The 59,721-nt window shown below is 51.3% G+C and overlaps 4 protein-coding genes across 6 annotated transcripts; 3 read left to right on the top strand and 1 right to left on the bottom strand.

The window, feature by feature from the left end:
• The first annotated feature begins 8,033 nt into the window (after positions 1-8,033).
• On the top strand, positions 8,034-17,607 carry AP1M2 (adaptor related protein complex 1 subunit mu 2). Its single transcript, XM_061188776.1, has 12 exons — positions 8,034-8,179; positions 9,308-9,464; positions 9,651-9,718; positions 11,694-11,824; positions 11,935-12,082; positions 12,177-12,303; positions 12,803-12,945; positions 13,026-13,097; positions 15,245-15,403; positions 15,912-16,037; positions 16,684-16,759; positions 17,188-17,607. The coding sequence occupies exons 1-12, from the start codon at positions 8,138-8,140 to the stop codon at positions 17,208-17,210; spliced, it is 1,272 nt and encodes a 423-aa protein (XP_061044759.1). The 5' UTR covers positions 8,034-8,137; the 3' UTR covers positions 17,211-17,607.
• Positions 17,608-19,452: 1,845 nt separating this feature from the next.
• CDKN2D (cyclin dependent kinase inhibitor 2D) lies at positions 19,453-21,855 on the top strand. Its single transcript, XM_061188777.1, has 2 exons — positions 19,453-19,840; positions 20,902-21,855. Exons 1-2 carry the CDS (start codon positions 19,700-19,702, stop codon positions 21,259-21,261), a joined length of 501 nt encoding a protein of 166 aa, XP_061044760.1. The 5' UTR covers positions 19,453-19,699; the 3' UTR covers positions 21,262-21,855.
• A 466-nt stretch (positions 21,856-22,321) lies between these two features.
• Positions 22,322-32,040, top strand: KRI1 (KRI1 homolog). 2 transcript variants are annotated; one of them, XM_061190497.1, is made up of 19 exons: positions 22,322-22,427; positions 22,543-22,616; positions 23,389-23,494; positions 23,992-24,100; positions 24,353-24,407; positions 24,494-24,543; positions 24,841-24,937; positions 25,028-25,105; positions 25,397-25,524; positions 25,982-26,108; positions 26,194-26,289; positions 26,388-26,558; positions 27,394-27,469; positions 27,564-27,652; positions 27,738-27,864; positions 27,950-28,080; positions 28,996-29,060; positions 29,175-29,273; positions 30,046-32,040. In XM_061190497.1, exons 1-19 carry the CDS (start codon positions 22,334-22,336, stop codon positions 30,383-30,385), a joined length of 2,112 nt encoding a protein of 703 aa, XP_061046480.1. In that variant the 5' UTR covers positions 22,322-22,333; the 3' UTR covers positions 30,386-32,040. The 2 variants fall into 2 exon arrangements, with proteins under 2 accessions (XP_061046480.1, XP_061046479.1); XM_061190496.1 differs by having other exon boundaries at positions 22,323-22,427; positions 24,497-24,543.
• ATG4D (autophagy related 4D cysteine peptidase) lies at positions 30,611-36,874 on the bottom strand. 2 transcript variants are annotated; one of them, XM_061190498.1, is made up of 10 exons: positions 36,412-36,872; positions 35,769-35,852; positions 35,514-35,687; positions 34,944-35,220; positions 34,806-34,870; positions 33,236-33,366; positions 32,088-32,166; positions 31,935-32,011; positions 31,738-31,857; positions 30,611-31,149 (listed from the first exon to the last, which is right to left on the bottom strand). In XM_061190498.1, the coding sequence occupies exons 1-10, from the start codon at positions 36,641-36,643 to the stop codon at positions 30,967-30,969; spliced, it is 1,422 nt and encodes a 473-aa protein (XP_061046481.1). In that variant the 5' UTR covers positions 36,644-36,872; the 3' UTR covers positions 30,611-30,966. The 2 variants fall into 2 exon arrangements, with proteins under 2 accessions (XP_061046481.1, XP_061046482.1); XM_061190499.1 differs by lacking the exon at positions 31,738-31,857 and having other exon boundaries at positions 36,412-36,874.
• Between the last annotated feature and the right edge of the window lie 22,847 nt (positions 36,875-59,721).

Genomic DNA, 59,721 nt, shown 5'->3' on the forward strand with positions numbered 1-59,721 from the left:
TCTGGTAGTTTCTTATAAACGGGCATCAACCATATGACCCAGACATTCTACTCCTAAGTATTTACCCAAGAAAAATAAAACCAAAACCACTAAAAAAAGAAAGAATAGAAAAGAAACCCGCAAAGATGTGTATGCAAATGTTCATAGCGGCTCTATAATAGCTTTATTCATAATGGCTCCTAGCTTGAAGCAACCCAAGTGTCCAGTGTCCATCAATGGGTGAATGGTTCGTCAAACTATGGTCCATCCATACCATGGAATACTCCTCAGCAAGAAGAAGGAATGAACTATTATTGGTAAGTGCCACAGCATGGATGAATCTAAAAAAAAAAAAAAAAGACATTATGCCCAGTGAAAAAGGCCAGAGACTTTGATATGAAGTTCTGGAACAGGCATAGCTAATCAACCTATGGAACATGGATCAGAGGTGGCCTTTGCTGTTGGTAGTGATTGGCAGGAAAGGCCATAGGGTGACTTCCTGGGGGGACAGAAACAGGACTGTGGTTAAACAGATGGGTTCAGTTTGTCACAGTTACTTGACTTCTGCCCTTTCTTAATATATGTTACATTTTAAAAGTGGGAACTATCTCAATAGTTTAAGAAAGAAGGAGGCGGCCCTGCAGGTTAGTACAAGGGTAAATGTTTATAGGGAGATTAGTCAGCATCAGGCGAGGTATTAAGTGCTTTTCATTAAATCTTTATCACCTTTTTCCCTTTGGGGACAATGACACAGGGAGATTAAGCAATTATATTAAGTGTTTTGTGTTACTCCTTGCAACCATTTTCCAGCTGCAGAAAGTGACACAGAGAGGGTAACTAATTTACCCACAAACACACAGTTGGTGAGCACTGAGCTGAACAAGAATTTGAACCCGTGAAGGCTAACTTCACATTCCACATACACTCCACACCCCTCAGCCATAACCCTGCAGAGTAGCTCAGCTAGGCTTTCAGGTCCTATTGGTGAGTAAAAATAGCAAGTTGTTTTTAGTCGGTTACGTTTGGTATGAGGAGAAAGAGAGAGAGATACATCAAACAGACACACACGCACACATCTGCACATAACAACAGAAAAAGATTTCAACTTTATAGGGGATGTCAGAAGGACCAGGATGGGGGAGGGGAGGCAAAGGGGACTTTTTCCTAATCTATCATGTTCTATCTATCTTTCTCTCTGTCTCTTTAGTGGAAGAAAGTAGTCAAGGGTTTCTTGGGTAATGAAAACTCTATGTCAAAAAACAGATTCCGGGGCTTCCCTGGTGGCGCAGTGGTTAAGAATCTGCCTGCCAATGCAGGGCACACAGGTTCGAGCCCTGGTCCGGGAAGGTCCCACATGCCGCGGAGCAACTAAGCCCGTGCGCCACAACTACTGAGCCTGCGCTCCAGAGCCCGCGAGCCACAACTGCTGAAGCCTGGGCGCCTAGAGCCCGTGCTCTGCAACAAGAGAAGCCACCGCAATGAGAAGCCCGCTCACCGCAACTAGAGAAAGCCTGCACACAGCAACAAAGACCCAACGCAGCCAAAAATAGATAAATAAAATAAAATTTAAAAAAACAAGAAATAGATTCCGTGGGAATCCCCTGGCGGTCCAGTGGTGAGGACTCTGCCTTTCCACTGCAGGGGGCGAAGTTTCGATCCCCGGTTGGAGAACTAAGACCCCGCATGCCACGCGGGATGGAGGGAGGGGGATGGGGAGTTATTGCTTACTGGGGACAGAGTTTCCGTTTCAAAAGAGAAAAAGAGTTCAGGAAATGGGTGGCAATGTTGGTTGTGCAACAATGTGAATGTACTTAATGCTACTGGGCTGGACACTTAAAATGGATAAAATGGCAGATTTTATGTGGTAAATATATATTAGCACAATAAAAGTTTAAAATAGCTTTTTAAAAATATGGTGCAACACAGTTGTGATGGGGGCACAGGAGACTTGGGAAAGCAAAGAGGAGGAATCTGACCTAGACAGGGGGTGGGAGGTCAGAAAGCGCTTCTGAAGAGGAGGCCTGAGAGCTGAGTGAGAACCAGGTGGAGAAAGCAAGAAGGGTAGGCATCATGCACTAAGTGGTCATGTACCAGAGGAAGAAGAGAAAGAGAGAGGAGAACTGAAATTAGGGATGTCAGTGTGTCTGAGTCAATGGGTTCAAGCGTGCCTCCTGGGAGAGGTCATCAGGGGTCAAACCTTGCCAAGCAGGGCAGCTTGAGGGCAATGGGGAGCCCTGGGCGATGTGAAGGTGAGGGAGGGCCGTAGGAGCTGTGAGTTTCAGGGAGATGCCTTTAGTGGTGTGGAGAAGAGATTAAGGGGTGTGTCTAGAGGCAAGGTCCCTGTAGGCATCTAGGAGGAACTGGGGCAGGGCCTCAGCCTCTAGGGATGGGGGAGGTTGCAGCTGCAGTGGGGCAGCTGGGCACACAGAGCTGCTCTGTTCTCTGATCCCACTGAAGCTTTTGGGCTCATGAATTTTTCAGCCAAACAGACCTTGAGTTTCAGATTCCAGGGCGCTGGGCCCAGGCTTTTAGGTTCTGTTTACTGCCTGAAAACATCTGAGGGCCCCAGGAGAAGGGCCCTTGCAATGTTCAATGATGCTGGGGCTGGGGCGAGGGTCTGGCAGTGTCCTCAATCCACCCAGTTTACCTTCTGAGCAAGGGGCTGGTCGAGGCACGAAGGACACCCCTCTTTTGGGCAGAGGCAACCTAAAACCTTGGGCTTTGCAGGGCTAGAATTTCCAGCTCTGCCTCCGCTGGCTGGGTGATTTTTGTACAAATCGTTCACTCTTTCTGAGCCTCAGTTTTCCTACCTGTCAAATGGAGATAACAGGTTTCCTAACTCAGAACACTGTCTCGCACATGGGAGACTTTTAAGGGAACCCCTGAGTGTAGTGAGCACCAAATAGGGGTTAGCTATTGTTAGTAATAGTAATGCTTGTATCCTGTAATGAGACAGAAGAGGGCTGGGACCCAGGTCTCAAACTCCACAACTCAGGTTCAAATTCTGGCTCAATTGTTGTGTGGTCTTGGGCAAGTGGCTTCACCTCTCTGTGCTTCTGTCTCTTTCTCTGTAAGAGGACATGAAGATAAGTGCTCAGTGAATGATGTTAGAGGCAATGGGTGGCTCTGATAGCTGCTGTCCTCTCTCCTTCCTTCCTCAAGTCCCCTCTGGGGATGCCCATCCCCCCTTCAGGGGCTGATAAAGACCTGGGGCTGGGTTTGGGGAAGGAGGGACTAAGCATGGGAGAGCTGAGTGTCTCCCCCTAGAGGCCCTGCAGGACCCTCCCTCCCTCTGTGGAGCACGATCATTCTCAGGCAGGCTGAGATTTATTTTCCCTTTCCTTTCCCCTCCCCACTACAAACTTCCCTGCCAACAATCTTGGGGTGGAACCCAGGGTCCACAGTAGCTGATGAGCTGGGAGGGGAGGTGCTGTGCCAGGCATTGAGTTATGCCTAGTAACTCAGTGATGGAGCCTGAGGAGACAGCAACCACGACTTTCATACCCATTTAACAGAAGGGGAGACTGAGGCACAAGAGGTGCCATCACTAGCCCAATGCCTTACAGCTGATGGCGGAGTCAGGATTCAAACCCAGCACCTGTACCCTTAACTGCCATACAGTAAATAATAATAATAATAGCAAATAATAGTAACGTTATTGAGCATCGGCTCCATCCCAGGCACAGTTGCAAGCATCGTGTTGCATGTCATTACTCAGCTGAGCTGCACTGTAACCTCATTAGGAAAGAGCAGCGGGTTTTTTTACTGTGTTTTTTTGTGTTTGTTTTTATTTTGTTCTGTTTTTTTTTTCCTTTTTTCCTATTTTTTTCTCGTTGTTTTTCATTTTGCAAGGTTTTTAAAAAAATTTTATTGGAGTATAGTTGATTTACAATGTTGTGTTAGTTTCAGGTGTACAGCAAAGTGATTCAGTTATACATATGCATATATTCATTCTTTTTCAGATTCATTTCTCATATAGGTTATCACAGAATATTGAGTAGGGTTCCCTGTGCTATACAGTAGGTCCTTGTTGGTTATCTACCTTATTATATATAGTAGTGTGTGTATGTAATCCCAAGTTCCTGATTGATCCCTGCCTATTTTTTCTCTTTTTTATTTTATTTGTGTGTGTGTTTTAATTGAAGTATAGTTGATTTACAATATCATATTAGTTTAAGGTGTACAGCATAGTGATTCAGTTATACTATCTATCTATCTATCTATCTATATATATACATATATATACACACATACACATTATTCTTCAGATTCTTTTCCCTTATAGGTTACTACATAATATTGAATATATTCTCTGTGTTATACAGTAGGTCCTTGTTGGTTATAGGAAAGTGCAGTTTTAACTGTATTTCACAGATGTGCAAACCGAGATCCAGGGAGGGGAAGCCAGGTGCCTGAGGCCATACAGCTGGCTGCTTGCATACCTAGGACTTGAGCCCAAGCAGTAGGGTCCAGAGCCCATGCACTCAACCAGCACACACACGAACAACAACAGAAACAATACTACTACCAGCTTTGTGCCAGGCTCTGCAGTGGGACTTTCTCTTGGGTTGCCCCTGCTCTGAAGATCATGGTGGAAATTGAGGGTTGGGAGGCCCATGAACCTCAACACAGTTAAGGGATCAGCAAATAGTCCCTGGCAATAATGGGATCTCATCACATCACCATTTACCCTCAGGACTTTCTCAAATGTCAGCTCCTTCTCTGATCTCCCTGCCTCACAGCCCCACATTTATTCTCCAACACACACACACACACACACACACACACACACACACACACACACCCAACTCCCTGCCTTCAGGGCTCCCACCTTTATCAGGGATTTTTTTTTTTTTTTCTGCCAGCCTCACAGCTTGTGGGATCCTAGTTCCCTGACCAAGGATGGAACCTGGGCCCTCAGCAGTGAAAGCATGGAGTCCTCATCACTGACCGCCAGGGAATTCCCAAGGGTCACCTTATTTTTTGGTTTTCAAGTTGCATACCTCTCGCCCTCCCTAGGAGGAGAGCAGTGGAGTGGCTTTGTCTGCGTCACCATCCATAATGCCACAGGAGTGCTCAATAAATATTCACTCACTGAATGAACCATCATCACCATAATGAAAATGGCTTCCATATATCCAGTCTAGCACACAGTAGGTGCTCAATAAATGTTGGTTGAGTGAATAATATAACAATTATAGTCATACTAATGATGACCATTTATCTTTTCAACATTCTATCAACATCCTAATGTCACATAGTAGGACCTTATAAATACGTTGGGAATGAATAAGAGTAACATCAGGGGAGGGAATTCCCTGGTGGTCCAGTGGTTAGGACTCCACGCTTTCACTGCTGAGGGCCCGGATTCGATCCCTGGTCAGGGAACTAAGATCCCACAAGCTGCGTGGCACAGCCAAAATAAAAAAAAAGAGTTAACATTAGGGGATAAAGAAGATGTGGTACATATATGCAATGGAATACCACTCAGCTATAAAAAAAGAATGAAATAATGCCATTTGCAGCAACATGGATGAATCTAGAGATTATCATACTAAGTGAAATAAGTCAGACAAAGACAAATATCATATGATATCACATGTGGAATCTAAAATATGACACAAATGAATTTATCTACAAAACAGAAACAGACTCACAGACTCACAGAGAATAGACTTGTGGTTGCCAAGGGGGAGGGGGTGGGAGAGGGATGGATTGGGAGTTTGGGATTAGCAGAAGCAAACTATTATATATAGTATGGATAAACAACAAGGTCCTGGCCTTCGCTGGTGGTGCAGTGGTTAAGAATCTGCCTGCCAATGCAGGGGACACGGGTTCCAGCCCTGGTCCAGGAAGATCCCACATGCCGCGGAGCAACTAAGCCCATGTGCCACAACTACTGAGCCTGCGCTCTAGAGCCCATAACCCACAACTACTGAAGCCTGCATGCCTAGAGCCCGAGCTCCGCAACAAGAGAAGCCACCGCAATGAGAAGCCCGCGCACCACAACGAAGAGTAGCCCCGGCTCACTGCAACTAGAGAAAGCCTGCGCCCAGCAACGAAGACCCAATGCAGCCAAAAATAAAATAATTAATTAATTAATTAAAAAGAAAAAAACAAGGTCCTACTGTATAGCACAGGGAACTATATTCAATATCCTGTGATAAACCCATAATGGAAAAGAATATGAAAAAGAATGTATATATATGTATAACTGAATCACTTTGCTGTACAGCAGAAATTAACACAACATTGTAAATCAACTATACTTCAATAAAATAAATTTTATTTTATTTATTTATTTATTTATTTATTTTTGGCCACGCCCTGTGACTTGTGGGATCTTAGTTCCCTGACTAGGGATCGAACTCACACCCTCGGCAGTGAAAGCATGGAGTCCTAACCACTGGACTTCCAGGGAATTCCCCAATTTAAAAAAAAAAAAAAAAAAAGAGTAACATTAGAGTGTCCGTCAACAGATGAATGGATAAAGAAGATGTAGTATATATACACAATGGAATACTACTCAGCTGTAAAAAAGAACAAAATTTTGCTATTTGCAGCAACATGGATGGACTTGGAGGGCATTATGTTAAGTGGAATAAGTCAGACAGAGAATGACAAATACTGTATTATATCACTTATATGTGGAATCTAAAAAATACGACAAACCAGTGAATACAACAAAAAAGAACCAGACTCACAGATATAGAGGATAAACTAATGGTTACCAGTGGCAGGGGGAGGGGCAGTATAGGGATGGGGGTGAGGCACAAACTATTAGGTGTAAGATAGGCTACAGGATGTATTGTACAACACGGGGAATATAGCCAATATTTTGTAACAATTGCAAATGGAGTGTGACCTTTAAAAACAATATAAAAATTTTTTTAAATTAAAAAAAATTTTAAAGAGTAACATTAGGAATAACAATAAAAGCAGCTACTTGGGGAATTCCCTGGCGGTCCAGTGATTAAGGCTCTGCGCTTCAAGAGTAGCCCCCGCTCACCACAACTAGAGAAAGCCCGCGTGCAGCAACAAAGACCCAATGCAGCCAAAAATAAATTAAAATAAATTAAAAAAGGACTCTGAGCTTCCACGGCAGGGGCCGCTTGTTTGATCCCTGGTCGGGGAACTAAGATCCCACATGGCTGTGGCCAAAAAAAAAGGCAGCTACATTTGTCCTGCTAAGAGTGTAACTCACAGTTCCTGTCATTGAGTGAAAGAATAAATTATTTAGTAAATATTTATGGTATTAATTAATTAATTAGACACATATTGAGCACCCAGCACTGGGCCCGGGGGACACAGACATGAAAAGGACAAAGTCCCTGCTCTATTGGGGCGCACATGCATGTGGGAGTGACAGAAGAAACAAGATGAGTGGATGGGGACTTCCCTGGTGGCACAGTGGTTAAGAATCCGCCTGCCCGTGCAGGGGACGTGGGTTTGAGCCCTGGTCCAGGAAGATCCCACATGCCGCGGAGCAACTAAGCCCGTGCGCCACAACTACTGAGCCTGCACTCGAGAGCACGCGAGCCACAACTACTGAGCCCGCGTGCCACAACTACTGACGCCCACGCGCCACAACTACTGACGCCCACGCGCCTAGAGCTGGTGCTCTGCAACAAGAGGAGCCACCGCAACGAGAAGCCCGTGCACCGCAACGAAGAGTAGCCCCTGCTCGCCGCAACTAGAGAAAGCCTGGGCACAGCAACGAACGAAGACTCAACGCAGCCAAAACAATAAAATAAAATTAAAAATTAATTAATCAATTAATTAAAAAAAAAGATGAGTGGATGGGTGGATGGATGAATGGTTGATTGGTTGGATGGATAGATGAATGAATGGATGGATGGATGGATGGATGGGTGGATGGTTGGCTGGACGCATAGTTGGTTGGTCTGGGGTCCCCACCCAACAGCCCTCCAGGGCGCAAAGGGAAAGTGAGGCGGGGCAGCTGTCCCATCCGAAACTCCGCCCCTCCCCGCCCCCGCAGCGTCTTCACGTCGGCAGACTGCGCCGCTCACCTGGTGGCCTCCCCTTTGAGACGCACTCACCTGGGTGCTCACCTGCGCGCGGGCGCTTCCGCAGGAAGAAGGAAGCGGCGCCACCGTAGCCTCCAGGCCCTCCCTCCCCACCAGCCAGGTCCGCCACCATGTCCGCCTCGGCTGTCTTCATCCTCGATGTCAAGGGCAAGGTGAGGTTGGGCGCAGGGAGTGGGGAACGGACAGGTGAGGCTGCACCCTCCCGGACCCAGGGGCGGCCCCTCCTTGCAGGCAGCGAGGCCCCGGAAAGCTCTGGGGGTGTGGGGACACCCCTCCCCCAATCCCTGGGAGTCCCGCGTCGAATCCCACCTCCACTGTTCACTAGCCGCGTGTCTGAGGCAAGGGGCTTCTCCTCTCTGAGCCTCAGTCTCCCTGTCCGTACAAATGGGAATAACAGAAGTCCCCACCCAAGAAGAACGAATACAACCTTATGCGTGTATACCACCTAGCACAGTAGCCCTGCTACAAACATTAGGCGTTCAATCAATTGAAATTATTATTTTTGTCACCATCATCATCCACAGTACTAATATTTGGGAAAGACAGCAGGGGCCGGAGACCCTAATTCCCCTTTGGGGCTGTCTTGTCCCTTGCTGGTGCCCCCTCCCATTCGTCTTGTCATTCAGTAGCAATAATAACAGTGGCGGTGAAAATAATATTTCTGATAATAATCATAGTGGGAGCTAAGGTGTGTGAGGACCTGCGGGTGCCCTCTCTGTTCTAAACACTGGACTAAACAACCTCACCAAGTAGGTATTATTATTATTGACCGCTTGCTGCCTGCCAGGCAGAGCTATATGAACTATGAGAGATATATGGATATAATTGTTTCTTTTCTTTTTTTCTCTCTTTCTTTCCTTTCATCGTCCCTACCTCACCGATTTGGTGCATATGGAGCCTGGCTTGAGAGCAGGAATTCTGGAGCCGGGGCATCTTCGTTCAATTCCCAGCTTCCTCACTTACTATGGGCGTGGTTCATACCTCAGTTTCCCCGTCTGTAAAATGGAGATGGTGATACCACCTACCTCATAGGGTTGTGGTGACAACAGAATAAATCAGCAAACAACCAGGCTTTAGTAGATGTCAGTGAGGGCTCTAGATACTCTAGCTGTCATTATCACGTGCCCATTTTGCAGAGGAGGAAACTGAGATGCAGAGAGGCAGAGCCTTGCCCACGCCCCCTCAGCCAGCAAGTAGGGTCAGACCTTGGCACTCTGATGCCCCCGGGCGTAGAGTCCCTGGATCCCAGCAGTGACTAGACCTTCTCTGCCCACCCTCAGCCCTTGATCAGCCGCAACTACAAGGGCGATGTGGCCATGAGTGAGATTGAGCACTTCATGCCTCTGCTCATGCAGCGGGAGGAGGAGGGCGCCCTGGCCCCACTGATGAGCCACGGCCGGGTCCACTTCCTGTGGATCAAATACAGCAACCTCTACTGTATCCGGGGCCACGGGAGGATCCCTGGGGGCCCGGAGTGGTGGGCAGCTCAGGCCCAGATGTGGTGGGCTGGGACAAGAGGTGCACAATACAGCAGTGGCTCAGGCTGGAGGGTGAGGGTTCAGGATCTGTGCTCCGTTGGAACCCTCCAAAATGGCACCTTTTCCTTAACCTCGCTGCCTGCAGTGGTGGCCACCACGCTGAAGAACGCCAATGCCTCCCTCGTGTACTCCTTCCTCTACAAGACAGTGGAGGTAGGTCCTGGCCTTCCATTGGCCGGCTGGTCTGTCTGTCTACCTGTTTTGCCTACCTTTTTCGGAATCCATCTCTCCTAGGAAGCTTTCCCTGGGGGTGTCACCATCAAAGCCCCATCACTCTGTGTTCTCATTAGCTGCTGTGGGATCATCTCTCCCTATAGGGTAGGAACCAAGGAGGTCTCTGGTGCTCAAATCTGAACCAGAGGGAACTGGGTTCCAGACCCAGCTCCCCCACTTCCTGGCTGTGTGACCTTGAACAAGTCACTTCTCTCTGTGCCTCTAAACTGGGTTTAGTCCTGCCGCAGGGTTGTTGTACAGATTAATCAAATTTGTACTTCTAAAGCGCCTAAATCAGTGCTCAGTATACAGTAAGTGCTCAATAAAGGTTTGGTATTGTTAGCATTACCACTAATGTTGTATCATACTATCATATAGTAATTTATTGAGCCCTTACTATATGCCATTCTCAATGACTGAGAAATTGCTCAGTAAATACTTTTTCTTTTCTTTTGGCCGCCGTGCGGCTTATGGGATCTTAGTTCCCGACCAGGGATCGAACCCACACCCTCGGTACTGAAAGCACAGAGTCCTGGACTTCCCTGGCCATCCAGTGGTTAAGACTCCGTACTTCCACTGCAGGGCACACGGGTTCGATCCCTGGTCAGGGACCTAAGATCCCGCATACCGCACGGTGCAGCCAAAAAAAATTCCTAGTACATATAATATACTTCGACAAACAAGGGATCTGTATTGATTTGTCTCCTCTCTGCCAGGCAGAGGTGGGGACACAGCTGTGCATAAGACAGGCACGGTCCCTGCCTATGCTGAGGAGTTAAAGGGCAAGAAGGAGGGACTTCCCTGGTAGCGCAGTGGTTAAAAATCCGCCTGCCAATGCAGGGGACACAGGTTCGAGCCCTGGTCCGGGAAGGTCCCACATGCCACAGAGCAACTAAGCCCGTGCGCCACAACTACCGAGCCTGTGCTCTAGAGCCCGCGAGCCACAACTACTAAACCCGTGCGCCACAACTACTGAAGCCTTCACGTTCTAGGGCCCATGCTCCGCAACAAGAGAAGCCACTGCAAAGAGAAGCCCGCGCACCGCAGCAAAGAATAGCCCCTGCTCCTACTCTCCGCAACTAGAGAAAGCCCGTGCGCAGCAACAAAGACCCCAAAAATAAATAAATAAATAAATATGTATATAAAAAAATAAAGGGCAAGAAGGAGATTCAAAGGGACATTGTGATAACCAGTGACTGGGGTGCTAGTCTCACCCTGATACTCACGGGGGTCGAGGGATAGCGGTGGCTTCACTGAGGAGCTGAGGCCTGTCACAAGGAGACTGCTGTGAGGACAGTGTCCTAAGCAGTGGGCATAGCTGTGCAAAGGCCCCGAGATGGGAACAGAAAAAAGGCCAGAGAGGCTGGAGCAGGATGAAGGATGCGGTTTCCAATGCTGGGTGACTGACAGGTTCTCTGCTGTGGTGATACCTATTAATCCCAGGGACTCCCATCTTGGGGTCCCCCAAGTCCCAAGGGCCCCTGGGTAGAATTCAGGGAGTCCATGAACTGAGACGTATTTCTGTGTAACAGTTTTCCTTTGCCATCTTGCGGGTTTTTTTGTTTTTTTTTTGTTTTTTGCTGCGTGGCGCGTCTTGGCTTGTGAGATCTTAGTTCCCTAACCAGGGATGAAACCTGGGCCCTTGGCAGTGAAAGCGCAGAGTCCTAACCACTGGACCGCCAGGGAATTCCCATCTTGTGTATTTTATTTCATGCATTTACAAACCTTGTTCTGAGGTGGGTCCGTTCCAGGAGGGCAGAGACCCTGTTGGCTTTGTTCACCATTAATATACCGACCGTGGTATACAGTAGGTGCTCAATAGTTGCTTGTTGGGTGGCTGGCTGGGTGAGTGGGGACTCAGCCCACAGCTACACCAGCCACACCTCTGTGGATGTCGGTCTCCCTGAACCCGCAGGTATTCTCTGAATACTTCAAGGAGCTGGAGGAGGAAAGCATTCGAGACAACTTCGTCATCGTCTACGAGCTGCTGGATGAGCTCATGGACTTCGGCTTCCCACAGACCACGGACAGCAAAATCCTGCAGGAGTGAGTGGGCCATGGGTCAACCACAGGGTGGGCCATGGGTGGAAGAAAGTTGGAGAGGGCTGGGGAAGTGTCCCTGGGCCTACCTGCTCATCTCCCTGCCTTCCTGCCAGATACATCACGCAGCAGGGCAACAAGCTGGAGACGGGCAAGTCGCGAGTGCCACCCACTGTCACCAATGCTGTGTCCTGGCGCTCGGAGGGCATCAGATACAAGAAGAACGAAGTCTTCATCGATGTCATAGAGTCTGTCAACCTGCTGGTGAGCCCCTACACCTCTTCCCCACCCCTGCCACGGCCTTAGGGCAGGAGAGTGGGCCCTAGGCCTGTTGACCCCCCCATGTGTGCATCCTCAGGTCAACGCCAACGGCAGTGTCCTGCTGAGTGAGATCGTGGGCACCATCAAGCTCAAAGTGTTTCTGTCGGGAATGCCGGAGCTGAGGCTGGGCCTCAATGACCGCGTGCTCTTCGAGCTCACTGGCCGTAAGTTTCTGGAACGGGGCACAAGCGGGAGCCTGAGACTTCGTCCCATCACGGGTGGGTGGTACCGAGAGACTTGCAGTCAGTTCTGAAATAGCACTCGCCCGCCCTCTTCTGGTTGTGACCAGTACTGCAGCTGCTGGTTCCTTGCGCAAACAACTGCTTCATTATTGAGTGCCAGGCGCAAGAACACCACAGTGAAGAAAAAAATCCCTGCCTTCATGGATCTGACATTCTAGCGGCAGTAGGAGACAGAATAGCATCATATTTAACAACCTGGCAGCAAGAGCCGGATTCCCGGAGTTCAGATCCTAGCTCCGCTCCTGGCCAGCTGGGTGACCCTGGGCAAGTTACTCATCCACTCCGGGCCTCAGTTTCCTCATCTGTTAAATGGGGGTGATTGTAGCGGTAGAAAGGGAAGACAAGGATAGGGACCGTGCCCCGGGCTCCAGGGTCGCCGAAGGCTCCAGGATCACGCTGCTAACTCGGCTCCGAGTTTCAGGGAGCAAGAACAAGTCCGTGGAACTGGAGGATGTGAAATTCCACCAGTGTGTGCGGCTGTCTCGCTTCGACAATGACCGTACCATCTCCTTCATTCCGCCCGACGGTGACTTCGAGCTCATGTCCTACCGCCTCAGCACCCAGGTAAGGCAGGGTCAAGCCCCTGGCAAGGGGTGAGAGTTGACCCCAGAGCCTCGGAGAACTCCCTCTTCCTCTGTCTGTAGGTCAAGCCGCTGATCTGGATTGAATCTGTCATTGAGAAATTCTCCCACAGCCGCGTGGAGATCATGGTCAAGGTGGGCCCTGGGGAATAATTACTCACACTGCTGGATCCGCCCCTTCATACCCGCCCCCCTCCCCCAATCAGTCTAACCTCATCTCCTACCTCCCTCCCTGCTCCTCACTTCCTTCCAGCCACGTGGGTCTTCTGGCTGGTTTTCAAACATGCCAGGCATGGTCCCCGGCTGTCCCCTGGATCATTCTGCCCCCAGCCACCCATATATCCACATAGCTTGCTCCTTCACCTCCTTCAGTTCTTTGCTTAAATGTCACCTCCTCAGAGAAGCCCTCCCTGATTTTCCCACTTCCCTTCTTTGCTGTAGTTTTTCCCTTATTACTTACCACCATCTGACACATGATCTGTTTTACTTATTTACTTTCATACACATATATAAACCATATAGTGTATTTATATGGTTTAAAGATTAATAATAAACCACACAGCTTATTTGAACGTGCCTGGCTCCACCAGCTCCTCTGAACCCCCACCTGCCCCTCCCCCAATTACTGCTCCTCCTTTGCCCGCAGGTAATCACAATTTTGAATTTCCTGTAAATAATTTCTTTGCTTTTCTTTATAGTTTTGTCACCTGCATTTATAACCACAAATATTTCATTCTTCCGGTTTCTGACCTTTATATCCATGGACTGGAGCTGTATGACTTTTTGTATAATTTGCTTTGTTCAGGTAACGTGGATTTTTAAGAGGAATCCCAGCAGCCAGAGCTGAGTGCATCCATTTCTGTGGCTGTAGAATATTCCACCGTGAGAATCTTCTGTCCCATCTCTTGCATGGGTTGTTTTCAGTTCCTGGCTACTGTGGTTCACCTTGCCTTGAATAGCCCTGTGCTTGTTTCCCAGTGCCCCAAGCAAGAGCTTCTCCAGAGCATATAGTTAGCCCCTTTTACAGATGGGGAAACTGAGGCCCAGAAGAATTAAGATGTCATTCATCTAGGAAAGGAGGGGGCATGTTGAACTTGGGTCTGCCTGGCTCAAGAGTCTGTGTTCTCAGATTTAACTTTGTTCCCCAGTCTTAGAGTCTTCGGGGAGCTGGGTTGTGGAGTGGACGGTCACGGGGCAGGGGGCAGGGGTGTTGACATCCCCAGTGTCCCCGTCTCTGCAGGCAGGGAAAGTGGAAAGGGCCTTAAAGCTGGTGCCTTCCAGAAAGAACACCCCCTGCCTTGTTTTATCTCCAGGTCCTCTGCCCCCAATCCCACCTCTCATATATTCCCCACCACCACCAAATTCATAAATAAGAGCAGTCATCATAATGCTAGTCACTGCACATGGACACTTAGAGTCCTTGTGTTAAAAGCTTGTCCCAAGTCACACAGATCTAGATCTGGCTATAATGTTGTAACTTATCTGTAAGGAGAACATGTGAGGATTGAGAACACAGGCTTGGGTCAAATCCCTGCTGTGCTGGTTATCAACTACGTGACTCGGGCAAAAGCTCTTTCTCTCTGGGCCTCAGTCTCCTCATCTGTAAAATGGACCTTAGGAATGACTCCTACTTTAGAGAATTAGTGAGAGGGCTAACTGCTTGGCACAGGGCCCAGCACATGGTAGGGGGTCAGTAAATGTCAGCTTTCAAATGAAAACTCTGTGACGGGCTGAGGACCCATCAGGCTTTGCAGTCAGAAGCTTCGGCTGTGAGTCTTGGCCAGGAGCCTTTACTTTCTTGTCTGTGAAGTGGGCTGAGAGCAGAGCCTGCCCTAGGGGCTGCTCAAATGAGGGATCTTTTGAACCAGGCAAAGGTGTATGACACTTTCCAAACGGAAGGCACCAAAAGCAGGGCCTCTGGGGGACTTCCCTGGCGGTCCAGTGGTTAAGACTTTGCGCTTCCACTGCAGGGGGCGTGGGTTCCATCCCTGGTCGGGGAACTAAGATCTTGCATGCTCTGCGTGCAGCCAGAAAAACAAAACAAAAAAACAAAATCAGGACTTCTGGAGTCTCTCCTGGGTGTGGACCCCGGCTCTGCCACTTGTTGGCTGTGTGTCTCCAGGCAAATGCTTTAACTTCTCTGTGCCTCTGTTTCCGCATCTGGAAAATAGGCTGGATTATGGTCCCCACTTCAGGGCTCCTGATGAGCTGGCACATGAAAAGGCCTTGGTGAATATTTGCATGAGTGAATTCTTCATGCCCCATGTTCTCTCCACTGACAGGCCAAGGGGCAGTTTAAGAAGCAGTCGGTGGCCAACAGCGTGGAGATATCTGTGCCGGTACCCAGCGATGCCGACTCCCCACGCTTCAAGACCAGCGTAGGCAGTGCCAAGTACATGCCAGAGAAGAACGTCGTTATCTGGAGTATCAAGTCTTTTCCGGTGAGCACCAGGGATGGGCGGGGGATCTGGGGGACCTGCCCCTGCTTCTTGAGGGCAAGGCAGAGAATAAATCAGAGAGCCACCTACGTGTGCACATGGCTATCCTTCGGGGATGATAAAGCTGGAAACCAGACCAGCATAATAGTTAAATTCTCCCAATCCCAGACAGCCTTGGGAATCCCACTTCCTCTCATGGAGCCTCAGTTTGCCCATCTGTAAAACAGGCAATATCATGTTACCCACATCCTTGGGCTGCTGGAGGATTGGTCTGTCCCTGGGATATTGGTGGGGCTGTTCATCGGGGCCTGGAAAATGGGAGGTGATCATTAGAAGGTCCCCGACCAGGCTTTGCAGTCAGAAGCTTTGGCTGTGAGTCTTGGCCAGGAGCCTTTACTTTCTGGTCTGTAAAACGGGCTGAGAGCAGAGCCTACCCCTAGGGGCTGCCATGAGGATGGTCTGGGGTATAGAGGGGCCCCTCAGTGTGTCTGATACCTCCATGTGCCCTCAGGGGGGCAAGGAGTACCTGATGCGCGCCCACTTTGGCCTCCCCAGCGTGGAGAAGGAGGAGGTAGAGGGCCGGCCCCCCATCGGGGTCAAGTTTGAGATCCCCTATTTCACCGTCTCCGGGATCCAGGTGAGAGAAGTGGGCAGAGTGGCTCCTCTCCTTGACCTCAGTGGGTTCCCTGCTCTCCCGTCTCTTGGCTTGGATCACCTCCATTCCCTGGCCTGGCTCATCTCTCCTTTGCAATCATCCTTGTCTTTTCCTGGAACAGTGTTGCCTTTTCTGCTCTCAGCCTGGGTCCCCTCCGCCTCCCCCTCTTACTTTGCCCTGTGCCTAAACTGTGTTGTGTCTATTCCCTTATACTGGGCCATCTTTCCCACTGTCCTGGACCACCTCTCCCCTAATCCCCCCACACACTGTCCTTGCCACATCTTTGCCCTGAGCCATGTTACTTCATTTCTCCCAGCTCTGTGCTTTCTTTTTTTTTTTAATATTTATTTATTTATTTGGTTGCACTGGGTCTTAGTTGTGGCAGGCGGGCTCCTTAGTTGTGGCATGCGAACTCTTAGTTGCAGCATGCATGTGGGATCAAGTTCCCTGACCAGGGATCGAACCCCGGGTCCCCTGCATTGGGAGCTCGGAGTCTTAACCACTGTGCCACCAGGGAAGTTCCCAAGCCTGTGCTTTCTTATTCCCCAAAGTTGTGTTATATATTTTCCCCTGGCCCCAGCCAGCTCTCTCCCACTAGCCTGGGCCACCTCCTTTCATCCCTTTTCAGGTCCGATACATGAAGATCATCGAGAAGAGTGGTTACCAGGCCCTGCCCTGGGTCCGCTATATCACCCAGAGTGGCGGTAAGGCAGCCCAGCTCCCTGGGATGACGGAGACAAGGAGATGAAAGGGGATGGTCTTGGGGCTTTAATACATCCTGTCTCAGAGGGCACCAAAACTCAACAGGCCTGGCCCCACGTCTACCCTGTCTTTGTCAGTGTGCCACCCTGGGCCTCGGTTTGCTTATCTTTAAAATGGGGACAGTTGCCAGTTCCAGGGTAGTGGTGGTGGGGTTTGGATGAGGGGCTGAACACACAGCACCCCCATCTACTGCCTGGAAGCAGGCTTGTTGCTATGGTTACAGTCCCCATGTTTGAGCCGATCCTTAGCCTTGTTACATACCTGTAGGGTTGATCATGAGCGCTGGGGAAGGGGCTGGATTTGGGTGGGGGGCCTGTCCCTTTGTCTCCTTTCCCCAGTTCTGAGATGGTCCCCACTCGTTTCCCTGCAGATTATCAACTTCGTACCAGCTAGAAGGGAGAAGAAGTGGGGGTTTGAACACGGGCCGTCCTCTCCCCAGGCCCCGACTGCGGACTCTAGAGAGAGAGAGGGAAGATGGGATGCGTGTGTGTGTGTGTGTGTGTGACGGCAGTTCCTGAATCAGCAGTTTCTTAAGGGCTGGCTGGCTCCCAGCCTTTTCCTTTACCCATAGGCTGGGAGGGATGGTCTCCCTGTCTCCAGGCTCCCGCCCCTCCCCCCTCCCATTTTATATGAAGAAATAGAAAAGGGGCTTAAGTCCCCCTCATGAGTGCCTTCTTGCAGTGACCTGCCTTAGGAGGTGTGGGGAGGCCCTCCTCCACAGCTGCTGAGCCCAGAGGCCCGCTGGCCCATTCTGAGTTTTCGGATGGCATTAAAAATGAATCTAGCTGCTGTTATGTGTTTCTTGGCTGGGGGCTGGGGGTGCCAGGGCTGTCCCTGAAGTGCTGGGATAAGCGTGAGCAACACATATCCATTTCTCATCCCGATGGTCACTCATCTGGGCCCTCGCAGTTGCCCCCACTTTGGTTCCCAGGGCTCTGGGCTTCCCTCCCCCACGACAGCCAGTTACCATCATAGCCGCCAGAGGGCGCCCGTTAACTCCTAAATCAGATCATGGCTCCATTCTTTTTATTATTTTTTTAATTAATTAATTTATTTTTATTCATTTATTTTGTTTATTTATTTACTTTTGGCTGCGTTGGGTCTTCGTTGCGGTGCGCGGGCTTCTTACTGCAGTGGCTTCTCGTTCTGGAGCACAGGCTTCAGTTGTGTCACATGGGCTCAGTAGTTGTGGCTCGCGGGCCCTAGAGCACAGGCTCAGTAGTTGTGCTGCACGGGCTTAGTTGCTCCACGGCATGTGGGATCTTCCCGGACCAGGGATCGAACCTCTGTCCCCTGCACTGGCAGGCAGATTCTTAACCACTGCGCCACCAGGGAAGTCCCTCCACTCTTTTTAAAAAGTAAAAGTCAAGCGCTCACCGCAGCCCACAGGCCTGATCAACATTACCCCTCCCCCTCACCTATCTGCCCTCACCTCCTGCCCCCTCTCTCCCTCTATACCTCACTCTTCCTGGACTTACTAGGCGTGCTCCTACCTTAGGGCCTTTACATCTGCAGCGTCTCCACCTGGTATGCTTTCCCCCAGATATCCACATGGCTCCTTCCCTCACCTTCAGGTCTCAAATCAAATGTCACCTCCTCAGGGTGGCCCTCTCTGACCTCTCTCTTTCAACGGCCTTCTTTTCCCAAGAGACTATTACTTATCCCGTTTTGTCAGCTCCACAGTGTATACCATTCTGAAAATATGTAATTATTGTCTTCTCCAGCCCTAAACGGTAGGCGTCCTGCAGCAGGAGGCACCCAGCTTGCTCTCCACTTGGCCGCCTAGTACACAGTAGGTGCTCCGTAAATGTTTGAAGGCCTCTGTTAAGAGCCTCCGACCGCTACTCTCGCCTCCCAGGCTCACCCACGTGGCACCTGCAGCGTGAACTTTCCTCCACGCCCTTGCACTTGCTGTGCCCCGGCTGGCCCCATCTGAGCCGAATGTGATTCCTTCCTCACCCACCCCATTTCCACGTTTTATTTTCTTCACCGTGCTTAAGACTATCTAAAATTATTTAGTTGCTTGAATGTGCGCTCCGCAGCGCCGGGTTCCTGCACACACAGAACGGTTCCTGCACACACAGTGAATGAATCAAACAAAGCGCTCAGCACAGTAAGAGCTAATAAATACTTATCGCACGGTAGAACTCCGAACAGGGCGGCCCCAGCCCTGCCTCCCTTTTCCTCGGAGGTGCCGAGGTCCTGGAGCGGCCCGCGCTGCCCTGCTCCTGACCTTTCTCCCCTGGGTCAGTTAAACCGGCCCTCTTTCCCGCCCGCCCGGCGCATTTGAAAAACCGAAAACCCCGCCATTGCCGGCGGTCTACCGGTCGCCGCAGTTCGTCCAATCAGAAGCGGACCCGCCCACGCCGGTGCGCACAGCCTCCCTGGCGGCGCGTGGCCATTGGCTGCGCTGGCCGAATGGGCGGGGCACTACAGGGTCCAGAGCCGGGCAATGCAGCTGGGCTACAACGTAGCAAGTTCATAAGAAAACGAATCCGCGGCGTTCGGGGGCGGGACCCCAAGAGCGCTGGCTCCGCCCCCTGGCGGCCGGCTCGGCTGCGGCGTCAGCGTCTGCTCAGAACAGACCCCGCCCGTCGAGGAGGAGGGAGGGTGAGTTGGGGGAGACCCGGCCCCTAGGGGGCGGGCGCCGGGCCGGGCGCTGCGGGCCTCGGAGGGTTGGGCCCGGGCCCACCGGCCGACAGGGGGAGGAGTCGGCCGGGAGGGCGGGGGTCGCGCAGGAGTCCCGGACTGGCGAGTCGGACCAGGAGCCTCGCGCAGGCCGGGGACGCTGTGGGAGGGTTGTTCGGGCCAGCGCCGGTGGGCTCCCCCGCACTGACCGCGTCGGGGTGGGGCGGGGGGCTTCGCAGGCCGCAAATATCGACATGCTGCTGGAGGAGGACCGCGCCGGCGACCGGCTGAGCGGGGCGGCGGCCCGGGGAGACGTGCAGGAGGTGCGCCGCCTTCTGCACCGCGAGCTGGTGCACCCCGACGCCCTGAACCGCTTTGGCAAGACGGCGCTGCAGGTGAGGCCCGGCCCGCCCGCAGCGAGGGCGAGGCGGGGAGCGGGGCGAGGACCGGGACCCCAGACACCTTCCTTCTTCTCTCCTTGTTCCCGTTGGTAGCCGACTGGGGTCTGTTCCTCCATCGCTGGGCTGACTTGGCTCCCTGATGTCCCCTTTCTTAGGTGGGTGGTGGATGGGGTTAGGTTGGGGGAGGGGAGAACTTTCCATCTTTGGAGTATTCCTCGTTCTCTGATTGCGGAGGATTCAGTTTCCCTGGAGAAGTTCGTATTCCTTGGGTGAGGGTTCAGCTTCTTTGGATCCCGGTTTCATGAGGACGGCTCCGGTTTCTTGGAGCTTGCATGGAGGATCCGACCGCAGGAAGAAAGGATTCATGTTTCCAGGGTGTCCCCATTTTCTGGGGGGGTTCTCTGAGAGGTATCCAGTTTTGGGGGGGCGGGGAATCTCCATTCCCGCGGGATTTTCATATTGGCATATTATTGGGGGGATCCCAATAAGGGAATAGTTACAGATTGCATGGGAGTCTCTCTTCCCTTGGGGACATTTACAAAAGGGGAACCCCATTTCTTGAGAGGGTCAGGTACCTTTGGGAGCATCCTCACTATATGGGAGGGGGAAATTCCATGGAGAAGGAGTTTCAAATTCCATGGAGAAGGAGTTTCAAATTCCCTGGCCATCTCCTTTCCCTTGAGGGGGCTGTTCTCTGAGGTCTGTTTCCTGGCGGGGGTTTCATATTTCCTGATGATTTCCCATCTGTGGAGAGAAGTGTCTCTGGTTCCTTGGGGGAGGGTCTCAGGTTCCTTGAAAGTTTCCATGGGGCTATACCCTAGGGGGAGTGTATTATCCTTGGGGTGGGGTGACCAGTTTTTTGAGGGTCCTTATTCCCAGATCTTGTTCTATGGGGTCTCAACAGCTGCCTGGGAGTTTATGTTCCCTGAAGTTTCTCGTTCGCTAGAGGACCTCGTCTCTGGCATTCTCTACTCCTGAATGACCCCTCTCTGCAGTCACCCATTTTCCTGGACCTCCTCCTTTGGAGACCCCCTGATCCTCTACCCCCCGAACAGGTCATGATGTTTGGCAGCCCCACCATTGCCCTGGAGCTCCTGAAGCAAGGTGCCAGCCCCAACGTCCAGGATGCCTCCGGCACCACTCCAGCCCATGATGCAGCCCGCACTGGATTCCTTGACACCCTGAAAGTGTTGGTGGAGCATGGCGCTGATGTCAATGCACCTGATGGCACCGGGGCCCTCCCCATCCATCTGGCAGTGAGAGAGGGCCACACGGCTGTGGTCGGCTTCCTGGCTGCCGAGTCTGATCTTCATCACAGGGACGCCAGGGGGCTCACACCTCTGGAGCTGGCAAGGGGGAGAGGCGCTAAGGATCTCATGGACATACTGCAGTGGCACACGGTGGCACCACTGTGACCTGGGGCCACCCACTCCGGCAGCAGGACCCGGCTGGGTTCTGTGTCAGAAGAGGAGGGAAGAAACACTTTCTCCCTTTCTTCCTCCTGCCCACTGCCGAGGGGCACCAGTTTGTGGCTTGTTGGTGTTGATTTCTGGGGTGTGTGTGTTTGAGGTACATTTCTCATTTTTTTTTCTCACCCCTTTTGGTGTGTTGGGCAGAGAAGGGCTCCTGCAGGCAACAGCCACCTAAACGGTTCGGTTTCCTCCACGCCCCGACTGCTGGGGCTACAGACGAGTCCCAGGGGCAGAGCGTTTAAAGCCCCAGCCCTAGAGTGAGGTCATCGCTTCCAAGGCTCCTGGAACCTGTCGACCTTGGCCGGCTGTACCCAGAGAGAGACCTCAAGTGTGCACACTGCTTTCCGGCATGGGGGAGGGGGGAGTGTTCCAAATCAATAAAAGGGTAGTATGAGTTCATTCATATTTTGTTGAAAGCTTGGTTTCCAGTCCCTTGTACAGCGTTAAAGAAAAAAAAAGTCTATTTATTATGATTTATGGAAGAAATTGTTGTGTGTGTAATTTAATGTTTTTACCCATTAAATTAAGACTTGTGCATGATCACAGCGCCGGTGGCTTCTGATTTTTGAGGCTGCGATGGAAAGTTGCGTGTTCAGGATGTTTGTGGGGGTGGGCACCGGGGTCGCGGATCCTGGATGCTTTGGGGGAGGGGAGAGAGTGGTAATTCCCAGGGCGCCACGGTGAGTGAGCTGGGTGGGGCAGCGGTTTGCGCTGTCGGAACGGAAGGGAGGCAGGAAACCGCGAGTGGAGAAAGGGCCCCCAGATGTCAGCTGGGTGCCGGGAGCGCCGGCGGGTGGGGGAGTGCGGTGGGCGGTGGCTGCAGCCTTCCCCGCAGAGGCGTGGCCCATGGGCGGGGATTGCGGTCACAGGGCTAGGGATCCCGGAAGGGCCGGGGGCGGGGTTAGGTGCGGCCCACGAGGCTCCGCCCCATTTAAAGCGAGCTACTGAGTAGCCCCGCCTCCTGGGGGGGGGTGGGGGCTCTCCACACGCGTGCGCAGTGAGTCGTAGAGCCGCCATGCCGGAGCCGCGCGGGTCGTCACCCCTGCGGGTGAACGCGGCGTTCGCCGCGCGGTACGGCCGCTACCGGGAGCGCGAGGAGCTGCAGCGGCGTGAGTGCGGGGCGCATGCGCGCGGAGCGCCGGCGCGTGCAGGGCGGTCGGGAAGTGGGGGTTGATCTGGTCCCCCAGGCTGAGCTGGGGGGGGAATCCCATCTGTGCCCCACAGTGAAAGATCGCTATGGGGATAGGGACAGCTGCGGCGACTCCAGCTCCGAGTCTGACTCCGGCGACGAGCGCGTGGTGAGCTTCCCCGCCTCCCTCCCGGACTTGCGGGAGGTGTCCAAGCCCCCCACCGCATCCCGGCCCCGACTTATAGGGGGCGGCTAACCCCCAACCCCATCGCGCGGTACGGGAGCGTCCATCTCCCACCCCCCATTTCCATGAGGGACAGACAGCGCCCTCCCCATCCCCAGGGAGTGAGCAGATCTCCCCTACTTCCCCTCCCCTACCTCGGATCTACCTGCCCATCTTGATCTGTGAGGTGTGAACCCTCTGTCCACATTTTCGCCCCTAACAGTTTAACCATTTCTCCGTGTCTGCCTCTGTCCCCAGAGTGGGGCATCCCTCTGCCACATGGGGCACCCAGCTTTTCCCCATATCAGCCCTGATCTTTCCAGCCTCACTGAGCAAGCAGTCCAGCCCTTCCTCTCTGTTTTTATGTGCCCTCTGCCCACTTGCCCCTAGGTTGTCCATCCCTTGTTTATACCAGAAAGTACCACCCACCCCCTTGCCTGCTACCTTTCTCTGTCTCATATACCGTACCTATGTGTGGCCCACCCCCAAGAGGGCCCCTCTCCTTCCTTCACCTAATTGACCATCCCCCCCAATTCAGATCCAGCCCTCCACCCCCACCTGCCTCTACCCAGCCGGATTCCCCCCCTTCCTTCCTCCTAACATATACTCCTCTATGCACACTAATTCCCACACACTCTTAGCCCACCTGCCCCTGTTGCTTACTGCCCCCATCACGGCCCTTTTCTGAAGTCTGTCCCCACCCCTTTTCCTGCCCTAGGAATTTGACACTCAGCAGGAGCGTGACTTTTACAGGACCCTCTCCTTACTGAAGAAGAAGGATCCGTGCATCTATCAGAAAGATGCCACCTTCTATCAGAGAACAGGTCTGGGACTGCTTCTCCTGAGGCCCAGATTCCTCATTGCTATATAGGCGGTTCTGACTGTTTAATGGATCTCCACACGTCAAAACTGATTAGCAAAGGGACTTCCCTGGCAGTCCAGTGGTTAAGACTCCATTCTTCTACTGCAGGGGGCACGGGTTCAATCCCTGGTGGGGAACTAAGATCCGGCATGCCACGCGGCAAGGCAAAAAAACCAAAACAAAAAAACCGCTTAGCAGAGTGTCTTAGGTTATGACCTGTTGTCATTAATAACGGCTGTGTGCTTGGCCCTGTTCTGAGTGTGAATTATTCACTGAATGATCACTGCCAGGTACTTCCAGGTAGTAGCAAGTGTGATGCCTCTTTGATAGCTGGGAACTAGTGGCTCGGGGATTTGAAACCCCGGTCTGACTCTGGCCCAGCACAGTCTTACTGTCTGCCTGGGGGAGGAAGGGGTTTGTGGATGTGGGTGATGGCAGGTGTCTTCTGGTGACCCGCAGCATCGTCCTCGGACAGTAAGGAGGAGCCAGCAGCTGAAGAGAAGCAAAAGAAGGTGCAGTCCATGTACCTGAAGGACTACGAGAGGAAGGTTATCTTGGAGAAGGGAGGGTAAGGAGAAAGCCTGACCCCTCTGCTCCCACCTTCCCAGGGCAGGTGGACACATCAGGCACTTAGGGGTAGGGGTGGGAAGAAGCCGGTGACTCACCAGAGTTGAGGGAACCCTGGAGAGCAGGAGCCTTGGTGACCTGCCTGCACCCCACTGCCCCCTCCACCAGCTGTTGCTCTTAACAGCCCCCTACCCCATGGGGACAGACAGGCCATGGGGAGTCTATTCTGAAGCCTTCTTCCTTCTTCATACAGCAAATATGTCGATGAGGAGAATTCAGATGGGGAGGCCTCCAATCAGAGACTCCAGGTGAGTGGGGTGGAGGCTGGGTGGGGGGCTTGAGGGCGCTTGGAGCCTCAGGGCTGGGCCTGAGGCCCATGTCACTCTCTCTGCAGCAGACCTCATCGAAAAGTTATGTGGAAGAACAGAAACAGCTGAAGGAAAGGTGAGCCCTGGGGCTGGCTGAGTGGCCAGATGGAAAGGAGTTGAGACTCTGAGGTTGGGCAGGCCTGGGTTCAAATCCAGCTCTGTCACTTAATGGCTGTGTGCCCTTGGGCCCGTCGTTTGCTCGCTCCGGGCCTCAGTTTCTGCATCTGTGAAATGGGGTTGGTCATGGGCTCTATGTCACAGCACAGCTCTGGGCTTGTCAGGACGAGCTCAGGGATTAGTAGACAGGGCTTGTCTTGGGGCAGCGGGCAGGGCCAGCCCACCCGTCCTGAGGCTTGTTCTCTCGCACGGGCAGCTTCCGGGCATTTGTGGAGAACAGTGAGGACGAGGACAGTGCCGGGGAAGGTGGCTCCGGGTTGCTGCAGAAACGCGCTAAAAGCAGAGAGGAGAAGGTGGGTGCTGGGGCCCAGCTAGACGGGGGCTGGTGGCAGAGAGGGGGCCCCGGGGCTCCCACAGACCCTCAGCACTGGCCTTCCCCCCAGGCCCAGGAGGATGCTGATTACATCGAGTGGCTGAAGGGGCAGAAGGAGATTCAGAACCCTGACACCCTGAAAGAACTGGTGAGTTCCCATTCATGGTCCCTGACCCACTACTACCTGGTCTGCCTCCATCCAACCTTTCCCTGGAAACCGGCCCTTGAGAGGGTAGCCAGGAGCACATTCTCTAAAGATGGGGTGTGCCCCTCTCTGGGACTCAGCTTCTACATCTATAAAATGAGGAGTAGCCCACCTACTTCACAGGCCGGCTGTGAAGCTGCAGTCACTGAAATCCACTGGGTGCCCACATCTGTGCTCCTTCCCTGTCCCCCCGAGTCCCTGATCCAGGTCCTATTACCCCCCCTTCACCCCTAGACTCACCTCAAGGAATATTGGAACAACCCAGAGCTGGATGAGGGGGAGCGCTTCCTGTGGGATTACATCCTCAACAAACGCTACGAGGAGGAGGGAGATGAGGAGGAAGAGGAGGAAGGAGAAGAAGGGTGAGTAGCCATGTCCCCCAGGGGCCTGGAGCCAGCACTGGCCAGAAAGGAAAAGGCACCAGGCGTTTACACTCTTTCACATAGATGGTAGCACAGTTAGCCTTTCTTTTCTTTTCTTTTTCTTTTTGGCTGCGCTGTGTGGCATGCAGGATCTTAGTTCCCCAACCAGGGGTTGAACCTGTGGCCCCTGCAGTGGAAGTGTGAGTCTTAACCACTGGACCACCAGGGAATTCCCCAGAGTTAGTCCTTCTTGAGGAAAAGCTGCAGAGTGTGGGCTCTGGAGCCAGGGGGCCCTGCCACTGGATTTCCATGCCTCGGTTTTCCCATCTATAAAATGGGGGTAACGGTGGCACCCTAGCAGAGGGTTCTTGTGAGGATTAAATGAGTTAATATGCTGGTACACAGAAGTGCAGGAGCTCGGCTGACACCCCCAGTCCCATCCCATCTCGTCCCTCAGGGTCCCTGGCCCCCCGGTCCAGCTGGCCGTGGATGACTCCTCAGACGAGGGGGAGCTGTTTCTGAAGAAGCAGGAGGACTTTGAGCACAAGTACAACTTCCGCTTCGAGGAGCCAGACTCTGCCTCGGTGGGTGGCCAGTGCCAGCTCCGGGGAGGACCTGGCCCGCAGGGCCCAGGCTGGGAGAGCCTGGAATCATCTCTGCTGCCCACAGGTCAAGAGCTATCCTCGGAACATCACATCCTCCGTGCGCCAAAAGGACGAGCGCAGGAAGGAGAGGAGGGAAGAGACGCGGGAGCGGAAGAGGAGGGTGAGTGTTGGGGCGGTGCGCTGTGAGGAGGAGGGGCCCAGCCTGCGGGGGGAGGGGGGAGCCCATACCCTCCCTTTCCCGTGAACTGCCGCCTGCAGGAGAAAGCGAGGAAGCAGGAGGAACTCAAGCAGCTGAAGAACCTGAAGAGGAAGGAGATTCTGGCCAAGCTGGAGAGGCTGCGGCAGGTCACAGGCAACGAGACACTGGGCTTTGAGGAGCAGGACCTCGAGGACGACTTTGACCCCGCCCAGCACGACCAGCTCATGCAGGTGTGGCCCCAGAGCCCCAGCCCGACTGTGCAGCCGAGTGCTCAGAGCGTGGCTCTGGAATCAGCAGTCCCTTCCTGGCTGTGTGGCCTCAGAAAAGTGACTTGACCTCTCTGACCCTGTGTTTCTGTCTATAAAGCGGGTCTAACTGCAGCATTTACGTCAGGGCTGTTGTAAAGATAGCCTGAGAGAAATATTAAATGTTAATTAACTTGGTAAATGCTCAAGGAACTGTGGGTCGCGGTATTTCCTTTAAACTCATTTATTGAGCCGTTAGTGTTTATTGTTGTATTTGGGGAAACACAGCTTCAGGCCATTGGAACAGGCAATGAGGGCTGGATGGGAGAACAGTGGGGACCACGGGCACCGCAAAGCTGCCCCTGACTAAGCCTGGGAGGTCAAGGAAGGAGACTAAGGATGCATAGGTGGGCCAGGTGAAAACTGGAGTGGGTGGGTGCTGTGTGGTCAGAGTTCAGCCTTCACCTTCTAGAAGCTTCTCAATCCTGAGCTTCAGCTTCTCAATATTTGGCAGTAGTTTCTGTCTCTTGGGGAGCTTGTGAGAACATAGTGAGATGCAGCCCAGCGTGCGGCATGTAGTAGGTGCTTATAAATGCCACGGTTAGCAATATCTGCCTTTGCCAGCCAGTGGAACAGGGGGCAGAGAGTAGGGGGGTCAAGGGGGCAAGATGAGCCAAAAGTGGGTGTGGAGGGGCCCAGACACACAGGGTTCCCCCGACATCAGGAGGTGAGGGGGGTGCTGGGAGGCCATGTAAGGTGCAGGAGTACTGCCATCTGGGGGGAGTGGGCCCTGCTCACCCTCCCGGCCCCGACCCTGCAGAAGTGCTTCGGGGACAAGTACTACGGAGCCATGGAGGAGGAGAAGCCACAGTTTGAGGAAGAGGAAGGGCTTGAAGGTGAGGTCACCTGGGGCAGTGGGCTGGGGGCGGGGGGTGCTTGGCCTGACCTGACCCCCCGGCCCACCCCTGCCTTCCTGTCCTCTGGAATCAGACGACTGGAACTGGGACACGTGGGCTGGGCCGGAGCAGGGTGGAGCTTGGAGCCAGCAGGAGCCGCACTGCGAGGACCCCGACTTCAATGTAGGTGCCCTGGGTGCGGGGATCTGGGGGTCCTCAGAGGGTCCCGAGGACCGCAAGGGCAGGCCTGACCTGCGCGTCCCGGCAGATGGATGCCGACTATGACCCCAGCCAGCCTCAGAAGAAGCAGCGCAAGGCTCCCTCGTTGGGCAAGAAGAAGCGAAAGTCGCCCTTTGCCACAGCCGTGGGGCAGGAGAAGCCTGTGTTTGACCCTGGTGAGGCCCGGGTGGGCGGCCGTGGGCAGGCAGGGGCTCCACAGGGCCCGGCACACCCCGGCAGCCTGGCTCTGTCCCTGCTCAGGGGACAAGACATTCGAGGAGTACCTGGACGAGTATTACCGGCTGGACTACGAGGACATCATCGATGACCTGCCCTGTCGCTTCAAGTACCGCACGGTGGTGCCCTGCGACTTCGGGCTCAGCACCGAGGAGGTGGGACCCTGGGGGCACCCGCTAGGCAAGGGGGAGCCTGGGGCCATCTGTGCTGTGACACGGCCTGTTTTTTCATCTCGAAAACAATAGGAATAATAGTGCTAATGACAGTACTAATAATGTTACCTGCCTCAAAGGGTTTCTGTGAGGCAGGGGCTCAAACAGTGCTTTGCCCACAACAGGCCCCAGTAAATATTAGTTTTAATTCTGTTACCGTATATCGGCAACAGGGTGACCATTAAGACTTGACACAGGTTCAAATTCTGGCTCAGCCGCTCACCAGCTGTATAACCTTGGACATGTGACTTGAGCCTCTGTGCCGGGGTTTCCCCATCTGTAAAATGAGCCTCATGACAGCCCCACCTCATGGATGTGGATGTGAAAAAAATATGCTTTGAATGTCACTTGCGCCTTAGCCACAATGGCTATGGATGCTTGACAGTAAAAATAGACAATGTTTATTGAGCTTATAACATCTGCATTCACTTCATCTTCCTGACGACCTTCCAGTAGGTTCTAAGGGGGTGCCCAACTCATAAGTGAGGAACCTGGGCCTCATCTGTAATTAGCAAACCCAGTCATTGGCATGGAGACCCCTGCCCTGGTCTGAGGCTGCTGGGACCACAGTGCATGGGTCAGGGCTCAAGGGCCCAAATTGTAATCTGAGAGTAACCACTTCCTGGCCATGTGACTTGGGGCAAGGATCCCCTCTCTGAGCCTCAGTTTCCCCATCCGATGCCCCCAAAAACAAAAAAATCAATTAGCCTCTGCAGAAATCAGTTCTTTCTCACCATCATGACATTTCTGCTGGGTGGAACTAGCATTACCCTGCTTTGACCCATGAGGTGACTAAGGCTTAAGAGTCAGGGCCCCCTGGGGCTCAAGAGCGGGACCCCACTCTCCCTGCCCTTGCAGATCCTCACTGCCGATGACAAGGAGCTGAACCGGTGGTGCTCCCTGAAGAAGACCTGCATGTACAGGTGACAGGGTGGGGCTGGGCCAGGTGCCCCGGGAGGAGAGGCGGGCAGGCTGAAGGCAAGCATGGGCACCACCCAGAGCACCCAGCGACAGGTGTGTCTGCCGGGCGCCTGCAGGTCAGAGCAGGAGGAGCTGCAGGACAAGAGGGCGTACAGCCAGAAGGCCCAGAACGTATGGAAAAAGAGGCAGATCTTCAAGTCACTCTGCCCAGAGGAGTAAGTATTGCTGGTTATAGGGGGTGGGTGGGCTTGGGGGCCTGCCAGGCCCAGGTTTGAGGCATGCTCTGTCAGCCATCTGTCACATGACCTTGGGAATGGGGTTTCCCTTCTCTGATACCTGGGTATCAAGTCCTGGCCGGGCTATAGCTGTGTGACGTTGGGTAAGTCACTTTCCCTCTGGGCCTGCTTCCTTATTTATAAAATGGGGATAAAGATGGCTCACTTCTTGTTGGATTTTTCTTTTTTTTGAGGATTAAGTGAATTAATTCAGGTACAGTGCTTAAAACAATAAGTTCTGGATAGGTATTAGCTCTTGTTATTATGCCTGTTATTTCCTGATCTATAAATCAGGAGTGATAAAAGCTCACGGAGTTGATGTAAAGCTAAAATGAGTTAATTTGTGTGAAGAGCTTAGTGTAGGCCCAGGCTCAACAATCAAAATTATCAGTGACACAATCCAGCCTCAGAGTTCAGTAGAAAATTCCCAGTTTGGTATTGCATTAGACCCACGTTTGAGTCCCAGGCAGGCCCCTGAATTGTTTTATTTTTGTTTATTTTTGGCCGCGCCGCGTGGCGTGTGGGATCTCAGTTCCCTGACCAGGGATTGAACCCGTGCCCCCTGCAGTGGAGGCACGGAGTCTTAACCACTGGACCGCCAAGGAAGTCCAGGCCCCCGAATTCTGAGCCTCTCCTTTTCACATCTATAAAAATGGGGGATGGAAAGCCTAATTGTGACTGGCCTGGGCTGAGCCACGCCTTCCTCCTCCAGGACAGAGATGCCCACAGAAGCCACAGGGAAGCCACAGAGAGACAAAGCTGGCCCACAGGGGCAGCTGCTGGCACCCGATGGGGCCTGTGGGAAGTGGCCCCAGCCTGAGAGCCCCCCAGTACAGGAAGAGGCAGCCCCTGCGACACCCACCGAGAAGCCGGCCCCCCAGAGGCAGAGGAGGGGCAAGAAGGCACGTCTCCTGGGCCCCACAGTAACACTTGGTGGACGCGAGTTCAGCCGCCAGAGACTGCAGGCCTTTGGCCTCAACCCCAAACGGCTGCACTTCCGCCAGCTGGGCCGGCAACGGAGGAAGCAGCAGGGGCCTAAGAGCCACCCCTGAGCTCAAGGGAGCCTGCAGGGGCCTTGGGGCTCCTCCCCTTCAATCAAGCCCCCTCTTATTGACTGTATAGACCCTCACATCTACCTGTGAGCAAGGAAGTCTTCCCATCTTAGAGATGTGAAAGCTCAGGCCTACTCAATAAGCTTCCCCAGATGACTTGGAACCTCACCTCGAGACATACCCTGAGCCCCATCCCTCAAATGCTGGGCCCAGCCATAGCCAAGGTCAAGTCAAACGGCTTTATTAGCCCCCATTGGTCACAGCCCCTCCTCCCTCCCACCAGCCCTTGGCAGGATGGGGCGTTGGGACCGGTGAGGGGCATGGACGGTCCAGTGCAAACTACAGTACTGAGTCAGGCCCTGAGTGGGTGCCCGGGGGCCCTCCCTCCCTGCCCGGTGAGGAGGGCCGAGCTGGTGGGAGGCAGGTGTGCGGGCTCTGTTCCTGGCTGAATGGCCCCGGCCCGGAGGCTTCCTGGACTTCTCTCAGCTGCACTTGTCAGGGGGGGAGTTCAAGCTCCCACACCCAGCATGACATAAATAAAAAAATAAATAGGGTCGTGTCTTCTCCCTCATCCCCTCCCTTTATAAAAACACAAAGTCCTCAGAGCTTGGGCGTTTAGCCTTGAGAAGCCGGCCTGTGCGAGGGAGCCGCAGTGGCGGCTGGGAGGGCTGGGAGCAGAGGTCGTCCAGGCTGTGGTCCTGAGCATGGCCCTCAACCAGGGTGAACATGGGGTATCGCTCTGTGGCTGAGGAGGAGCTGAGGACCTGGTGGGAGGAGAGAGAACAGCTCAGCCCCCAAGCTATGTTAATTATCCTAGTAGGTATAATTATCTTAACAGGTATATTTATCAGGTGCTTCCTGAACTCAACTCCCATCCCTCCAGGGCAGTGATGCAGGCCAGCCAATCAGCACCTTCTGTGCCCTGGCTATAGAGATTGGCTCAGTGATGAGCACATGACCCTGTGCAGCCAATGAACCACAGCTGTGGGATTTTCAGCCCTGGGATTTTCTCTGTCTGCTGAGGTGGGGCTCCCTTTCCACTGAACTAAATAGTAGGTGCCCAGAGAGCCTGGTGGCCACTTCTTGCCACCATAAGGGTAAAGCCTTGATAGGAAAACAGAGCCAAAGGACAAGGCAGGGTCCTACCACTTGACCCCCTGGAAGCAGCTGTCCCCTTAAATTTTTCATTTCATGCCTCTTTTTGCTGGGCTTTTGCAGCTTGTGGTCAGGATAATAATCTTAACAAGAAAGCCTGGACGTGGCCTTGCCAGGTCTGCTGGCCTCAAAGCCTCTGTTCCTCTTCTACCCTAGCCCTGCCCTTTGCCTCCCACCCTCCAGCATGCCTTGCTCACCCTGGTCAGCTCTGAGCAGAGCGTCTCAAACTCCTTCCTGTCTCCAGCATAGAACCCCACAGTACAGCTCGGGTCCATCTTGGCAAAGGCCATCTTGCGGGGTGAGGTGCAATGGAAGGACTGGGGCAGACAAACAAGGGAGGCTCGGGGGGAACCCTCCACAGGCCTCCAACCCCACCCTGGGGATCCCAGCTCACCTCTAGGGGGAAGTCAGCCTGGCTGACATCCACAGTGGGCTGGCAGTAGTGAGGGTCCAGGTAGAGGAGGAAGTCATCTGCAGGGGAGCAAGCGTGAGCAGGGGTGGAAGAGGGTAAGGTGGGGTGGGATGAAGCAGGATGGGGTGGGCCTACCCTGATAGCCAATGAAGTACAGTGAGTGGCGTGGCTTGCCCCCCATGATGCCAAGGCACAGCTCTGAACGCAGGAGCTCCTGTAGGGAAGAAAGCGGGTGAAGGTAAGGACCCACAGCAGGTGCTGTCAGTGAGCATTGTAAGCACTGTCAACAAATGCATAGCAAAGGCCCAATGTGTGCAAACCCAAGCCTGTGCTGGGCCCTGGGGGGCAGCAGTGACCAAGACAGGCAAAACCCTGCCCTTATGCAGCTGATGTTCTAGCGCAGGCGAACAAGGAACAAGATGAGCAAGTTACGTCATGTGTCACAAGGCGGTAACACTCTGGAGAAAGAATAAAGGCGGGAAGAAGCCTTTGCAATTTTAAATAGGGGAATCAGGAAAAGGCCTCACTGAGAGATGATGTTTTAGCAAAGAGTTAAGGGAGTTAAGAGTGCATCTTGGGATACGTATAGCTGATTCACTTTGTTATAGAGCAGAAACTAACACACCATTGTAAAGCAATTATACTCCAATAAAGATGTTAAAAAAAAAAAAAGAGTGCATCTTGGGAAAGAGCGCTCCAAGTGATGGGAACAGCAAGTGCAAAGGCTCTGAGGCAGGTGTCTTCTGAGAACAGTGAAGAGGCCTGTGTGGCCGGAGCAGAATGAAGTGAGTTGGAGAGTGTGGGCAGATGGTACAGGGCCTTCCTTGTGGGCTGTGGAGAGATCTTTGGCCTTTATTCTGGGTGTAAACACACCAGGGTCTTTCCAGCCTTGCTGTTCCTTTTGCCTGGAACACTCCTCTGGCTTCTCACTTGCTTCTGGCTAGAGAGGGGCTTTCCTAGGCTGTGCAGCCACCCGCATCTGCCCTTCATCGTGTTAATTTTGGTTCCTTTAGAGTCCGAGTTGTAACACCACAGCTGTCAATTTGGTTCCACATACACTTCCTGTTATTCCCCCATTAGAACGTCTGTTCCCAGAGGGCATCAGTTGTTGCCTGTTCACCTCTGAATCCCCAGCAGCTGGGACAGTTCTTGGCACATAATTGGTGCTCCGTAACTACTGGATAAACCGATGAAGAGATGAAGGCAGCATAAACACCTAACCCAAGCTGAAAAAGTCTGCAGGGCTCCTGGGGGGAGGCATGGTAGAATCTGGTAGAACCTACCTTCACGCAGGGCACGTACACGGGGTTGAGAGTCTCGCCACCCAGCCGCACTGGCACCAGGATGACCACAGACTTCCACTCAGCTGTGGGGTCTGGCCTGGCCACCAGGCGTGCCACATCCGCCTTGTACACTGGAAGGACAGGGCAGCAGGTCACATTCTCTCCGGCCCTTCAAGCCTCAGAGTACGGTCCTCCATCCTCAGGGGACCAACCCTGCCTGAGCAACCTCTTGGGATGACACTCCTGTCATCGGCGGAAAAGCACCTTTCCAGTGTCCCCCCACCCCAAGCTCCCTCAGACAATCCCAGAGCCTCCAAGCAGGTGTGGACATCCCCATTTTACAGAGCGGGCAACTGAGGTCCTGAGATTTAGACAAACAGTGTAAAGCTAGGAGGAGTTGGAGAGCCTTCCCCGCAGCCCAGAGGGCCTCTAGTCCTCCCCGACTCGGCGCCTGGGTTTGCTAAGATGGAAATGGGAGCACTGAGCAACCCGCCAGTCAGCTGAAAGTTCCTGTGTGTCCCTCCTCAAGTCCCGTCTGCTGGCTTCTCCTCTCCCGCCTCCTCCCTTGTGGCTATGTGAGCCCCCTCCTGGCTCCCAGAAAAGTGCATTCAACCCTTTCCGGATACACAGCTGCTACGGTCTGAATGCTTGTGCCCCCCTCTGAATTCGTATGTTGAAATCTTACCCCCCAAGGTGATGAAATTAGGAAGTGGGGCCTTTGGGAGGGGATTAGGTCAGGAGTGAAATCACTGCCCTTATAAAAGGGACCCCAGAGAGCTCACTTGCCCCTTTTGCTACCTGAAGACACAGCAAAATGAACCAGGAAGTGGGCTCCCAACAGACACGAAAACTGCCAGTGCCTTGTTCTTGGACTTCCCAGCCTCCCCAGCCTCCAGAATTATGAAAAATAAATTCCTATTGTTCACAAGCCACCCAGTCTACGGTTTGTTTTGTTTTGTTTTGTTTTTTTGGCCATGCTGCGCAGCTTGTGGGATATTAGTTCCCCGACCCGGGATCAACCAGGGCCCCGGCAGTGAAAGCGCCGAGTCCTAACCACTGGACCGCCAGGGAATTCCCTGGTCTATGGTATTTTTGTTACAGCAGCCCTAACAGACTAAGAAAAAGGCTCTCCTGAACTGTTTTGGAGAGAATAATAACAATAGTAGCTCATATTTAGTGAATACTTACTATGTGAGAAGCACTATCCTAAGGGTTTTACCTTTATCACTGGCTCACTTAATCCACATGACAACCTATGAGGCAGAGGAGACCCGGCTTTCGTACATGTCGCAACTGTTTACACAGTAAGAGTGAGTTGGACCTGCGAGAGGAATTCCATATGCCTTTTATTCTATCGCTCAGGGAGAAGCCCCTGAAGTCTCCTCTCCTGGTTCCAGAGGGAGTGAAGGAATCCAGAGCACCCCGACCCAGTGTGGGCCTCGAATCCTTTCCAAGGGTCCCTCTGCTGCAGAACTTGTTTCAGCATCTGAGGAATGTGGGTCCTAAGAGGCAGCTGAGGTAGTGACCGGCTCAGGGTGAGAACCCTGCGACCTTGGTCCCAGCCCCTTACCTGTGCAGTCCTGAGAAACGTACACCACCAGGCGGGTGACCTCTGAGCAGCTCTCCACAGCTTTCCTGGGGATGGGAGGAAAGGCCTGAGTTCCTGGGGGTACCCAGTAGCTCCCGTGTCCCCTGCAGCGGCCCTCACCTGAGTATGTGCGCCACCAGGGACGGCCCATACCAGTCCCCCGCCTTCTTGCCCGAGCTCTGCCCAAGCTCCACCAGCCGGTGTAGGCCGAAGGGGGCCCGGGGATGGTCAGCGAACCAGGATACAATCTGCCGGTGCCGGCGCTCCTGCTCCGGCTCAGGGGCAGCCTGGGCCCAGCGCGGAGGCATCCAGTGGGCAGGCCCACGGTACCGGTTGGGAGAGGCCAACCCCGATGGCTCAGGGGGGCCCAGGCCCGCGCCCAGGGACCACGTCCAGTCTGGTAGGGATGGAGTTAAGAGTCAAATGGCGATGGTGTAGGGGGGTGGGGCACAGTTCCCACTATCCATGATTTACACACAACTCTACTGCTCCAGACATGCTCTTTCACTACAATTTTCACATTCCTTCAACTTCTTTCCTAAACAACTCTCACTCCCCACCCCCCCCACAAGCTTACTTGACACACAATTCTAACGTGACTTTAAACTCTTTGTTTACAAACAGTTCTAACACTGCTGACCTGTGGTGGGCGCTACGCTCCTACTGTGCCCTTCCCCCTGCACCGCTCACCTCTGGGCAGGAAGTGCAGCAGTAGTCCCTGAGCTAGCATCATCTGCCCACTCCGTAACATGCATCCCCAGCCACAGTCGGAGGTCAGGCAGCCCCTGGCCAGAGGTGGGAAGTCCCGGCGGTATGTGAACCATACGCGAGATACAAAGTCCCGCTGGAAACGCTGGATGTCACCTACAAGAGCAGGCTTGTCAGTTGCCACCGGAAACACCCCTGGAGGACTCCTCCAACCCTAGCCAGGGGCCACCAGCTCACCCTCGCCCTCAAAGTGGTAGCGGCGGCCACAGAGATGGACGCTGGAGATCTTGCTAAAGCTGGTCCGGCTTTTGACTGCCCAACCTGGGGAGACATGGGGCAGTGTCCAGCAAGACGAAGCACTTGCTTGACAGACACGCAACCTAACAGGGCAGCCACAGCGCTTAAATTCTCCCATCTGTGTGATGGGGGCTATCCTAGTTCCTATCTCAGGGAAGGCTCTGGGGAATCCGTGCTACATTTCTCCTGGATGGAGGCGGGGCCCCTAGTAACAGCCACATGCATGTCTGCCGTTAATTCGGGATGAATCAAAGCACGTCTTATTATTGTACCCATTTTACAGAGGAGGAAACTGGAGGCACAGGGAAACAAAAAACCTTGCCCAAGGTCACATGGGGAATCGACTGAGGCTTGTAAACACATTCCCCTTTGGACCTGCCAGCCAGCGGCCCGCTCTGGGCAGGGCAGGGCGGGGGACCGACCCACACAGGTGACTCACGGGAGGGGAACAAAGGGTGGAATACTTGACAGACGCAGGGTCTGGTTCTCCTTGACTCCCACCGACCTCCAAGCCCCCGGCCCGCCTGAACCCTCAGCTCGCTCCCACCTCAGAACCCAACCCCGGGGCCCGCCCCCTCCTCACCGTACTTGACGTTGTTCCAGGCTGTCAGGAACTTCGCTTTAAACTTGTCCACTTCGTCCGGCTCCCCCGGGCCGGTCCCCGGCGACCCAAGAGCGGGGCCGCTGGCTCCGGAGGGCCCCAGGCCGTTGGGGTCCGGGGTTCGGGGGCGCCGTGGCCTGCGGCCCTCGGGGCTGCGCGCGTCCTCCTGGCTCCCGCTCCGGTACTGAGCTGCGGCCGGCGACACGGAGTTCATGGGCGCGCCGGGAGGGCTGACCGAGGGCCCCAGGGGCCGCGCTCGAGCGCCCCAGGGGCCAGGACGCGGCCAGGACGCGGGCGCCCAGGAAGGCGCTAGTGGGCCCCCGGCACGGCGACCAGGCCCCCGGGCCCTGTGCGGGACGGTGTCACCGCCGCCGCCGCCGCCATTTTAGCGGCCCTGGCCCCGGGAGGGAGGCGGGCGTGACACAGCCGGACGCCCCGCCCAAGCCCGGCCCCCAGCCTGGGTCCCTGGCCCCAGTCCCCTGTGGCCGCGCTGGGACCTCCTGACGCCGTGCCTCCCTGCGGCGCCCCGCGACCCCCTCCACCGCCCGCCTTATCGCAGAGCCCAGGCGCGGCCGAGGCCCTGGAGGTCCTTATCGGAGGCCCCAGAGCCGGGAACCCCCGCGCCAGGCCCCGCCCCTCGCCGGTTCCGGCCCCGCCCCGCCCGGCCCCGCCCGGCCCCGCCCCCTCCGTGAGCTGGGGGACTGACCCCCAGGCGGGGCCCCTACGCGGTTTGCACCTGCCCACGTCCGCCAGAGGATCAGAGCGCTGTTCTGCGGACTGCGCACCGAAGACCCGCCTCGGTCGGGGGCGCAACCTGTGCGTGACACCCACTCCCCCAAACTCCCCCTTCAAGCCACACCCCTACGTGCTTTAGTTTCCCCAGGAGCAGAAGGGCTCAAATACACGCAACAACATAAACGAATCTTCCTAATTTTGCTGAGGGAAAGAAGCCAGACAAAAAAGAAGAGTATATACTCGCTGGTCCCATTTATTTAAACTCTAGAAAATGCAACCTCATCTATAGTCATAGAAAGCAGATCAGTGGTTGCCTGGGGGTGGGGTGGGGAGACGTGGGAGCGAGGGATAAAAAAGGGCTTAGGATGTGTTTAGTATCTTGATTGTGGTGATGGTTTCCAGCATGTGAAAGCTCAACGGATTGTACACATTAAAAGTGTGTGGTTTGTTGTATGTCAGTTATACCTCAAGAAAGCTGTAAAAATTTTTCATTGCATCTAACTCAGGGGAATGTTAGGAGGACGAGCTGAGTTCATTCTGGTAAAGCACTTAGCGAGGCATTTGAGGCAGAGTTAGGGCTCAGCGAAAGCCAATCATGACCTCAAAGGCAGGATGAGTGCCCTGGGAAGCACAGAGAGGGTGGCTTCTAGTGGCCAGCCCACGGGCTGTGGCCTCTAGTGGCCAGCCCACGGGCTCTGTCCTCAGCAGGCAGAAGGAAGTTGGATGAAGGATTTAGACGAGGGCGTGCAATGTGAAGAAGGCACAAAAGTACAGTCACCTCCCTGACTTTCCCACCTTCGGTTCTCCCCTCATTCAGTTCCCTTCAACCACACACCTGCCTCCTTCCTCAAATTCAACAGGTACCAATCCACCTCAAGACCTTTGCACTTGCTGTTGCCTCTGCCTAGACCTCTCTTCCCTGAGATATCTGCAGGGCTGTCCCTCAACCTCTTTCAGGACTTTATTCAAATGTCATCCCTGCAGTGTGACCACCTTCAAAATTCCACCCCACCCCTACCCTTGGGATCCTTCCCCCTTCCCTGCTATTTTTTTTTTTTTCCAGAGCAGTTATCATAACCTGATTGTCTGAGTCAGCTTGGACTTCTATAACATTAGTGCATGGTGAGGGCCCTATTCCTAGCGAAGTCCTCACATGGCCTTTCCTTGGTGCATTGTACACAGAGAGAGAGATATCTCGTGTGCCTTCCCTCTTTTTAATCCCATTAGGGGGGCTCCACCCTCATATCCTCATCTAAACCTAATCACCTCCCAAAGGCCCCTCCTCCTAATACCATCACACTAGGGGGTTGGATTTCAACCTGTGAATTTTTGGGGGGGGGACACAAATGTTCAGACCATAGCCCTGATCTTATATTTATATGTATAATTTTTATGTTTATCACCTCTGTCCCCACCACATCACTAGAGCAGGCATCTCTGTCCATCTTGGTCACTGCTGCCTCCTCAACACTCAATGTGGGGCCTGGCATATGGTAGTTATCAAAGAACTTGTGGAGTGGAAGGAGAGTGTATAGCTTCACAGGGGACAGATGGACTGGGGTGGCCCCAGGTGACCCCTTCTGTTTGATTTGCTGGCTGAACCCCGCCCCAACCATGGTCACAGCTGTTGACCGAAACCTCCCGCCTTGGTCAGGCAGGATGATAACCACGGGCATGAGTTGTCTCACAACAGGAGCTCCCAATAAAGAATATGGTGCTGCCGCCAAAACTAACTGGGAGAATTTGGGAGGGGCCAAAAGGAGGGAGGAGATGCCAGCCCATAATATTGTCCTACAGACCTCCCAGGATCCTTCGTGCTAGGGTCCGTCTTGGCTGAGAGATGCACGCGCCACCAGAAAGGACCCTGAGACAGACTATATATGGGCCAAGCAAGATGACTGGCCAGAGACAACCCGGAAACTAACCCCGTTACCATAAAACCTAAGACCGCGAGCCAAGTGGCAGAGCAGTTCTCCTGGGTTCTCTTAACCTGCTGCGCTCCACCCGGGTGCCCCTTTCCAATAAAGTCTTTTGCTTTGTCAGTACATGTGTCCCCTAGGACAATTCATTTCCGTGTTAGACAAGAGCCCACTCTCAGGCACTGGAAGGGGTCTCCCTTCCTGCAACAGTTCCTTCCTGGAGGAGGGCAGTGATTCACAGTGTGACCTTCAATTTCTTCCCTTCACTCCCCTTCCATACAAGTACAGCCACAACCTCAGCTCCCCACCTGGGTCCCTGTCCCCACCCAGCACCCCCCTGGGATGTCCCCCAGGCTCCCCAGTTTCGGCTTTTCACCCCCACTGGCTTTTCGTCCCATGCCCTTGGCTCCTCCCCACCCAGCCTTCATTGCCTTCCTTCCTGGGATGTGGAAGCAAGCAACCTAAATGTCTACCAGTGGATGAATGGATAAAGAAAATGTGATATAGGGGAATTCCCTGGTGGTCCAGTGGTTAGGACTCTGCGCCTCCACTGCAGGGGGCATGGGTTCGATACCTGGTGGGGGAACTAAGATCCTGCATGCCAAGTGGCATGGCAAAAAAAAAAAAAAAAAGTGTGTATATATATATAAAAATATAAACATTACTCAATCACAAAAAGAAGGAAATAAGTCAGACAGAGAAAGACAGATACTGCAGGATCTCACTTATATGCGGAATCTTAAAAAAACCAAACTTGGGCTTCCCTGGTGGCGCAGTGGTTGAGAATCTGCCTGCCAATGCAGGGGACACGGGTTCGAGCCCTGGTCTGGGAAGATCCCACATGCCGTGGAGCAACTAGGCCCGTGAGCCACAACTACTGAGCCTGCGCGTCTGGAGCCTGTGCTCCGCAACAAGAGAGGCCGCGACAGTGAGAGGCCCGCGCACCACGATGAAGAGTGGCCCCCGCTCGCTGCAACTAGAGAAAGCCCTCGCACAGAAACGAAGACCCAACACAGCCATAAATAAATAAATTAAAATAAATAAATTAAAAAAAAAAAAACAAAACTTGCAGATACAGAGAACAGATAGATGGTTGCCAGAGACGGTGAGTGGTGGATGAAATCAGTGAACAGAGTCAAAGGTACAAACTTCCAGTTATAAGACAAATAAGTCATGGGAATGTCATGTACAGCACGGTGATTATAGTTAATAATACTGTATTGTGCATTTGAAAGTTGCTAAGAGAGCAGATCTTAAAAATTCTCATCACAAGAAAAAAAAAATTGAACTATGTGTGGTGATGGATGTTAAATAAACTTATTGTGGTGAACATTTCAGAGCATATACATACAGCAAATCATTCTGTTGTATACTTAAAATGAATACAGTGTTATATGTCAATTCTATCTCCATAAAAAAAATTACAAGAAATAGGTGACATTAATTTTAATAATACTTTTTACTTAACCCACTATACACAAAATACGATCATGTAACAAGTATAAAAAATTATTAATGAGCTATTTTACCTTTTTTGGGGGTACTGTTCTCAAAATCTGATATAGTTCATGTGTTTTTTTACAACCATAGAATGCCTCAATTTGGATTGGACACATTTCAAGTGCTCAAGAGCCACATATGGCCAGTGGCTACTGTATTAGACAGTGCAGGAAATGTAACCACCGCCCAGGTGAAGACAGGAGACATCCCAGATGCAGCTGGAACCCTGGGTCCTTCGCTCCATGTTCCCAGATAATCTCTGCCTAAATTGCGGTGGACTACTTGGAACCTGGTGTAGGGCTGGAGCCCAGTCTGTATCTCCAAAGGTACTGACTCTGCCCTTTGAAGCCCTTCTCCTCTCTTCCCTCCTCCTCCTCCTGCAAGGTCCCACTACCTTAAACAAACCAGATGCCAGTCACCCCCACTGGGCCACCCCAGGCTTGTCTGGATCCAACTGGGGCCACCACCTCAGATTCCAAATAACAATGACTGTCACGGGCCATCCTGCCTTGTGGGCTGTATTATTTCTCCGAAAAAGATATGTTGAAATCCAAACCCCAGGTCCTTGAGGTTGTGACCTTATTTGGAAATAGGGTACTTTGCAGATGTAATTAGTTAAGATGAGATCATCCTGAATTAGGGTGGGTCCTGAATCCAATATGACTGGTGTCTTTAGAGAAGAGAGATGCAGACAGACACAGAGGAAGAAAGTCATGTGACCATGGAGGCCAAGATTGGGGTGATGCAGCTTTGTGCAAACCAAAGAAGGCCAGTAACCACCAGAAACTAGGAAAGAGATAAGGCATGATTCTCCCCTCTCCCCTAGAGCCTTCAGAGAGAGCATAGCTCTGCTGATACCTTGACGTTGGACTTCTAACTTCTAGCACTGAGAGAGAATCCATTTCTGTCTCAAGGCACCCCGTCTGCGGTAATTTATTGCAGCAGCCTTAGGAAACCAGTGCAGCCTGTTTATTCCTTCTCTTCTTCAGGTCTTGGCTTGCCAATCATCTGCTCTAAGAAGCCTGCCCTGACCTCCAGCTTGGGCCAGGCTTTCTTTATTCTCAGGCTCCTCCTGACCACAAATGAATCATTACATCTTTACAATCGTGTCATCGCTTGTTAATCCCAGTGTCCCCTGTGAGAGCAAAAGCCCCACGAAGAGAAGAGCCACAACAGTCGTAACTCCATTATTCCTTCAAGAACATCCACGGTAAAGAATGAACTACTTTTTTTTCTTTTGGCTGCACCACGTGGCTTGTGGGATCTTAGTTCCCCAACCAGGGATCGAACCTGTGCCCCCTGCAGCGGAAGCGCGGACTCTTAACCACTGGACTGCCAGGGAATTCTCAAAGAATGAAATTCTGCTATTTGCAACTCCATGGATGGGCCTGGGCGGTATTATGCTTAGTGAAATAAGTCAGACAGGGACTTCCCTGGTGGCAACTGTGGGACTTCCCTAGATCCCACATGCATGCCGCAACTAAGAGTTCGCACGCCGCAACTAAGAGTTTGCACGCCACAACTTAGTTCTCATGTCGCAACTAAGAGTTCGCACGCCACGCCTGCCTGCCGCAACTAAGACCCTGCACAAGCAAATAAATAAATTAATAATTTTTTTTAAAAAAAGAAATAAGTCAGACAAAGACAAATACTGTATGTTGACTTATATGTGGAATCTAAAAAATAATACAAATAAATGAATATAACAAAACAGAAACAAACTCACAGACACAGAGAACAAACTAGTAGTTACCAGTGGGCTGAGGAAGCAGGGAAGGGGCAACATAGGGGGAGGAGATTAGAAGGTAGAAACTACTATGTATAAAATAAATAAGCTACAGGCTACATTGTACTGCACGGGGAATATAGCCAATACTTTATAATGACTTAAAATGGAGTATAATCTACAAAAATATCAATTTACTACGTTGTACACCCGAAACAGAATATTTTATTTTTATTTTTTATTTATTTATTTACTTATTTTATTTATTTATTTTTGGCTGCGTTGGGTCTTCGTTGTGGCACGCGGGCTTTTCGTTGTGGTGGCTTCTCTTGTTGCGGAGCACGGGCTCTAGGTGCACGGGCTTCAGTAGTTGTGGCTCGTGGGCTCTAGAGCGCAGGCTCAGTAGTTGTGGCACACGGGCTTAGATGCTCCGCGGCATGTGGGATCTTCCCGGACCAGGGATCGAAACTGTGTCCCCTGCATTGGCAGGTGGATTCTGTTTTTTTTTTTTTTTTTTTTAATATTTATTTTTGGCTGCGCTGGTTCTTCGTTTCTGTGCGAGGGCTTTCTCTAGTTGCGGCAAGCGGGGGCCACTCTTCATGGCGGTGCGCGGGCCTCTCACTATCGTGGCCTCTTTTGTTGCGGAGCACAGGCTCCAGACGCGCAGGCTCAGTAGTCGTGGTTCACGGGCCTAGTTGCTCCGCGGCATGTGGGATCCTCCCAGACCAGGGCTCGAACCCGTGTCCCCTGCATTGGCAGGCAGACTCTCAACCACTGCGCCACCAGGGAAGCCCTGGCAGGTGGATTCTTAACCACTGCTCCACCAGGAAAGTCCCTAATAGAATATTTTAAATGAACTTTACTTCAGTTAAAAAAAAGAAGAACATCCATGGTCACTCTCAGTGTCCTGCACCAGGCCAGCCATGACAAGGAGAGAAAACCAGCCATCCCCGCTCTCCGGTGCCTCTTCTGTTGTTACATGGCAGACACACAGTAATTGTTTGTTAAATGACTAAATGAATGATTAAGGAACTTAGCTGTCCTAAGAGCCTCCTCCCAGCCTTTTTTTTTTTTTTAATTTAAGTAGAGTTGATTTACAATGGTATGTTAATTTCTGCTTACAGCAAAGTGATTCAGTTATACATATATATACAATCTTTAAAAAAAATTTGTATAATGATTTTTTAAATAAATTTATTTATTTTATTTATTTATTTTTGGCTGCACTGGGTCTTTGTTGCTGTGCGCGGGCTTTCTCTAGTTGCGGGGAGCTGGGGCTACTCTTTGTTGCGGTGCGCAGGCTTCTCATTGCAGTGGCTTCTCTTATTGTGCAGCACGGGCTCTAGGCGCGCGGGCTTCAGTAGTTGTGGCTCAAGGGCTCAGTTGCTCCACGGCATGTGGGATCTTCCCGGACCAGGGCTCGAACCTGTGTCCCCTGCATTGGAAGGCGGATTGTTAACCACTGTGCCACTAGGGAAGCCCTATAATGATTTTTAAACAATATTTATTTATTATTTATTTTGGCTGCACCAGGTCTTAGTTGCGCCACGTGGGCTCTTCGTGGCAGCATGCAGACTTCTTAGTTGCAGCATGCAGGCTTCTTAGTTGCGGAATGCATGTGGGATCTTAGTTCCCCGACCAGGGATAGAACCAGTGTCCCCTGCATTGGAAGGTGGGTTCTTAACCACTGGATCACCAGGGAAGTCCCAGGACCTTGTTGTTTATCCATTCTATATATAAAAGCTTCCATCTGCTAACCCCAAACCACTCCATCCCTCCCCCACACCCTCTCCCCCTCTGCAACCACAAGTTTGTTCTCTATGTCTGTGAGTCTGTTTCTATTTCATAGATAGGTTCATCTGTGTCATATTTTAGATTCCACATATAAGTGATATCATACGGTATTTGTCTCTTTCTGACTTACTTCACTTCAATCTCTAGTTGCATCCATGTTGCTGCAAATGGCATTATTTCATTCTTTTCTATGGCTGAGTAGTATTCCATTGTATACATGTACCACATCTTCATTATCCATGCACATGTCGACGGACATTTAGGTTGTTTCCATATCTTGGCTATTGTGAATAGTGCTGCTATGAACATAAGAGTGCATGTATCTTTTTTTTTTTGGCTGTGTTGGGTCTTCGTTTCTGTGCATGGGCTTTCTCTAGTTGCGGTGAGCGGGGGCCACTCTTCATCACAGTGCACGGGCCTCTCACTGTCGCGGCCTCTCTTGTTGCGGAGCACAGGCTCCAGACGCGCAGGCTCAGTAGTTGTGGCTCATGGGCCTAGTTGCTCCACGGCATGTGGGATCTTCCCGGACCAGGGCTCGAACCCGTGTCCCCTGCATTGGCAGGCAGATTCTCAACCACTGCGCTACCAGGGAAGCCCGCATGTATCTTTTTGAATTAGAGTTTTGTCTGGATATATGCCCAGGAGTGGGATTATCATGGTAATTCTAGTTTTAGTTTTCTGAGGAAACTCCATACTGTTTTCCAACGTGGCTCCACCAATTTACATTCTTACCAACAGTGTAGGAGGGTTCCCTTTTCTCCACACCCTCTCTAGCATTTGTTATTTGTAGAGTTTTATTGATGGCCATTCTGACCAGTGTGAGGTGGTACCTCATTGTAGTTTTGACTTGCATTTCTCTAATAATTAGCATTCCCAGCTCTTTCTGAGTCTCCTCAGCTGGCTTCTCCAGGGTTCAAGATCAATTCCCTCAAGACTTGCCCTACTGGCTTTACCTGTCTTAAGTCATTTAACCCTCAGTACAACCCTAGAAGTTAGATATAATTATTTTTAAAATAAATTTATTTATTTATTTTTTGGCTGCATTGGGTCTTCGTTGCTGCACACGGGCTTTCTCTAGTTGCGGAGAGCAGGGGCTACGCTTCGTTGCGGTGCGAGGGCTTCTCATTGCGGTGGCTTCTCTTGTTGCGGAGCACAGGCTCTAGGCACGCGGGCTTCAGTAGTTGTGGCACGCAGGCTCAGTAGCTGTGGCTAGCAGGCTCTAGAGCGCAGGCTCAGTAGTTGTGGCACACCGGCTTAGTTGCTCCACGGCATGTGGGATCTTCCCGGACCAGGGATCGAACCCGTGTCCCCTGCATTGGCAGGAGTATTCTTAACTACCGCACCACCAGAGAAGTCCCTAGATACAATTATTAAACCCATTTTACAGATGAGGAAATAAAGTATCAGAAATAGAGGTCAGGGCTTCCCTGGTGGTGCAGTAGTTGAGAATCCGCCTGCCAATGCAGGGGACACGGGTTCGAGTCCTGGTCTGGGAAGATCCCACATGCCGCGGAGCAACTGGGCCCGTGAGCCACAACTACTGAGCCTGCGCGTCTGGAGCCTGTGCTCCGCAACAAGAGAGGCCGCGATAGTGAGAGGCCCGTGCACCGCGATGAAGAGTGGCCCACGCTCGCCACAACTAGAGAAAGCCCTAGCACAGAAATGAAGACCCAACACAGCCAAAATAAATAAATAAATGAATAAATTTATTTAAAAAAAAAGTTAGATTTATTAAAAAAAAAAAAAAAAAGAAATAGAGGTCATACAGTGGGAGAACTACTGTTATTCCCAGTGGTCATCTTCATAGTCGTCATACATTTAAAACTCAGAAAGCAACCCAATAAAAGCACAGGCAAAAGATCTATACAGTCTCTTCACAAAAGACAAATGGATGCCAAATAAGCACATGAAAAGATTCTTATAAAAAACCATCAGGAAAATGCAAAATAACATGACAATCAGATACCACCACAAACCCACCAAAACAGCTAAAATGAAAAAGACTGACCCTACCAAGGTGACGATATAGAGGAACCAAACATTTAAAGGGCATGCATTTTGTTGTATGTCAATGACACCCCAATAAACTAGAAAAAACAAATCAGTATGGTAACATTAGGACACGGACACAAAATGCATTCGAGTGGAATCCAGTGAGGTAGGATTGGTGACTGTATTCTGGTGATTGTATTTTGGCGTCAGTGCCTAAATTTCATCCTGGGTCTCTCAGCAATTTCAAGAATGTTTCTGTGCTTCTCCACGCAGTTCCCATGCTCCTTAGTGAAATAATCCCTCCTAGGCTGAGCTGACTAAATTACACACTTGAAGGAAACACAAATATGTATAAAGATGCTTTCTCACATAGATCACTTTCCTAGTCAAACTTCCTTGCTTCCTTAGAGCCACCTCGTCCTGTCTCTCATGTCTTTATTGCACCCAGAGTTGTGTGAGAGAATGCTCTAGAAATGAACTCACATTATGGCTGCCTTTTTGGCTGAAAGGATGCCAAACTCTTCTTTCATTCAACAAATGTATCCTGGGGGGAGGGATAGATTAGGAGTTTGGGATTAGAATATACACACTACTGTACATAAAATAGATAACCAACAAGGACCTACTGTATAGCACAGGAAACTATATTCAATGTCTTGTAATAACCTATAATGAAAAAGAATCTAATAGATAGATAAAGTATAGATAGATATAGATATATAACTGGATCACTTTGCTGTACACCTTAAACTAACACAACATTGTAAATCAACTATATTTCAATAAATTTTTTTTTTTTTTTTGGCCGCACTGCATGGCATGTGGGATCTTATTTCCCTGACCAGTGATCTAACCCTCATCCCCTGCATTGGGAGCACAAAGTCTTAACCACTGGACCACCAGGGAAGTCCCTCAATAAAAATTTTAAAAAGTAAAAATAAAAAATAAAAACAATGCTACTAAAAACCAACCAACCAAACAAACAAAAAAACCCCACAAATTTATCCTGAGCATCTACTATGTGCCAAGCTCTATGCTGGGCACAGGGCTATAGAAAGAGGACAAATACCACGGTCTCCTCTTGGGGTCTTGGAGGTAGGATAAAGGAGATAAACGTTGAATTCATTACACAAATAATTACATAGTTATGATTGCAATAAGGGTCACATAGGAAAATGCAAGCTTTAGCAGGAAGTAACCTAGTTTGGGGGCTGTGATCCAGGAGGACTTCTGAGGAAGCCACATTTAAGTTGGGCTCTGTATTAGTCCAAATAGGCCAAGTTTCCCTGCAATAACAAACAAGACCAAAGTCCAATGGTTTAATACAACCAAAGTTTATTCCCCCCTCATGTTACTCATCCTACATGAGCTGGCAGAACCTCAGCTCCACACAGTCATGCAGGGGTCCAAGCTGACCAGGTACGTACCATCTCGTGGCTGTACCATCAGGAACTCACTGCCTCAGTTGCCACAAAGGGACAAGAGAGAGACTGGAGAAGCTTGTGTGGGCTTTTTTTTTTTTTTTTTAATTATTTAATTTATTTATTTATTTATTTTTGGGCTGCGTTGGGTCTTCGTTGCTATGCATGGGCTTTCTCCAGTTGCGGCGAGTGGGTTCTACTCTACGTTGCGGTGCGCAGGATTCTCATTGTGGTGGCTGCTCTTGTTGCAGAGCATGGGCTCTAGGCGCTGGGGCTTCCGTAGTTGTGGCATGCAGGCTCAGTAGTTGTGGCTCTCAGGCTCTAGAGTGCAGGCTCAGCAGTTGTGGTGCACGGGCTTAGTTGCTCCGTGGCATGTGGGATCTTCCCGGACCAGGGATCAAACCTGTGTCCCCTGCATTGGCAGGCGGATTCTTTTTTTTTAATATTTTGGTATTCCATTTGGTCCACTTTTTTTAAAAAATTTTTTATTTTATTTTATTTATTTATGGCTGTGTTGGGTCTTCGTTTCTGTGCGAGGGCTTTCTCTAGTTGCAGCGAGCGGGGGCCACTCTTCATCGCGGTGCGCAGGCCTCTCACTATCGCGGCCTCTTTTGTTGCGGAGCACAGGCTCCAGACGCGCAGGCTCAGCAATTGTGGCTCACGGGCCTAGTCGCTCCGCGGCATGTAGGATCTTCCCAGACCAGGGCTCGAACCCGTGTCCCCTGCATTGGCAGGCAGATTCTCAACCACTGCGCCACGAGGGAAGCCCAAGCAGGCGGATTCTTAACCACTATGCCACCAGGGAAGTCCTTGTGTGGGCTTTTTGATGCCTCCTCAGAATTGATTGACATGCAGAAGTGATGTATGTCATTGCATACATCTCACATTTCAAGGGCCAGAATTAGTCAAGAGAGTCACCTAATTGAAGTAGTTTTTCATTCAATAGATAGTGATCCCCAGAAGTGTTTATCGTAGCATCTAAAGGATGAGTGAGAATTAGTCAGAAAAAGAGAGGAAGGAAGGAAGTGCCTTCCTGGTAGAACAGCACATTCAAAGACATGGGAAACAAAGAGACAATGGGGGCTTCCCGGGGGCTTCCCGGGGGCTTCCCCGGGGCTTCCCCGGGGCTTCCCCGGGGCTTCCCCGGTGGTGCAATGGTTAAGAATCCGCTTGCTAATGTAGGGCACACGGGTTCGATCCCTGGTCCAGGAAGATCTCACATGCCAAGGAGCAACTAAGCCCATGCGCCATAACTACTGAGTCTGCGTGCCACAACTACTGAAGCCCCTGTGCCCAGAGGCCATGCTCCGCAACAAGAGAAGCTACTGCAGTGAGAAGCCCGTGCACCACAACGAAGAGTAGCCCCCGCTCGCCGCAATGAGAGAAAGCCCGCGTGCAGCAACGAAGACCCAACGCAGTCAAAAATAAATAAATAAAATAAATAAATCTATTAAAAAAAAAGAGAGAGGTTCCCCGTCCCCCTCCTGCTGAGAACCTGCCTTTGCTTCCTGCCCTCAGGTGTGTGAGAGGAGCATGTTTCTTTCCAATAAATCCCGATACATAAAAAAAAGAGAGAGAGAGAGAGAAAGAGAGACAATGGGGATATGGATTCAAAATTCTGACAGAAAAGGATTTTCAATCCAGACCACTATTTCCAGCCAAAATATTGATCAAGTGTGAGGAGCAAGTAAAGACATTTCAAAACATGGAAGGACTCAGAAATGTTATATTTGATGCTCTTATGTTCTCAGAAATTTACTGCAGGATGCATTCCACAAAAACAGAGGGGTAAACAAAGAAAAAAATATGACATGAGACTGAGGAAACAGGGATTCCAGCTTAGGAAAGAGATGAAGAGAATTCCTGGGATGGCGGCAGGAGGAATACCCCAGCAAAAAGAACCCAGGAGGAAAGCAGAATGCTACCTATAGATTATCTGATGAATTTTATGATTTGGAAAGTTGAACTGAGATAAATTGCCAGAACTTCTAAGAAAGACAACTAAAGAAAAAAAGAAGGTAATTAACTCCAGGCGGAGAAATTATACATCATAATAATTACATTTCTTAATTGTATCCTTCAAAAGGAAATTAAATTACATTTTCATAAAATCAATAAAAAGAATGTGAGCCACCAAGACACCAGGTGAATGCACGTCTCATATTCAGTTGATAACTCAGTGGCACCACCTGATGGCTGGGAGGCATCTCAAACTCAACTGGCCCTAAACTGAACTCCCTGAATTTAACTTCTGCCCTTTCTGTTGTTCCATGCCCTTCCCATCTCAGATGCCTGAAAAGCAACCCACCAAGGTTTGAGGACTCCTAATGGCCCACGTGAAGATGCTCAGACCAATTTTGGGTTGACTCCGCCCACATTCTCCAACCTGACCAATCAGAGCAGTCCACTCCCCAGACCAGGAGATTGGTTTGGTTATGACATGTGATCCTAGCTGGGCCAATGAAATTCAGTACTAGGACTTCTGGTGGAACCCTGGGGTGACTGGATGTCTTTTTCCAAGTTGCTACTGAGTGGGAATAATGGATCTGTAGTGCCAGGGAGAATCTCTGCCACCCAAAGGGGAGCTTGATGAGATGAAAGCCCAGCTGAGCCAAGAGACAGAGTTAGATTCCTGGTGACATTGGAGCTTTTTGATCCAGGTATGCCTGAAGTTAACCCAACTCCTAGATCCCTAGATTTTCAGCTACGGGAGTCAATTCATTCCTAACCACTGCTCCCACGCCGGTTTGAGTTGTTTTTAAGTTGGACTTAATTTTTTTTTTCTGGAACTTTCAACTAAACAAATCCTGATTCATACAGCCCCTACTCAATGCCAGGCATTGCACTAAACAGTTGACATGACCAGGCTCATTGAACCGTATGAGAGGGGAATAATTATGATTCCCATTTAACTGATGAGGAAACTGAGGCTCACAGATGTCAATCCATCTGCCCAAGATCATCAGAGCCAGAATTCCAACCCACGTCTCTCTGACCCCAAATCCTGCTTCTCTGACCATGAGGAACAGTTGCCAGATTTGGAGATTTAGAGACAAGAGGTATGGTATGGTAGGGGGTGGGGAGCAGGGCAAGAGTCAGTTGGCAATGGCCTGGGCTGCTTGAGCTTGCTTTCTTTTTTTATTATTTGTTTTAATTGAAGTATAGTTTATTTACAATGTTGTGTTTGTTTCAGATATACAGAAAAGTGATTCAGTTATACATGCATATGTATCTTTTCTCTTATAGGTTATTACAAAATATTGAGTATAGTTCCCTGTGCTATATAGTAGGTCCTTGTTGGTTATTTATTCTACATATAGTAGTGTGTATATGTTTATCCCAAACTCCTAATTTATCCCTTCTCCCCTCTGCTTGAGCTTTCTTCAAAGGGCTCCAAGGAGTTACAGGAGGGTCATGAGCGGGGAAGGACAGGAGGAAGGATGCACTGCAGTGTGGGCATTGGGATCAATAAAAATAATAACAAAAAGTAATAACTATCAAACCACAATGAGATGCCACTTCACGCCCACCAGGATGGCTGTAATAAAAAAGGACGGAAGGGACGTCCCTGGTGGCACAGTGGTTAAGAATCCTCCTGCAGGGGACACGGGTTCGATCCCTGGTCCGGGAAGATTCCACATGCCGCGGAGCAACTAAGCCCGTGCACCACAACTACTGAGCCCGTGCGCCACAACTACTGAGCCCGTGCGCCACAACTACTGAAGCCCGCGTGCCTATAGCTTGTGCTGAACAAGAAGAGAAGCCACCGCAATGAGAAGCCTGCGCACCGCAACAAAGAGTAGCCCTCACTCCCCGCAACTAGAGAAAGCCCGCGCACAGCAACGAAAACCCAACACAGCCAAAAATAAATAAATAAATAAATAATAAAATAAAAAAAGGACGGAAAATAACAAGTGTTAGCAGGATGTGGGGAAATCAGAACCCCTATATATTGCTGGTGGGAATGTAAAACAGGGCAATCACTTTGGAAAAGTTTGGCAGTTCCTCAAGATGTTCAGCATAGAATTACCACATGACACCACAATTCCACTCCTAGATATATTCCCAATAGAAATGAAAATGTATGTCCACATAAAAAACCTGTACACAGGGACTTCCCTGGTGGTGCTGTGGATAAGACTCCACGCTCCCAGTGCAGGGGGCCCAGGTTCGATCCCTGATCAGGGAACTAGATCGCACATGCATGCCGCAACTAAGGAGCCCGCCTGCTGCAACTAAGACCCGGTGCAACCAAAAAACAAAACAACAACAAGAAAAAACCTGTACACAAAGGTTCATAGCATTTTTCAAGGTAGCCAAAAAAAAAAGAAGAAGAAGAAGAAGAATAGAAACAAGCCAAGTGTCTCAGAATTCCTTGATGGTCCAGTGGTTAGGACTTCACGCTTTCACTGCAGGGGCCTGGGTTCAATCCCTGGTCAGGAACTAAGATCCTACGTGCTGCACGGCATGGCCAAAAAAAAAAAAAAGTCTGACATTTGTCAAGTGGTTAGCTCTGGGCCGAGCAGTGTGTTAGCTCTTTACGCCAATGATTGCCTTCATACTCCCAAGATCACTGTGAGAACGAAAAAGACTTTCATGACTTCATTTTACAGATGAGTAGACTGGGGTCAGAGAGGTTAAGCAAGTCACACAGCAAGATGGTGAACAGACATCATAGGCCTGATATTTGAGGTGCACCAGATCTGCCCTTGCCCCACCCCCAGTTTCACCTCCCACTCCTGCTCTTTCCTCCCCCTAAGCCACAACTCTGCCCTGCTGACCTGATTTCTGTTTCTTTTACCCACACATGCTTTTCAGCCTCCACACTTTTGCATGTGCTGATTCAATCCCTCTGCCCAGTTGTTCTTTCCCCTCCCCTCCCTACCTAGTCTGTGAAATGAATTTCTAAGTGTGAGGGGGAAGAGAGAGAGAGAGAGAGAGAGAGAGAGAGAGGAAGAGAGAGGAGGCTCTGACTCCAAGTTTCCAAACCTCACTTGGAAGTGAGGGATGCAGGGAGGGGGGCACCAAGAGGGCTGCTTGGTGCGAAAGATCAGGGCCTGCCTCCTCTGCCTTCTGAGGACTTGGTCTGCCATCCATGTCTACAGCTTTTGGAGCCCTTGGCCTGGGTTTAACCCAAGCTGTATCTGGGGAAATCTGTGCAGGAAGATGAGGTCAGATTTTCCCCTGGGCAGTTCACCAGGCCCGGAGTGAGCAGGGGAGAAAAGCATGGCTCTGCCCAATTTCTGCCCAGCGCCTGGGGACAAGGTGATTCCCCCCCCCCACCAAGCCCCTCCCCCTCCCAACTCAAAGCCTCTTCTCGGAGCCTTTTAGAATTTTTAATAAGTACATTAATACAATAGTATTATTCAGTCGTAAAAAGAAATGAAGTCCTGCTGCCTGCTACAACGTGGAAGAACCTCAAAACATTATGCTAAGTGAAAGAAGTCCGGTGCAAAAGGCCACATATTGTATGATTCCATTTATATGAAGTATCCAGAATAGAGAAATCCATAGAGACAGAGTGCAGATCAGTGGTTGCCTCGGGCTGGGGGATGGGGATAGGGAACAACTGTTTAATGGGTGTGGGGTTTCCTTTTGGGGTGATGAAAATGTTTTGAAACTAGATGGAGGTGGTGGTTGAATACCATTGTGAATGTCCTCAATGCTACTGAATTGTTCCTTTAAGAGGATTAATTTTATGTTACGTGACTATCACCTCCATTTTTTTTTTTTTTGGCCGCGCTGCGCAGCCTGCAGGATCTCAGTTCCCTAATCAGGGATTGAACCCAGGCCACTGCGGTGAAAGCGCTGAGTCCGGACTTTCCTGGTGGCGCGGTGGTTAAGATCCGCCTACCAATGCAGGGGAAACGGGTTCAAGCCCTGATCCAGGAAGATGCCACATGCCTCGGAGCAACTAAGCCCATGCGCCACAACTACTGAGCCTGCGCTCTAGAGCCCACGAGCCACGACTACTGAGCCCACGTGCCACAACTACAGAAGCCCGCGCGCCTAGAGCCCGTGCTCTGTGACAAGAGAAGCCACCGCAATGAAGAGTAGCCCCTGCTGGCCGCGACTAGAGAAAGCCCACACACAGCAATGAAGACCCAACGCAGCCAAAAATAAATAAATAAATAAATAAATTTATTTTAAAAAAAAAAAGAAAGCTCTGAGTCCTAACCCCTAGACCACCAGGGAACTCCCTCAATTAAAAAAAAAAAAAAAAGGAAGTACAGTAAGCTAGGCCTTTGTTCATGCTGATTCCTCTTCCAGGAACACCCTTCCCTCTGCCTTCATGTTATTCTGACCTCAGCTCACTTCACCTCCACAAAGAGGCCTTGCCTGTTCTTGGATCTAAAATGGTCCCCATTCCGGGAATTCCCTGGCGGTCCAGTGCACACTTTCACTGCCGAGGGCGCGGGTTCAATCCCTGGTTGGGGCCCACAAGCTGCGCGGCCAAAAAAAAAAAAAAAAATTCCCCATTCACTCCCATAACACATTATATTTTATTTGTTTATAGCACCAGTCACTATGTGGAATTCTCTTAATAACTTGTGTATGATTTTTTTTGTCCCCCACAAAAATGTGAGCCCCTTATGGGCAGAGGACCATGGTGTTCCCATTTTCAGATGAGGAAATGGAGGCTCAGGGAAGTTTAGAAACTGAAAGTCGCCCTGCCACCTGTCTCCTCTAAAATCCATGCTCCTGGCACTGCAGCCAGGGATTTCAAGCTCAGATACTGTGAGAGGCCAGGCTGGCAATAGAAATGTCCAAAGCCTCCTGGTGGCGTGGCCTGGGAGCATATGTCTTCTTGAGGACCTCTCAGGCTTTTTATCTTTTTTTTTTTAATTTTAATTTAATTTAATTTAATTTTATTTATTTTTTTGGCTGGGTTGTGTCTTCGTTGCTGCCTGCAGGCTTTCTCTAGTTGCTGCGAGCGGGGGCTACTCTTCGTTATGGTGCGTGGGCTTCTCATTATGGTGGCTTCTCTTGTTGCAGAGCACGGGCTCTAGGCATGCAGGCTTCAGTAGTTGTGGTGCACGGGCTTAGTTGCTCCGCAGCATGTGGGATCTTCCTGGACCAGGGATCATACCTGTGTCCCCTGCATTGGCACGCGGATTCTTAACCACTGCGCCACCAGGGAAGTCCCTAATTTTTATTTTATATTGGAGTATAGTTGATTTAAAATGTGGTGTTAGTTTTAGGTGTACAGCAAAGTGAATCAGTAATACATATACATATATCTACTCTTTTTCAGATTCTTTTCCCCTATAGGTTATTACAGAATATTGAGTAGAGTTCCCTGTGCTATACAGTAGGTCCTTGTTGATTATCTATTTTATATAGAGTAGTGTGTGTATGTTAATCCCAAACTCTTAGTTTATCCCTCCCCCCTTTTTTTTGATTAATAAACTCTATTTTTTAGAGCAGTTTTAGGTTCACAGCGAATTGAGCAGAAAGTACAGAGATGTCCCATATACTCCTTTTGCCCCACTCCCAACCTCTCCCACTATGGACACCCCACACCACAGTGGTGTATTTAGTACCACTGATGAACCTACATGAACACATCATTATCACCCAAAGTCCATAGGTCCATAGTGGCTCCCCCCCCCCGTCCCCCCCGCACTGCGAGACTGCGAGGCATGCCGGGATCTTATTTCCCAGACCAGGGATCGAGACTGTGCCCCCTGCAGTGGAAGCACGGTCTTAACCACTGGACCACGCGGAGTCCCGAAAGTCCATAGATTTTTTTTTTTTTTTTTTTAAACTTTGGGTTTATTTATTTATTTATTTATGGCTGCGCTGGGTCCTCGTCTCTGTGCGAGAGCTTTCTCCAGTTGCGGCAAGCGGGGGCCACTCCTCATCGCGGTGCGCGGGCCTCTCAGTACCGCGGCCCCTCCTGTTGCGGAGCACAGGCTCCAGACGCGCAGGCTCAGTAATTGTGGCCCACGGGCCCAGCCGCTCCGCGGCATGTGGGATCCTCCCAGACCAGGGCTCGAACCCACGTCCCCCGCATTGGCAGGCAGACTCTCAACCACTGCGCCACCAGGGAAGCCCCTAGATTTTTTACATTGAGGTTCACTCTCTGTGTTACACATTCTATGGGTTTGGACAAATGGATAATGACATGTATCTACCATTACTGTATCATACAGAATGGTTTCACTGCCCTAAAAATCCCCTGTACTCTGCCTATTCATCCCTCCTTCCTCCATAATCCCTGCCAACCACTGATCTTTTTACTGTCCCCGTAGTTTTGCCTTTTCCAGAATGTCACATGGTTGGAACTATACATCATGTAGCCTTTTCACATTGGTTTCTTTCACTTAGGAATATGCATTTAAGTTTCCTTCATGTCTTTTCATGGCTTGATAGCTCATCTCTTTTTGAGCTAATAGTCCATTGTCTGGATGTACCAGTTTATTTATCCATTCACCTACTGAAGGACATCTTGGTTGCTTCCAAGTTTTGAGAATTATGGATAAGGCTGCTAGTAACATCCATGTGCAGGTTTTTGTGTGGACACCACTCTATTCTTTGGAAGCAAGTCTCCAAGTCCAGCTCCTTCCCTCAAGGAGGGGGGAACTTAGCTCTCCCCCTTAGAGGGAGTTTCCAAGAATTTTTGGACAAAGATTAAGACCACCTAGGTGATTAATAAATATTTGGGAGGAGAAACTTTGAGGCTATGCGAATGTCGTCTTTCTCCTTAAAGTTTTACCCATTAATTTTCTCATTCATCAGTGGATTCTACCTGCAACAATTATCACAGTGGTATTCTAACAGTGATTTTCTATTTTCATCGTTCATTATACTTTTTCTTTCTTTTTTGGCTGCATTACGCAGCTTGTGGGATCTTAGTTCCCTGACCAGGGATCGAACTCGTTCCCCCTGCAGTAGAAGTGCAGAGTCCTAACCACTGGACTGCCAGGGAATTCCCTCATTATACTTTTATTAATTGGAATTCTTCTGTCAGGAAGATTTGTTCCTTCTCCCTCATTTTAAAATAGATTCAATCATGTATTTAAATCGGTATGGATTTGTGGACATTTATTTTATTCTTTGGGTTATAATCCAATTCTATCGCTATTTATTTTGTTCAAATTGTTCCAGCTTTGGCCAGTGGGAGTTCTTTCAGACTGGCTCTGGTGTCTTTTTGGCATTTTTTTTTTTAATTAATTAATTTATTTTTGGCTGTGTTGGGTCTTCGTTTCTGTGCGAGGGCTTTCTCTAGTTGTGGCGAGCGGGGGCCACTCTTCATCGCGGTGCGCGGGCCTCTCACTATCGTGGCCTTTCTTGTTGCGGAGCACAGGCTCCAGACGCGCAGGCTCAGTCGTTGTGGCTCACGGGCCCAGTTGCTCCGCAGCATGTGGGATCTTCCCAGACCAGGGCTCGAACCCGTGTCCCCTGCATTGGCAGGCAGATTCTCAACCGCTGCACCACCAGGGAAGCCCCTTCTTTCTTTTTTTTTTTTTTTTTTTTTAAAGCACTCTGTCTGGAAGATGCTCCAGGGTCCTTGTGCAGTTTCTCTGCCCCAGCCCTAGAAGTGGTCATTTCTCCAAGAAGCCCTGGTTCCTCACACTGGAAAATGGTATTTAGAAACCAAGATCCGGGTGCTGAGTGTACTCATTGCTACTGGGGTGCCATTGCTCTGAGACCTCGGCAGAGAGAGCAGGGAAATGTGTGTGTACTAATCCGTGTGTACACTTACATCCATATTTACTTTCATATCTAACTGTTAAAATAAACATTTCATAATGATAACCCCATCCGGCACCACACTGCTTATTTGTAGCTTCATTCTCCAACAGTATGAAAACTGGTTGTCAGTATCTACAACATATGTACTTATTTGTTCAGTGCTAGTACATAGCAGTTCCAAAATTAACCCGTACCCCTGTGAGAAACAAATATACCAACCAGACTAGTGTTTCTGTACAGTTCAGACAGATGTTTGAACGGGAAACCTTTGAGCCAAGCAAACAAATCTTGAGGTTGTGAGCCAGAGTTGGCCCTTCAACCTCCAGTTTGAGACAACCCCCCCATCCCCCCCAACCCCCGCCGAAACCATGAATGCTCTGGTCTCTGGCTGTGGGAAAGTTGTCAGTTCACACCTCCTTGCAGCCACATTCATGCCTCAGGACTGGTCACAGGGAGATGGAGAGGGGGGGAATGGGAAGTCCTGCTGCAGCCCTCTGACTCTGGATGGGTGGAGGTGTGAGGGTACTGTGGGAGGCATTTTGCTCTTTCAGAGACAAGGATACTGTGCTCAGTGAGAGTGGGCACAGATTGGGTGGGGCGGCCCCTATGGGTGAGGGCCCTGGCAGCAGAACCTGCCAGGCAGGTGTGCCGGCCCAGGCTTGCATCAGGTGGCGGGCGGTGGCAGGAGTGCAGAGGCCAGGGGTGCCCTTCCCCTGGGAAAGAGACCAGGCATGGCTGGGGGGCAGGGGGAGGGGGCGAGTTGGGGTGGTAGTGGTGCCTGGGGTTGATGGGGCCTGAGCTGAACCCCTTCCTAATTCCTCCTCTGGGATACAGTGGTGACCAGTAGCAACTGAGCTAACATTTACTGAACTCTCACCTGTGTCTCACAGCTCTGTTCCACTCCTTCCTCCTCAACAGCATCCCTTGGAGTGGGAACTGTCATTATCCATTTTACAAAAGAGGCCGCCAAGGCTCAGAGTGGGTGTCACTTGCCCAGAGTCCTAGATTACAAAGTAGCTGAGCCCAGCTCCACACTACAAGCTCTTAACCTTTACTCAGTGACTGGGCAGAGGGACAGACAGGGTCCCTGGCTTCCTGGAGCTGGGAGTCTAGGGCAGAGACCCACAGTATGCCAGATGAATAAGTAAATATTCAAGGTAATTTCAGATGGTGCCAACTGCCATGTGAGATTGGGGAGGAGGGGGACACAGCAGGGAAGGCCTCTCTGAGGAGGTGACCGGCTGGAAGGGCTGGAGGAAGGATGTTCCAGGCAGGCTGATCCCCAAGTGCCAAGGTCTTGAAGTGTGTGAGGAGCTGGGGGGAAGTCAGTGGGGCTGGAAGGGAGTATGGCAGAGGAATAGCAGAGATGTAAGGAGGAAAGACTGTGCAAGGCCTTGTGGGTTTTGAAGGCCTTGTAGTTAGGGTTTGGACCTTAACTCTGAGCCACATATGGAGCCATGGGAGGGTCTGGAGCAGGAGAGGGCTGTGATCTTGTGGGATCTTGTGTACGAGGTGGCATGAGTTGGGGGTGCTGGGGCCTGAGACCCGTGGCAGGAAGAGCCCCCCTCCACCCTGCGGGGCCCGTGGGAGGTGAGATTGCTGCCTGGGAGGTGAGAAGCAGCCACTTTCCCACCCTGGGGTGTGGCTTCCCCTTTGCAGAATGGGGTCATCTATGGAGCACATGATGTGTGCCAGGCATGGCCCCGCTACATCTGGGGAATCTTCAGGGCTCATCCCAGCGGGCTTGGTCGCGGGAGGCTGTGGAGCTCTGGCACCCAAACCTTAAGGCGCCCCCCCTTCGCGGGCCCCACTGGCTGCGCTGTCCCTGTGTGTGATCTGTCGGAGCAGGCAGGAATGGTTCTATTTGGAGCCACGGGGATTCCCTAAGAGGCTACACGGGGATGCGACCCGGCCTGGGTGTCCCACGCGGTCCCTTCCCTGGGGGCACCCCTCCGATCCATCCCCAACCTCTGGCTCATGGTCCCTGGGACGCCCTCACCCCACCCGTGACCGGCAAAGCCTGAGGCAGCCGGTGCAAAGGGCACAGTCCTGGTGAAGGTCGCGGCAGCCAGGCCCAGCCCCCCTTCCCGACTGTGGCCTCTGGTAGGAGGGAGCTTCCCAGCCTGGAGGCTCCTGGGAACTGGGGGTGCGGGCTGCGGGGCCAGCTGGGACTGGCCCGTCAGAGGAGCGGAGGCCTGGGAGAGACGTGGGAGAGGCACAAACAGAGAAAGACGGAGAAGCGACTGAGAGAGACACACACAGAGACGGGGAGAAACAGAGACGGAGAGACCCTGAGAGAACAGAAGAGAGACACACAGAGAGAAAGTGAGGGAGACAGTCATTCATTCATTCACTCACTCAGCGGCTGCTTACTGGGCACAGGCTGTGTCCAGGCAGTGCCCACGACAGAACGCAAATTCCTACCCCTGTGGGGCTGACTGGTGGGGACACAGTCCAGAAACATGACAACCGCGTAAATCACGTTGTCGGGAGTGATAAGGGTGAG

Source organism: Eubalaena glacialis, chromosome 4 (genome assembly GCF_028564815.1).
Source record: "Eubalaena glacialis isolate mEubGla1 chromosome 4, mEubGla1.1.hap2.+ XY, whole genome shotgun sequence".
In the NCBI taxonomy this organism is placed as follows: Eukaryota; Metazoa; Chordata; class Mammalia; order Artiodactyla; family Balaenidae; genus Eubalaena; species Eubalaena glacialis.

Coding starts and splice junctions, on each gene's coding strand:
- AP1M2 (XM_061188776.1), top strand. CDS start 8,138: ATGTCCGCCTCGGCTGTCTTCATCCTCGATGTCAAGGGCAAG. Junction 12,083..12,176: donor TAGAGTCTGTCAACCTGCTG/GTGAGCCCCTAC, acceptor GTGCATCCTCAG/GTCAACGCCAACGGCAGTGT. Junction 15,404..15,911: donor GGAGTATCAAGTCTTTTCCG/GTGAGCACCAGG, acceptor ATGTGCCCTCAG/GGGGGCAAGGAGTACCTGAT.
- CDKN2D (XM_061188777.1), top strand. CDS start 19,700: ATGCTGCTGGAGGAGGACCGCGCCGGCGACCGGCTGAGCGGGGCGGCG. Junction 19,841..20,901: donor TTGGCAAGACGGCGCTGCAG/GTGAGGCCCGGC, acceptor CCCCCCGAACAG/GTCATGATGTTTGGCAGCCC.
- KRI1 (XM_061190497.1), top strand. CDS start 22,334: ATGCCGGAGCCGCGCGGGTCGTCACCCCTGCGGGTGAACGCGGCGTTC. Junction 28,081..28,995: donor TCGGGCTCAGCACCGAGGAG/GTGGGACCCTGG, acceptor CTGCCCTTGCAG/ATCCTCACTGCCGATGACAA. Junction 29,061..29,174: donor AAGAAGACCTGCATGTACAG/GTGACAGGGTGG, acceptor GGGCGCCTGCAG/GTCAGAGCAGGAGGAGCTGC.
- ATG4D (XM_061190498.1), bottom strand. CDS start 36,643: ATGAACTCCGTGTCGCCGGCCGCAGCTCAGTACCGGAGCGGGAGCCAG. Junction 35,688..35,768: donor CTACCACTTTGAGGGCGAGG/GTGAGCTGGTGG, acceptor CTGCTCTTGTAG/GTGACATCCAGCGTTTCCAG. Junction 33,367..34,805: donor CGTTTCTCAGGACTGCACAG/GTAAGGGGCTGG, acceptor CTGTCCTTCCAG/TGTACAAGGCGGATGTGGCA.